General features: G+C 40.3%; 2 protein-coding genes and 1 long non-coding RNA gene across 6 annotated transcripts; 2 read left to right on the plus strand and 1 right to left on the minus strand.

The window, feature by feature from the left end:
- The first annotated feature begins 5,945 nt into the window (after window positions 1-5,945).
- LOC134528240 (uncharacterized) lies at window positions 5,946-13,940 on the plus strand. Its single transcript, XR_010074371.1, has 3 exons — window positions 5,946-6,182; window positions 6,355-6,585; window positions 9,012-13,940. It is a non-coding gene; the product is annotated as an uncharacterized LOC134528240 (long non-coding RNA).
- A 725-nt stretch (window positions 13,941-14,665) lies between these two features.
- On the minus strand, window positions 14,666-40,855 carry LOC134528238 (E3 ubiquitin-protein ligase SIAH1A-like). Of its 4 annotated transcripts, none has more exons than XM_063361678.1 (4): window positions 40,614-40,852; window positions 40,298-40,412; window positions 27,232-27,265; window positions 14,666-24,879 (listed from the first exon to the last, which is right to left on the minus strand). In XM_063361678.1, exons 2-4 carry the CDS (start codon window positions 40,319-40,321, stop codon window positions 24,059-24,061), a joined length of 879 nt encoding a protein of 292 aa, XP_063217748.1. In that variant the 5' UTR covers window positions 40,322-40,412; window positions 40,614-40,852; the 3' UTR covers window positions 14,666-24,058. The 4 variants fall into 4 exon arrangements, with proteins under 4 accessions (XP_063217748.1, XP_063217750.1, XP_063217747.1 ...); XM_063361680.1 differs by having other exon boundaries at window positions 14,666-24,907; XM_063361677.1 differs by lacking the exon at window positions 40,298-40,412 and having other exon boundaries at window positions 14,666-24,907; window positions 40,614-40,855.
- Window positions 40,856-64,942: 24,087 nt separating this feature from the next.
- Window positions 64,943-67,649, plus strand: LOC134528242 (probable methylthioribulose-1-phosphate dehydratase). Its single transcript, XM_063361683.1, has one exon. The coding sequence runs from the start codon at window positions 65,046-65,048 to the stop codon at window positions 65,766-65,768; it is 723 nt and encodes a 240-aa protein (XP_063217753.1). The 5' UTR covers window positions 64,943-65,045; the 3' UTR covers window positions 65,769-67,649.
- The last annotated feature ends 4,440 nt before the right edge of the window (window positions 67,650-72,089 follow it).

Consider the following 72,089-nt stretch of genomic DNA (forward strand, 5'->3'; position numbering starts at 1 on the left):
CCTTCCCTTCCCCTACCCTTGTCGTGAGCAGAAGCTATAAGGTTGTGACGCCGTGATGGGTCCCAAGCTTTCAAATATCCTACACCTACTGTATTTAACCAGCGTGGTAATTATAAGTAGGTGTTGACTGGGCTTCCAAAAGTGTAAGGATCGCTGTGTGTGGACAGAATTAAGACGACGATATGGTGTCATGTAACTATTCAAGCTGAAGCTAATTGTTTCCAGGAATAGGCCAGTTCTGCCGAAACCCAACCCTTTTTATTCCTTTTTTTTTTGTATTGTCGAGCTTCAAGCATGATTTATGATTTTGAGTGGACATGGACAAGGCACTTGGATTGATTAAAATATTTTTAATTTATTTATTACTTCATCACTGATACATTTTTTTATTAAAAAATTAATAATATTTTTGCTATTACAATATTTAAAGTTTGACATGGTCTGGGGATTTAGTAGTAATTAAATCGTACGTTTAGTGGGCGCCACCGTGTCTAGGGGGCACGGACCCGGCGAGAAGACTCTGTCTCAGGCGTGACGTAGCCCGTGTGGCGGCGTGACTCGTTTCCCCCTTCAGCAATTACCCTAACTACTGACCTGGCCCGCTCTCAGCGTCAGGCACGCTGTTTATAAAAACCACGCAGTGGGATCTCAGGGCGCCGCACACGCCGACAGACAACACTCGAAGGACGCAAACACAACCGCTCTATGAAAACGCCTCGCGGCATGCCAGGCACAGCTGTGGTTCAACCACCTCGATAGGCACACAAAGGCGAAGTCCCCGGAGAGCCGGAACGGAGCGTCTGTCTTCAGGTAGCGACGGGAAGCGACTGCGCGAGCAATGGCCGCCGAGGTAGTGGGAAAGGGGGGGGGGGTGTTTGGCACCAAGCGCCCTGAACAGTTACCCTGTTTCCCGTCGTGCCGCGGACGTAGTTAGTGAACGAAATACATACAAATTACAATCAATTTGGATATAAAAACATATGGCACTTGGGGAACAAAACAAAAGACTTGCACAGTATTATTATTTCTTGGGAGTGAAGCACTGATTCTACAGCGCCCTCTTGCGGCGGCGCGCTATTTAAAAACTCGTCAGCCGGGAGGATTAACAGGCGGGGAGGGAGGTGGTGGCACATCGGGCTCAGATGTGCGCAGCCCTGGACGATGTCAAGCTGTTAACGAAAACTGCTAAAATTTCAATATTTTACACCTTAAGATCCAAAGACCACCCGTTTTTAAGGGGGGGGGGAACCATTCTTCTTAACCCCCCCCCCCCCCATACACAAATCACGGTTAGGCCACTGAATAAAGGCATGTAATATCTGTGTCCTAGGGACTTCCACAGCCTTTTCAAACCTTGGTTTTAGAATTTCTTCTTCATTTAATATACTCTTCATTGGTTACATAAAAAAATGTAATGGATGAAAACATTTTTCACACCCCACATAAAAAGCTGAAAAGGTGTTAGAATTTGGTTTTCTAATGGATTTTGGAGGCTGGCTATGGCAGCAAACTTTTTTACAATACTGCCAACTACATCACAAACTCCCTTCCCATGGGATGTAGCGTAAAAGTTTCACTCATCCTCAAGTCCATCAAAGTCCTCTTTGTGATAAAAAAAAGGTTCAGAAATTTCTCACAATTATTGTACTGTGCAGCTGAATCAACGGAAAAATAGTACAACTTTTTCAAATTTGGCAAATAATTTCTCAGAAATAGGATTAACTTGTCTGGAAAGCATGAACAATGGCAGTATTTGTGTTAGGCAGTCTGATATAAGTAAATATAAAACTCTAGTTGAAAACCTCAAGGTTTAAAATATTTTATTGGTAGATTTGATATGGAATGCTCCTAAAATGTTAGAGATTTGGCATTAGCACGTGCCATAAGCCATATATGGTACTGCAATATAAACATGAGATGGTATATGTTACAGAAAACAGATGGTACGAATAAAAAAGAGCTGTTGGAGGAAAGTAGTGACGACAGTCATCGTACCCTCCCAGATGCAGAGGCCGTACCTGGCCACCGACGTGGGCCTGAGGGAGTTTTGTCCCCCCAGTGCACCACCTGTGAAGTGCGACGGTCAGGGACGCACCCGCGTGCGCCCTAGCATGCCAGTGAGCTTCTTTTGTGTGATAAATAATTCTGTGTTTTATATATATTTTTAAATGGTCTCGAGCCTCGATAATTGTGTATATTTTGCAATCGTAACTAATCAACTGATGTGTAAATTCGCTTTTTGATTAATGTCTCGCTAAGTTGTGTACATAATTCTGTGATTTTTCTCAAGTGTTTCGCCGTGCTAGTAATGTAATCGCAGTCTGGCACGTCGCGGGGTGGGCCTCTCCCACGCCGGCCGATTTCTCCTCCCCTCCTCCGTGGCCAGCGGGCCTCTGCCCGCTGGCGGGCGGGGAAGGGCAGTGGTGTTCAGGGCGCAGTCGAGGACAGACGTGCACGCCGCTCCGCGCTGCTCGTGAGGCGCGTCTTTTGAGTCCGTGGTCCGACGACAGTGTAACTTCACGGGTTGTCACGGCAGCAGAGCTGCATCCGTTGAATCGCTCACCCTGTTGAGTTTTATGTGTTTCCCGGGACGTCACCAGACGACCGTCATAGGCCGTGTACGCACGGTTACGGACCGCCGAACCTCGCAGTCGGTACGAGACTTTTACGTGACGGAACGCGCACGCGTTGCGCATCATTACGGAGCAATCTTAATCGGGGCCATTGTTACGGGAATAACTTCCCAGTTTGTGTCGGGACGTGTTAACGGACGAGACTTTCTTCTGGGAGTCCGGGTCGTAGCGGGGAGGGCGCTCGTTCCGCGATGGATCCGCCAGGCTGCGGCAGGCTCTCTAAGCGACAGTAAAAGGGGCTCGTGGAACATTCAACACCGAGTTATCCTTGGAACTGCCTACCATTCTTCCTCCTCACCTAAAATTCCCTCCACATCCCGTATTTCCCAGTCACGGTCACGTTGGCCTGGACCCACACCTCACCGACGAGAGCTGCACGGGCAAGACAGGGCAATTACGCAAACGGGGAAACAGGGACCTAAAGCCGAGGGACGTCAGTAGATTTATGTCAGAGTTGTCTCAGGTAAGTGTTCGGGGACCATTACCTACTAAAACTGATCAATAGGATAAAGCTTAATGCTTCTATGCAGACGACTGTTTTGTGAATGAGACTTTCAAGTGGATTGGAACAGTTGGAAGAACTGGTGGAAACAGATAAATTTTGTCAAGACAAGGGTAGTTAGATTTACAAAGAAAATTATAGTGAATAAGAGATTCTACCAAATTTGGGAGAATAATAAATAGAAGAATAAAAATAATACAACTACCTTTGAATAGTTATTCAAGGAAATCTGGAATCGAAGAGTACGTGGATAAAGGGTTAAAGACGAGCAAGCAGGGTTGAGGTATATTGGGAAGGATACTTAGGGGAAGAAACAATGTGCTGGAGGAGAAGGGTTACACCACCATGGTGCATCCCATCCTGGAGTATTCTGCTGCAGTATGGGATCCATACATGTTGATGGTTGTGAGAGGAAACTGGATATCATCTAAATGGATGAAGGGAAAGTAGAGGAGACTAGGAAATAAGGTATATGGGAGTATGTAATAAACCTATCAGGGATAATGAGGTAAATGTGGTGGGAAGATTTGAAAGATCTAAGGTGGTTGCAGATAGGCTGATGAGGATGTACATATGTTGAGTGGGGTGAGATTGTGGGAAAATTTGGGGAATGAAAGAAAGAGAGGGAAACCTTGAAGTAGGAGGGAGATTTCCAAAACTTTATTTAAAAAGAGAAGGAAAACAGAGTGATGGAAGACAATATGGGAAACTAGCTAATTAGAACTGGTGTCTCGTACCAATTTACTGCATTGATTTCAAGCTATTTTACACTCCACACCACTAGATGCTGACATCGTACGGCCGAAGGCCACCCCAAAGCCCGACCCGCACCCGCCAGTACTCGGCTCCCGCTAACGGAAAGCACCCCTAGCCATGGCCCACCTGAGTCAAATGAGCGGACCGCAGCCCAAGGTAGAGAATAGCGAACCATTTTAATTACACATGCAACGCACTCCCCATGCCTAAAAAAATTCCCCACAAAATATTAATTAATCAGAAACAAACAAAAGCCCCTAACTAATAGAGTGCGACGTAGGAGTGCCCGGGTCACTCACACGTATTAAGTAAACAATACGTGTGTTAGTGCCCTTCTTGCGGCCTTCAGCCTAACTTAAATACAGCAACTAATTAACATCAGTGTGCAACCGGGTGCTTACATTATTGATTAGCCCCAGAGCGGTTAACAAGAGACAGACAGTCTCTGGTGTGATGTTACAAATCCAAACTTTATTACGTGAAACACTAAATTGCAATTATTTAAGAGAGTATTTTGTCAGAACATGTCATTAGTAATAATATTAGGAATTTTAAGCGGCATTCAGCCTTTTGTAAACATAGTAATTTCCGAATAACGGAACTTGGGAAACTTTGGCGTGAGAGAACGGCCGAGCCCTTCCCTCGCGCCAGGGTCACACGCCAGTTGAGAGTAGATCGCGGGCCGGGGGCGGACGTGCGTTCCACGGGGAGTCATCACCCTTTGTTCACCGACCGAGTACTACTGGTAAATATAGTCATTTAAAACATCAACCTTTTCTCTTACAATTAAACTCCCCGTGTGTCCCTGGTCCTTTTCCGGTGTAGGGACTAACCCAGCCGCTCATTAATAAAACTCCCCGCACCAGTGGCTACACGGGGCAGTTCAACGTACGGCACCGGCCGACTCCCGCCACCGCAGAACTTTAACTAAAAGCCGTGTGCACCGGCACTGGCCACAACGACACTTCGCTTGTGAACTTAATTTAGCCTACGGACCGCGGCCCACGCAAGTGGCCCGGCCCGTAACGTAGAGACGATTTACGGGATTGGCTGACAAACAATCAAGCTTCCCCCCCCCACCCTCAACTGGCGTAAGGGCTTAATAAGTAAACACACGTAGAGGCACGCAGGTGTCCCTCTTAGATAACGTGTGGAGTGTAATCGTGTACGTAAGAGCACCACAGTGTGCAGTTTTTTCAAGTGTAATCATGTAATAGTGTAACCAAAACTTCTACGTGTTCCGACGCCTCACTGACAGTCATGTACCACCGAGTAGATCTCGCGCCCAATGTAATGAACCAGTGTAACTCGTGAACAATAAAACGTCCAGCCCGCACCTCCCATGCGCGCTGTGCGACCCGTAAAACAACCAGAACAGTGTATGTAAATTAACATAAACAACCCAACCTAATCAGGAACCAAATTCCATCACCGCCGACGGTTCTAGCGGGCCACGCTGGGGCAACGAACCCACGACCATCACACGGTTAGACACCGAGCTAACCTGGAGCCCCCCCCCCCCCCCACCAAGGAACAGAAATCTCTAAAAAAGCCAGTTACCCCGCTAGGACTTGCGCCCGACATCGAACACGAGACCGCGGCTGACGGCAATGCCACTATTGAAACTAGCTTCACGCATTTAAAAATGTAGGTTAGTTGACATCACTTGTCTCGCACATTTATTACCAGTTTTTCATATTGAACCCTTTTACAATATTTGGAAGAACTCGCTGGAATGGGAATGGCATGAAATATGACCATATATTGACACGTAATGTGGTGCACTTCAGGAGATTAGTTAAAGGAAATTGGTTATGTCGCTTGCTATCAAGCTTTGACCAGATTCAACATTTGGATCAATTAAATCATATCAAAAACAGTCTTTTGAAATCTGGAAATTATTTTGGCTATGAATTTGCAAAACTAAAACTATTAATTTGAGTTCTATTGATATCTAAAGATTTTAGAAGCAAATTTTTTACTTAACTGCACCTACACTTTGTGTTGAAAGGAACAAATGTACTAGGTAATAAAATGTTTAATTTTTAAGGTTGCCTGCACTGTTGTTTTGATTGAACTTATTCATTGCTGGTCATTGCTTATTTGTTGTTAAATGTGTTGTTCTAGGAAAGATATAGATGTTGATAAGGGTGTTGGGGAAAATTTACTGATCACATTATAATTTTGTTCTTGATTATGTTATAATCTTTTTTTAAATACTTTTACGATGGGTTATAACTGCGTAAAATATGTTCTCTATTTGGTTTTTGGGATGATTGTTATGGGTAAAGGTAAGTGTCAAATTTATGAAGTTAATTGACTTTACTTAGTATTAGAGTTTGGTGTGAGAATTTATTTAGTTGTGGAAGTTAAAATCCTTAAACAATAGTTTGAAGTGATTGTGACATTATGGTTAAACTTGGTTTGATATTTGATTGTCAAGATGTTTGTTGTTATTTGAAGATATCGACAAGATCTGTGATATGAGAAGTATTTCTTCTGATTGTCCAAGAAATGAAACGTGCACACCAGAGTCAAACGAAATAGGAAGATGTAAATGTGTAGCTGGGCAGAACAGAAATGGCATAGGTGTGTGTACACCTGATTCTGCTGTTACGACACCACCTCCTAATGGTGTCACTGCTTCACCACGCGTCTTACCACCGAATGACGAACATGGCAGCACTAATTCAGGTAAAGTATTACAATTACTTGTGGTAATACCCTTAAAAAAATTCATCTACCTGCTAGGTGTGTACAGAGCTTTAACGTATCCCATTTAACAGTAATGTATCCTTCGAAGAAATTATTACATTTAACAATAATTTATCCTTCAACGAACTTATTCCTTTTAACAATAATTTATCCTTCAACGATCTTATTCCTTTTAACAATACCTTGGTTAAATTCAAATTTAGTGGTTGAAATAAGTATTTAATATTCACAACCACCATTTCTCACAGTTCCTGAAAATGAACACCGGCATGTAACTAATCACATAATTGGAAAGTAACATAAATACAATAAAATCTCAGTTCTGTGTTTGAATTGAGAAATAGTTCTACAGGATGGGGCAAAAGGTGTGTGTCGGTTTTGAAGGGCTATTAAAATAATATGGTACAACTTACAGAGATATTTATTTTATTGGAATCAGTATATATGTCCCCATTTTTTAAATCTAACTTCTGAAGTTCACATCAGGAAGATGGTGGCCTTCAGCAGCGATGAATTGATGACGGCGATATTGGAACTCTTTGACCGCTTTTTGGCACATTTTGAGGGGTATAGTGATTTCCTCCCGAATTGGCATCTTCAGTTCTTTTAAGGTGTGAGGATGATGTTCAAAAACCTTTTACTTGCAGTAACTCCACAGGAAGAAGTCACAAACGTTCAAATCTGGTCAGCATGGGCCCTGGATTTAAAATATTTTGTACTCCTTCCTGTGGGGTTACTCAAGGAAAAGTTTTTTGAACATCTTCCTCACATCTTGGAAGAACTGATAATGCTAATTTGGGAGAAAATTACCATACCCCTTGAAATGTGCTGAAAAGCTGTCAAAGAGTTCCGAACTTGCCTTCATCAATGCATCATTGTTGATGGCCACTGTCTTCCAGATGTGATCTTCAGAACTGGATTAATACCAATGGGGAAGTATACTGATTCCAATAAAATAAACCTATCTCTGTAAGTTGCTCCATGTTTTTAATAGCCCTTCAAAACTGATACACACCTTTTGCCCCACTCTGTGTAACATTAATTATATGAATTTGTAATATTGTTATGTTCTTGTTGGCAAAAATCCTGCTTTTGCAGTATATATTACCATACATTTATAAGTTATTAACAACTCTATGATATAGACTATATTATTAGGTTGCAAACCTTTCTTTGCACTTGAAACAATACAACTAATAATTTTTTTGTTCTGTGTGTTTTGTTAGGCCTACCTGCTGTTTTATTTTGGTGTATTAGCATGTGTAAATTTTGCACTGAACCTAAAAGTAAGTTCTACATATTCTCCAGTTTAATTTTTTCCTCGAGAAAAATCAATAAGAACTACTATAGCTCATTCATGGAGTGAGGTGGAGTAGCGTTAAGATACTGGGCTCGAGTCCAGAGGACCTGGGGCCCTAACTGTAGTCCAACTGTACAGACTGCAGCTTTCCATAGTTTCTCAAAATTACTCCAAGCAAATGCTGGGAGGGTTTATTTCTGTAGGACATAGCAAACTTGTACCCCAGTTTATCGAACTGTGTGGAGTTTATCCCATCTCTAAACACCTTACTGTTAAGTTGTTAAAACCAAGTAAAAAAAAAAAAAAAATTCATATACTAATTTTTTTTTCTTCCAGTGCATGCAATTGCAGGGGTATCCACCTTCTGGAATGTCAGGGAAAATCAGGGAAGTATGAATTGGTCAGAGAAATTACTTTAAGTTCTGGAAAAGTCATGGAAATCCCCCCAGTAATTTAAGGGGAAAATGTCATGCTCCAGTCTGCCACCACCTAGACTGAAGCATTTTTTTTAGATGGTGTTTTAGTGCTTGGTCAGGTAAAAGTTCCGTAACACGTGTTCAAGTTAATGAGGAAGGATTTTTGAGAATTCATCCCTTAAAGATGTTAAATAGGGGGATAAAAGTTTGAATGTGTGTCTCCTAAAAATTCAGTTTAAAAACCAATTCTGGAAACATGTCTACTCATCCACCCTCAGCATATTCTTAAATGTTTTTCGTAAACAGACACACTTGAATATCTTGAGCAGTTTTTAAATCAACGTGGTTTTTTTTCTGAAGCTCTGCACATTACATGTGTGCCCAGATTGGCAGGCAATGGGACATTTCCTTGGTCAGGTAGGGCCACCCACCATTGTTAAAAAAAATTTTTTTTTTTTCGACTAGGTATGGCCACCCACCATTTTTAGTCTGAACAGTGAAAGGAATGTGGGTTTCCGGCCAGTGTAGTCACAAGTCATGGTAAAATAAACTCCACGTCTGTCAAATAGCAAAGTTTTTATATTTTGCAGTATCTTTATGTTTAGTTCTTCATGGTGGCTAAAACATAAGGGATTAACTTGTGCAGAAGAGTTCCATTCATCAATCTTTATTCCCCCCTTCCCGAACAGGTTCGAGTGTGGCGGCGGGAGTTCTGATCCCCTTGGTGGTGATAGCGTGTCTGGTGTCGGTGGTGTTCTTGGCGAGGCGGTACCGGTGGCCCCAGCGCATCAGGCAGCTGCGGGCCCGTCACTACGACGAGATGCAGATAGGACACGACGATGACGACGACCCACCGATAGCGTGAAGCAGAGAGTCCGCTTTCAGGTGCTTCGTGGCTGTTGCTTTTTTTCGACCGTTAAGCGTAGAAATGCCGCTGTACGTATAACTTCAACTTTGATATCGATGTTGCTTTCAGTTTAAAAATTAACTGGTTGTGACATGCAAAGAATTCCAAAAAAAAAAAAAAATTTAAGCAGTGAGTAATTGAAAGCAATGAAACATTATTTTAAGCCTGTAATAGGTAAAGAGAATGCAGCACAGTAACTTTCTTGCACAAAAAATCCTGATATAAACTGATAATTGATTGAACATTAAAGTTTTGTTGTATTGACTGTGCATAGTTTACAGTCACTGAGACACAATATTTTTAATAGAAAATTTTCCTAGGTCCGTAAATAAGAATGTAATTTACAACATTTTACATAATTACGATGTAGTTACAATAGTTAATTTTTTTTTCTTTCAGTATAGTATTGAGGCTTGTTGTAAATTTAAGTTTCGCAAAAGTGTTAGTGACTTGTGATTGGTGTATATACATATGATTGCCTGTGCTGATAAACCAAAGATTTAATTTTGAGTTGATAATTTTATGTAATGTTTTTTGCTTAGCTGATGTTTGCTTGCTTTTTATTGCGAATGAAATGTACCATACACAATCATCCAAGCACTTACTATAACAACACTACGAGGAAGCTAGTGGTTTACTTTCATAAGTAAATGCATTTGATTTTCTTAAACTTTCTCATAGATCAGCAAGTATAATGTAATTTGTGTTTTAAATTGATTGATAAATTAAGGATAAAGTCGATACTGCTGCATTATAATGGCAGTTATGCTCTTTTGAATAAGATTCACATTTTTTTATGCAAGAGGATTCGGGATAGATTTTTGTAAAAAATTTTACTGATTAATAATTTTAGTCTTTTAAACATCAAAACGTAGTACAAATACTTTCTTTTTTGCTATATTTATTGTTGTAAAAAAAGCAAAACCTTGCATGTGAATTTTTAGTGATTTTTCAGTTTTTAACGCAACAAAATCACTATGACAAAACTAATAATTTTAAAGTATTAACTAATGCAGAATAAATACTCTCATAGTAAAGAGTTGGTTTTAGACATGGTTTTTTTTAAACATCCTGAGAACATTTCAATTTTGACTTCAGAGATTTTGTAGCTATTCCAAATTTTATTTAGCTATGTCATATTTTATCAAATGATAGAAAGCAGGCTTCATGTTCGTACGCTGGGCATTAGGGTGTTTTGTCAGTTGCATATCAAACTAGAAATACATATTAGAAAACATAGTTATCTCTGCGTAATGTTATGTGATTAATTCGAGGCCACACAGATAGTTATGCTATGTTCGTTGTGCCAGGTGGACACACAGGATAGTCTAGTTTGCGATGTCAGCCACACACATATTGTGGGATTCAAGAGATGAGTTCGATGATGATAATATTCTGCTTGCTCTCATAGTATATGTAAATGTAAAAATAAATGGCTTCATGAAGTTGATAAAAAAAAAACCTTTGAGAATTTCATCATTTGATGAAGCAGTTGTGTGAGAACTAAGCCAAATTTATGGATTATTTCAGAATAAATGCAACTCAGTTTGATAGCGTTCCCTTGAAATCAAATCCCAGGCATATCCTGCTTTCTAGTCTTCTATCGATTTATTCCATAAGCATGGATTTTTTCATACTTTTTCAATAAATTTTTCCATCGACATACACATTAAAAGCAAATACAGTAGTACAGCAAGATTCTGCGTGAAAACATGTTTTTTTTTATCTGCACAAGTTGGCGACGTTTTAGAAAAATAGCCGAGGACCAAACACCTGGTGATGTCGCCAACACAGCTTTGTGTGGCCGCTGACACCTGAGATGCAGCTGACTATATTTTACTTGCGTAGCGAACATAGCGAGCATAGCGCTCTGGGTGGCCGTAGCTTTAGTCTCATCACGTGAAACGTGCATTAATGATGCAATTGCTATGCTCGAATTCCACTGCTGCATGGCATTTTCAACTTCTTTAAATAGAATGTCCCCGTATGTGATTGTAATTTTTTTGAGTATAGGAATTTGTTTTTCTTTTGTTTTCACACACAACTAATTCTAGAATCGCTCCAATCAGATGAGATGTATTCTCACCACTGCTGTCTGAAGCATTCTAAATCACTCATATTTGGGGTGCAATCTAGCCCGTATTTTCTTATTTGCTCAAATTCCATGTTTTATAATAGTTAATTTTAAATGAAGACAAATAAAAGAATAATTATAACTTGTTAGTACATATTTAAACCATTAATATTGTACCTATTAATGTACAGATAAGAAAAATCAGTTGCATTATTTGTGTATTGAACATATGTAATGAGATTTAAGTACATAAAGTTACCATTCTTTTCAGAAATTATATTGTTTTCTCTGATTGTGTATTTGAATTTTGCAGTTAGCACTGTAATTTGCATCTAGAATTGTCTAGTTGTTGCAGTGATTTAAAATTTTTTATAGCATTCCACTGTCTTGCCATTGTTTTATACAGGAGTGACAAGTTAAGTTCAGAAAATTGTGTATTTCTATAATCATGGTTAGCTTAATTAAAGCTCGAATTGTCATGCCAAATGAATTTGGATGCACTGTGTGAGAAAGACTGTTACATTTGTTAGCTGTTACATTCATTATTAAATGTATAATTTTTCCTTGGTAATACTTTTGACATTGGAGTGGGATGATTATGAGCAGTTCTTTGTGTTAAATGTTGCTGTCGTTATGTTATAAATGTTATATTTGTACAGTTGTTTTAGAAACTTACATGTGGTGGTGTTTTCACCAAGTTTCTTTACCATTTTTCGAATGGTTGATGAGATTGAAGCAAGTATGAAGCAGTATGTTTTGTTTCATTTCATTAATAAATTTACAGCAGTTGGTAATGCTATTGGCTTTGAAAACATTAGTGGTTGTCAATGCCTATGTGTATAAATTTCATGCAAACTAAGAGGGCCAGAGGGGGCAAATAATTTTGTCAGGTCCCCTCCTTATTACTTAATGTGCAACTTTTCAAACACCACAATTAAAAAAAAAAAAAAATCCAAAACCCAACCGGGTAGGTACTCTTCTTGGTGCTAAGACCCAGGAAAAATCACCCCCCCCCCCCCTCTCTCCCCATATCTACTCAGTGTGTTTCAAGATCTTTCTTATTTGTTCTTTAAATGATTAATGGAATGGGGAATTATGATTTAGCGCAGTTTTTTGGACATACACCATTGCAGTTTTGCACTGTTTGTCATGGGAAAATTCCAAAAATAAAAAAATAAATAAAAATATGATAAAATATTCACAGAAAACAAGACTGAATCGGATCAACGCAACACGGACAAAAAATGTTCAACATATAAATATCATACAGCACAAGAATTCCATTGAAGGAACTTTGTCATGGAAAAAAAAATATAACAACACAGACTAACACAGTGGGGTAACAATGATGAGACAGATTAAATGCAGGCAGACAACAAACCTGGACAACACAATGATGATAGCACTGACGAACACAGAAGATTTCCAATGAGAACAGTTGCGACGTTTCGGGAACTGACATCTGTTCCCATCATCAGGCACAATTTTTTATTGTCATATTTTTATTTATTATTTTCGGAATTTTTCCATGACAAACAGTGCAAAACTGCAATGGCATTTGTCCAAAAAACTGCATTAAATCTTTCTTATTCTCTCTTAGCAAACCTTATAATACCTTCGACTCAAGAATGGTACTTTCAATACAGTAGTCTTATTTAAAATTAAAAATATTTTATAACTTTGATTAGGTAATTTTGACATTTTTAAATATTGTATCTTAAAAGGTACTAATCATATACATACATCAATTTCTAAGATACTTCCCAGAATTTAACTCTGCTGTGGGCATATCATTTTATGTTAGGGTCATCACTCAATACTATAATTTGCATACTGTATGGAAATAAGTGTGTGTGATCTTCTTTATTTCATTCAGAAATAGCAAAAGTGGGTTAATTCTTTTTTTAAATTAAATAAAAAAAAGGCATGGTAATTCAAAATTTTAATTAGAAAAAGTTGGGTAATTTTTATTACCAATTTGTGTGGTTGTCCTGTAATTAGAAAATTTAAACCACACATTTTCAATACACATTTACATTGACAATTTTCTTTTGTGATGCAATATATATTGTTTGTTTTCAGTGTAACTCATCTTTTATTGTTTTAAAACCAGTTGCACCTGTCACTTGAGCTGTTACAGTAATTCACCATAAATTCAAAGTGCTTGAATATTTAATATAATGCAGTACAGAATTATTCTGTATGGTAGCTTATGAATCATCAAGAAATCATTATATTATACCTATCTTCTAAATGGCTATTTATCAAGTTTTATTAATAGTGTTGATGGAAGTTCAATGTGCCATGACCTTGAGTGTACTGTAAGTGCTTACAGATTATGTAGTTGTATAGGTTGTTATTCCTTGAAACCTGAACTAAAATAAAATGTGTTAAGAGCTCAAAAATATGGCTCTGATGTACTGTATAGTAAAAGATGTGATATAGTAAGGTTTTGTTGGTAATATTCTGTGATAAACTCTTATCAAAATTTCATATGGTTTGATCTATTCTAGGATCATCCCATATATTTTGTAAATAAATTTTAGCTTATGCAAGTTACGCTAAATGAATGTCATAACTTTGAACTTTTATAGGAAATGTTCTGCATTTATAAAAAAATAAATATATTGCCTTGAATACATGTTTACTAAATTTATTTTTATTTAATTCTGTTTTTTTATTTATCAATTTGTTACATGCCTACCGATGGCAAAAGGCCATGGGTGGTAGGCACGATAAACATAAAAAAAATAAAAAAATCAAGTATGCATTGTGTAATAAATGAATGTACAGTCCATTACAATATAAGTTCGGCAGTCATATCAAAGCTGTATTTCACGCCTTTAGGTGGTGTAAATTGTGATTAGAAAAATGCTTTAATTGATGTAATATTTTGCAATGTACTTTTACCTTAGGCAGGCAAGGTTATCTTCAAAGCAGTATTGATAGAAGTGTTTTGGGAAAAAATTAACAAGAGTTAACCTTCTGGTATTCCAAAAAGCTAAACTGAAGCGTGCTGAGTGTATTGCATGTTTCCCGGAAAATCATGCACATGCAGGGAAACAATAGGTGTGCATATGCGTGATCTTGTACATTAGAAACCACTACTGGTAATGGCATGGTTACAAAATTTTACCTCAACACAATTCACTTCTACCATACTATACATTAAAAAAAAATATTTGTGGGCATTGAATATCAAAAGGTGAATTTTTGTAAATCAGAAAACAGCTATCTAATTATCAATACTTAGATAACCTGTAGTAAAATCTGATAATTTATTATGCTTGTCTATAAGTAATTTGAGGAAATGTATTAATTCAGTAACAAACAAAAAAAAATAGAAAAATTAATGGAACCAGTCTGATTAAATATATTTTATTGTATAAATAGACATCATCATAAAAACACATGCTATAAACACACTAGTTAGCTCTAACTAGTACTAATAGGTAGAGTTGGTTCTTGGACACCACATAGAAATGTGCAATATTTCACTTGTCTGGCAGTTCTGTTCATTGTTCTCAACATGATAACACACATCACTATGTCACATGTTTACAGGTTATTTTATCCTGCAGGACCAAGGATTAATGGCTCTAGCAAAGTAGTTGTGAGATTAAATTACATAAAATACTAGAGGTACAGAGATCATATTTCAGTTCCATGTGGAAGCAGTATCTCTCTATCACTTTCAATATAACAAACCTTCCCCTTATTTTATATCACCTCAGGACATTGTGCCCTTGGCTACAACCACTTGTTTGGTGACTAAAAAGCCTGATAGAAGGCAGCAGTCATATGACACGACTCATACATCATTTTGACAGTTCTGTTACACTATGTAATATATACTGTTACAATCGCGCTTGGCTGCAGTGCTTGGCGTCGCCGTGCTCGTTCGGCCTGTCTGCGCCCCCCTTCCACCCGCATCCTCTCCCTGGTATCTCGTGTCATACTATCTCGCGACATTCTGACTGTCGCGGCGCGCACCTGCCTCAGATCGAGTTACTTAAAAGAGGCCGCACTGCGGAATAAAAGGACTTAGACATGTTTATCGGCGCGTTTTGTGGGAACCCGATGCTTGTTGAGTTTATCGGCGTTCTTTGAGCAGCCGCCGCGTCCTTCGAGGACTCACGACGCGTTTCTGGGCATTTCGACGGCGAAGGTCGCGCGATATCTCGGAGACATGCCCGATTGTTCTGGACGGGAACCCAAGGGCTATATAAGGAGGTTGGGCCGACCTTAAGTCAGAGTCCGAGTGGGGAGTTCTCCCGCGGCGGAGTTTCCGGGCGATAGTGCCGCGGGTGCGGCAGAGTGGCGAAGTCCTTGGACGAAGGTTCCAGGGCAGGGAGTGAGAGAGTTCAGTGGAGTCGGGAGTTTTCCCGCAGTGGAGTTTCCGGGCGATAGAGTCGCGGGCGCGGCGGAGTCCCGAGTGAAGTTGCGAGTCGTCGTGTGGGATCTCGGCGAAGAGTGTGACGGCAGCGGCGGAGTGCGGCGACGGAGTCCCGCGGCGGTGACCCACGAGGGGTGCTGCGGTCAGAGTTGCGCCGGAAGTGCGGCCCAGCGAGGTGTGTGAAACGAGTGACTGGGGAATTGACATTTCTTTAAGTGTAGTTAATTATTTGCCATCTTAAAAGATTATTTGTAAGTGACAAGTAGTGGTAATAAATAAAACTGTGTGTGTGATAAAAATCTTTAATTGGGCTATCCTTTACGAACCCGCAGGGAAATCGTAACAATACTTTGAAATAAAATAATTTTTTTTTAGAACTGTAATTATATACTTTTCTCTTGACTATGGAATTTAGCATCGCCAATTGAAACTCCAGGCTGAAAATTTGGTGATAGTGAAAGGTCTTAAATCTGAGATGTTACGGACTACGGCCATGCCGGATTATTGAACGTCAATATGGTTGGACGGGAATATCAAAGAAAAATTGACTTACAGTACAATGATATTTGAAAAGTATTTGTGATAAAAGTGGCTGTATAAAAAGAAAAATAAATACAGATGGAGATGGAGCATTACTGTTCAAAGAAGTATGTGAACCATAGAAAGCTGGATGAAAGACCTATCACCGTAATTATTACAAAACACATTTTTATTGGCGAAGCAATGCGGAAAACACATTTTGAAACACTTTTATTCTTGAGTTCAATAGATATCTTGACGATGCAAGTGATGCAGAGGCTGTGACATCTTTACGAGTATAAACCTCACTCCCAAATAGGTGCACAAGGATAAATTGGGCTTCAAGCTTCATGCACTCGCATCCACTAATTGAGGTCAAATTTGGAGGTTAAATAAAATAAGAGTCCAAAATGAAAGAATCACCAAAGATGACTTGAACAAGGCTTGTGCTCACCACGAAACTCTACATTTAAGTTTTGATGGACTAATCCAGGGTGTCTACCGACCCTGGAAAACCTGGAAAAATCAGGTATTTTTTTTAAAAAATCAGGGAATTTTTGTTTGGTAGGTTATAGTTGGCAATACGTTTTTTGTTTATTGATCAGCTTGCATTGACGTAACATCAAGTGTATCCCCTCCCATTTTTATTTTTGAATGGCAAATGACGAACAGTTCCCACATCCATTTTCTTTTATTTACCACCGGATTCGGAAGTGGCGTCAAATCAAGTGATACAAACTGGTTCAAGCTGGTCTGTTATCCTGCTGACGTGACGTGCTGCAGCATGTGCTTCCCACGTTCGGATTATCCCGACAGGTGCATTTAATTTTAAGTATCTGATACCCTCAACGTAAACTGGGCATTTTTGTTAGCTTTGAAAATACACATCACAGACTTTTTTGGTGAAGATTCGCCATCGTTGCTAGAAATTGGTAGCTGTGGGCTTCATACGGTCCATGGTGCTTTCAAAATTGGAATTTCTGCTACACAATGGGACGTTGTTAGTTTTTTGAGGCACAGTTACTATTTGTTTAAGCATGTACCTGCAAGGAGGGCAGATTTCATTAGAATAACTGGATCAGAGCTTTTTCCCAAGAAATTTTCTGCAATCAGATGGAATACTGCAGTTGCTGAGCGTGCCATGAAAATGTTACCTCACCTAAAGAAATTTGTTAGTGAAGTTTCTATTTTATCTGTCTCTTAAAGTGTAGTGAAATGTGCTCTTGAAGTTTATCTTCTAGAAGTAAAATTGACATTCTTCCACTCTTTGGCATCAGAGCTGAATTTGTTTCTCACAATGTTCCAAAGTGAAGCACCCATGGCACCTTTTCTATAATTCACTGGTAGACATTTTATTAGCTTTGGCAGGAAAGTTTGTGAAACCAGAGGTACTGAAGAACTTTAGGGAGAAACGCAATGTATCTCGATTGGATGTAGATAACCAGAAAAATCTATTGACTGCTAACAATATCAAGTTGGGTTATGCAGTACGCCATGCCATCAAGAAAGAGAAAGTACCAGAACAGTCTGTCCTGTTACTGAAAAATGATGTTAGGACTTGTCTAAATGTTATGGTAAAAAACTTCAAGACAAAGTCCCCTGAAGTAAAAAATTACCAAGGGAATTTCCTGCTTATGTCTGTCAGTGGCTTTAAATTCGGCTGTGAGGAAACAGCGTGTGAAATACAGTTTAGAATGTTGTCTTCAAAACAGGTGGCTATCAGGACAAGAAGCTGATATGTAACATTGAGTGATCATATCAGTTGGTATGTTCCTCGCAAGATTCTGAAGCACAGTTCTTGTCTTTTTCTTGAGAAGACGGGCACCTTGATCACTTGTGGATGCTCATTCTTAAGGCACATACAGTAGCTGCCAAAATAGGCCTTTTAAAGTTTGTGAGGATGATGATGGTACTTTCCCATGGAAATGCATCATTGGAAAGAGGATTTTCAGTGAATTATAATCTGCTGACTGAAAACTTGCAGGAAGAAATACTGATCGCACAAAGACAGATGTACGACTTTGTTCAACGTTCTTGAGGTGTAGAGCATGTTGATATCACCAAGTCCATGTTACAGTATGTAAGAAATGCTAGTTGTAGGCGTAAGGAAGCCCTGCAAACAAAACAAAAAGAAAAGGAAGCTACAGACAAGAAGAAGGCAGAAAAAAGAAGAGTTGAAGAGGAGATCAAGGCATTGCAGTTGAAGAAGGCTCGAGTGTTGGATTTGGCTCGTTCTGAAGCAAGTGCAATAGATGCAAAAGTTGAGTCACTGCGAAATTGATGGGAGCTTCCTTTAATTAATGTTTTTGCAAAAGTAGGTGTGTGAAATATTTGTAGCAGCATGTTTTATTTGCCATCAATTGAGTCACTTTGACCACGTCTGGAAGAAGGTAATATTTTTTACTAATTTAAGTGAGTTGAAATACATTGAAACCCGTCAATGTACTGTTATGCAGTTATTTCAGTTTCGTGGAATGTCGTAATTGAGTTAAAGAAAACCTGAAAAAATTCAGTTTTAGACCTGGAAAACTTAGAGAATTTCATTTACTAGATCTGGTAGACACCTTCTAATCTGTAATCAAATAATGACTCCTGTGGTATGCGATGCATTTATCTAACCGCAACACTGAGTAAAGCCAGATGTTTGGAAGCATGAGACAAGTCACCTTCATGTCCAAAATTAAATATGCCAAAAAATGACAGCATTGTAACACAGCTACACAACCTCCTGCAACTCTTATTGCATCATATTGAAACATGATTGAAAATGCTAGAAAACAAGCAATGCTCCAGAAATTAATTTAAAATACAATCATGACCAAATTGGAGAATTTACATATACAAAGAATAATGTTTGCACATATGTCAATTTAGCAGTCTAGCTGAAAATAAATAAATACATTTGAAGTCATTTTTTTGAGTATAAAATAACTATTACCACTTAAAATAAAAAACCTGAACACACAATAATTTATTTTACTAATCTATACGATTTGAGTACCACCAGCCAAAAAGTCATAGGACCTTGTGCAAGTAGTAAATCACAATGAGATACTATAATCAAAACGGTTCAAGTGAGCTAATAATTGATTAAAAAAAAAACAAACTAATATTGGTGTAAGTACATAGGTAATTTGTCAATGTTGTAGACATGCTTGTCATTATTTAAATAGTTTTGCACACTTTTCAACATTCAGTTAAAATATTAAACCCCTTGTAAAAACAATTTAATTTATTCCACTGTTATGTGAAGTAAACCAAAGTTTAACCCATGAATAATTATTTATTGTGTATATACAAGTACAGTAAAACCCTCTTAAGAAAATATTGGAAAAAACCAAACAAAATGTGCTTTCTAAGCAGGAAAACTTATTAAAAGGGTAAATAATAAAAATAAATTTTCATGGGTTAAATAGTTGCAATGTTTGTAACAAACACAATATTAAAGTTTAAATGGAATTAGAGGGAAACAATTACATTAGAGAAACCTCACTGATACAAACCTAGAGAATTCTAGGATTATATATACTTAGTAATTGTGATATACTTATACTGAGGAACCATTCAGAAAATTATACTTGATGCAGAAATGATTAAATAGAAATTTGTTAGAAAGAAAAACTTCAGCATGTGATGCTATTTCATTCTACCGTTTCATTATTCTTTATTTCAAATCTGTGGCTGGGATGTGATTCACAAGGGTGGAACTGCTAAGGCTGGGCATAGAGGGGCATATGAAGGGAAATACATCCTACCAGGAAAAGGGCTAGGAATGATGAGACACTGGTGCCCTTGAAGGCTTGGGACAGAGGACGAGTTAAAACAAAGGAAGTTTTTGTTTTGAGTGTCGAATGCCTAAACCAGCACGGGCCACTAAGATATCTGGTTATGTCTCCATCCTTCCTGGCAGTAGCTTGCCAAGAAACAGCGCCGACGACATGCATGTTCAGTTTAATCACATTTAAAATTTTATAAACAATATCGAGATATTTTTTAAATCCTGTCTGCAATTAAAAATTATTACGTATTATCTGCTTCTCAAATCAGGCTGATGCACTACAGTAATAATCTTATGCTGTCATGCTGCATTCCAAATTATCTATTTAATATATATTTAATAATATTTATCTATTTAATACTCCGTAAAATAACTAACACATCGTGAGTATTTTTGAATGGATACAAAAATTTTGTGAATGCAATCTTTTCCAAAGAAATTCGAGAGTTCAAAATTTCCGGAAATATTTTACTTGCATTAAAACTCATTTCCCACTGTTAAATAGTGTTAAGGGATGTTAAGGATAATGGCATAGGAAAATTTGGTGCTATATTAGTCTGACAGTTTAGGCAGGAAAACGTCTTAAGCTGCGTCGTCTTAAACGGGTTTAACTGTAAATGTTTGAAAGCAATTTCACTATCTAGACAACTGCAAGAAAAATAATTTGCAGTTTTCACTTAAGTCACATATTTAGGCAAGACATAAAAAGAAAGCTCTAAACTATAAGGTCAAATAACTCTATACTGAAGTAACTTAGTAATTGTAAATAGTATTTGTGCTAAATTGTTAAACCAGAAATTCTATGTATTTTATTTTTCCTGTGTGTCCAAAATTCACATGCTTCTCAATAAAATATAGTATGAAACTTCAAAGATAAAAACTAATCATCCAACTAATGAAATTGCAAATAAAAGATCCAATGTAATTATCAGATGGTTCGCAATAGTGTGTGACAAGGATATTTTAATATAGGCCTAAATATCAGACATCTTTCATGTGCAAATGTATTTTAATCATAGTATTATTTTTTTTTTGCAAAAAAAAAAAGAATAAAGATGTAAATATTTTTATAATTATTTTCTGCAGTTAATGTGCTAATTACTAATTACAATTCATTTTTTTAAATTGATTTCTGAAACTTTTATGAGATTATGAATGGTTCTTTAGCATCACAAGCACTGGGCCGGAATAAAAATTCTAATTCTTTGACCATTAAGAAAATCCAAATCCATATTTTCTACCAATGTCTTTACACTTTATTTCTTACAAGACATTTCACAGAAAATCACTCACAAAATTATTGACCATCTACAACATTCTAGAAAAATTGTTGCAAATGACCATGACAAGTTGTGTTCGGAAATGTAGAGAACCAATGGCTCCCTTGCTAAACTTTAAAAATTGCTAAAAATTTATAAACAATGTACAAAAACTTAATACTATGATACAGTGGTAAGTCAATTTGATGGAAAATATGTTATACATGTCAAATTACCTTAACTCCTTCACTTAATCACAGAAATTATACATTTTCCAGTCTCACAAAATTCTTGTCTAAATTGCCACCCTGTCAATTTATTATACAGTATATGTAGGTGTAAGACAGGCCTACACACACAGCTATTTATTAACATAATTTTACTTCACCCTATGTAAAATCACAGAATTTCTGCTCCCTACTACTAATAACACTTCGACAGAGAATGTTTTATGTTGATGTTTTCTGAATGTTTCTTGTATTATGTTTATGTATGGTAATTTAAAACATTTTGTTTATGCTTTAATATTATTATTGATTTATATATAAAGTTGAATGTAGTGTGTTTTATTATTATTTGTTTCACTGTAATTTACTTAAAATTAACATGTGTATTCATTACATTTTGTCAAATTTTAAAGCATATTCTGGGTAGTAAGATTGAAACATTCTAGAAGGTTTCAAAAGAAAGGAAGACACTGGTGTAACACACTGTCGCCAGCAAGTTATTTTTCACGCCTCAGATTATTGGGAAAACCCAACACGTGAGCACACGACTGTGCAGTAATGAACCATAACTTTCGCTGGGCTCTGCCTCACCAGCCAATCAGAGCAAGCCTTGAGTTGGTGTAATGTGTCTTCCCAGACTTTCAGAGAAAAAAACATTTTTCAGTATTTCTGCTCATATGGTCATTTTTCTGGATCTGTGTTGCGATTGGTCAGTTGACACCTTTGTAAAGGAAGACAACTTCATTGTTAGTTTAGTTGTCGCTACGTGCGGCCGCGTTGTCGGCAGCTCGCTGGGAAAAATAAAGTTGAAGTTGGAGCTAGGCCGAAAAGTAACTGACGTTGACCCAAGTGTCTCCTCGGCTCCTTCAGGCCGTTATGCCTCGTCAACGTCCTCTCTTGCAATACCAGTGCAACCTAAGTGCAGTGCTACGAGCAGGGACGCACCCGCGTGCGCCCTGGTACGTCAGCAGACGTCACAGTGTATAAATAATTATGTTTTTATGCCTTTTCTTTAAGTGACCACAAGCCTCCACGAGTGTGTAAATGTTGTGTAAATACCTCTTTTGTATTAATTCTTTAACTCATCCAAGTGCTGTGTCATATCATGTAGATCGGCAAGCCTGGCCCGCTGCGCGAGTCGCGTCTTCCCCGCCGGCCCGTTTCCCCTTCCTCCCCTCCGCAGCCCGCGCGGGCGGGCGGCGGAGCGTCAGTCAGTTGCCAACTGGAAGTCGCACGGAGCGGACCTCCTTCGCTCCGCTCCGCGAGAGGTAGTACGGGGTCCGGGTCGCAGCGTGGATGAAACGTTCGTCTACCGACGTGGTCGTCCAGGCTGTGACAGGATTCCTCGCGATAAGCCTCGTTAACAAGATCGCGTCTTCGTAACTCCGTAACTCATTCCGCTCGAGACGCACGCAGTGCTCGTCTGACTTTTCTACTCTCTTAATCTGTATATATCGTCATAGAGTCGTCTACGCATACGTCACGAGTCGCGTACGTGCTACGAAGCACCAGTGAACTTTTCGCAACCGGTACGATTCGCTACGGGACCGCATTCGCTGTTACGCCGGTTCTCATTTTGTCTCCAAGTGTTTGTTTCCGGGAGTCCGGGTCGCAGCAGAGGAGGACGCTCGTTTCGCGACGTGCCGGCCAGGCTGCGACAGGATTTTTGTACGGAAATAAAAGGTGCTCGTGAAAACGACATCATCGCATTATCCTTGGAACTACCTACCATTCCTTCCACATACGCAAAGTTCCCTCCTGGTCCCTTACTTTCCGGTCCCGGCCACGTTGGCCTGAACTCACTTCCTCACCGACGAGAGCTACATGGGCAAAACAGGGAATTAGGGACCATAGGCCGAGGGACGTCATAACCCTTTTTCAAAATTAATTTTCGGACTTTTAACTTAAAAATGACCACAGGCGTCGGCTAAGGGTGACTGTTGTCGCTCTCCTGGGATATTTTCCGCGGATTTATGCTACCTTCGTTCTACAGCAAAACATAGACTTTAATTTTTTTTTTAGTTAATCGAGCAACATGCTACAGTGAATATGCGATTCATCATCTGGACCTGTTATGTAAGTTATGATCTACTGATTTTTTTTTGTTTTTGATAAATAATAATAACAGACTGCCTTAAACCCTGTAATTTTTAATGCCACGACAAAATTTTATTCTAAGGGAATAATTTTTCTTTGTTGTTGGCAATTGGACAAACTTAAAAAAACCAAACTTCAAAATCATTGTATACAAACAAATTTATCAAGTGATTAAAGTGTATTGTTACTATTCTTGGTTGCCAAGCTGGGCCAACCTAGAATGTAACAAACCAATACAACCACTTCATATACATATATAGTAAAAAATATAGTCAAAATATACAAAATACCAGTTTAAGTTAAATTTTAAAATTCTTCGATAATAAAATTGCATGTGTCATCACTACAAAATCATTACATACATACATACATACATACAGGTTACCAATTCTCATGCATTAAAAAAACTCAGTCTTAAAGGAAAACACTTAATTTACATACATTCCAATCAAAACCATCAATCTATAACAATTATATAATCACTGTGAGCACTTCATAACACTCAGATTATAAGCCAATGATTTCTCCTTGAGGTACACCTCTATAATGTTATAGTTTATCACAGCACATGTTTCAGACTCAAATATGTCGTTAACATCATCCGTATCACTGTGGGTTATACATTTGAATACAAACTCGTAATTTTTACATTCAGAAACGAACTCAACTTTGTAAGTAAAATTCAGTCTGTTTTCCACCGGACCGATGTACTGAACTGCTATGTAATACTTCTTAGTCTCTGCATTGAGCCTGTCGTGGAACCAGAATATCTCGTCGTGTATGTTGATGACCTGCGAGAAGTTGCTGGTGGCGCAGAAGTCAAAGGTGTCGTAGTACAGGGTGTTCACCTCCTCCTTCATCCAGGCATAGCCGTCGTGCTCAGTCTCCACGTGGGCCAGGATCTCACCGCGCCGCCCCGCCCACTTGCAGCCCTCGTCGCGTCCCGGGAGGCACTCATAGAGGCGGTACGCACAGGAGCGGCCGTGTTCCGACACCTCCCCGAACGCCAGGCGGCGGCCGCAGCCAGCCAGCACGTTCTCGCACGGGTACAGCATCTTCTCTGCGAGGTTCTCCAGCGGGAGGTTGCGCGTGTCGAGGAACGAGCCCTGGCAGGTCGGGCACTTGGACACTTTCCGCTTGCAGAGACTGCACAGCGCGTGGCCGTTCACGCACTGCTTGATGGGCGACCGCATGTACTCGGTGCACACGGGGCACTCGAGCAGGCTCAGGAGGCTGTCGTTGAAGTCGAAGGCGCTGCCGGTCGATTCCAGCAACTCCGACGACCCTTCCGTGGCCATGGCTGGAAGATCGTGGACAAATAAGTTCCACTTTAAGCAAACACACCAGAAACAAATACAAGACAGCTTTATGCTATCAACATAGGCAAATGTGCAACAAATAACCTAGTGGCAAGGAGAAACTAAAATAATACTACACTAATAAGTAATAAAATTGTGTATTTATTATTTGGTGACAATTGTGTTTCAGTTACATTAAGAAATTTGAAGCAATAGAGATTTGTTTTCACTGTAAATTTGTAAAAAAAAATGTAAAATGTTTTTGCTAAGAGAAGACACTCATTTGTTCAACTTTAAACAATAATATTTTTATACTGAACACATCTTCTGCAAAAAAATTATTTTAGCTATCTTTCAGAAATTCGCCCACTCAGTTCACCCCACTGTCATTTATCATTTAAACCTCTTCCATATGTCTTTCATGCTTCACCTCTTCAAATACCTTTTCAAAAACCATGCAGCATCACCCAGCAGTCCAGCTATGTGTCTAACTCGAAAACCCCCTCAAGAAGCTACGCCTGTCATACATCCACCCCGATCTGTCTTTTTTACTCATGACATATCTGGCTATCAGTCTCTCAATACGCGTAAGCTGGAGTCACAATGCCACAACAGACATGACACATAGATCCGAAATGCTCAGTAGCCAATGAAATACAAGGTCAACACGACAAAATATTCACCATGGTGATCCGCAAGAAACAGATTCTATTTCTCATATTGTTGTCTCGTGTTGCTCGACAGAAAGCAAAATGGAAACATTACATAACTGACCTGCCAAAATATTTACCTACATAGTAAATCTTTATAATGAAAAATTAATTTTTTTTTTTACGTTTGGGTACACTTTCACATTTCTAGTGCGATTTCAACTGTTTATTAAGTTTATTTTTAGTTTTTAGCATAGCTTACAGCGGAATTATTATCTGTCTCTTAGCTACATATCTGCAGCTTGCTTCCTTGTATCTAAAACGAACTTAATGTCACATCATGCAATAGATGACTAAATGCTATATTTTTATGCACTTCAGTGATCAACAGGAAATAAAAAGATTCTTATACGGCCAACACTGTTTTTGGCACATTATATACTGCATTTTATGGATGCATTTGGCTTGAAATGAATTGCAGCAGCCATATAAAAAACTTGCAGTGTTAATGTTGTTGTGCATTGTGACCGCTAATAACTCTGTAGTGCTGGAACAATGTATGATGCCTAATTGGATGTGTTGTGTTGGTCATGGTATGTATTGTGACTCCAGTTTTACCAACACTAGATGTCAGGCTGACTGGTCTGTATATTGCAGGGCTTGCCTTTCTTAATCGGCTGTACTGACTGCCTCCTTCGACTGCTTGAGAAATTTTTCCTTCTCCAGTGACTGCACTAACAGCAACCCAAATATCCCACCTTGAGGTAGCTGTTCCTGATACCATCTTGTACAGCTGCCTTTCTCCCATTCAGCCTCCTGAACTTCCTTACCAACTCTTCCGCATCCTTCACCATCCTTAATGGCACAACGTGTACTATTACCTATGTCTATTAACTATTGTCTATTACCTATGACCACGGCTCTACAAATCCCTGGTGCCAGGTCGGCATGAGCCTTAACTTTTCCTTGCTGGTGGCTAACTCTACCAAGATACCGAAATATAGTGGTTTTAAAAACATCAGCAAACTTTGTTGTTACTCAATATTGTGGTATTAAATTAACTGGGTGCAAGGAACCAGAGATATAGTTAAACTAGTTTGTGTGTGTGTGTATGTGTGTGTGTGTGTGTATGTATATATATATGTATATTTATATATATATATATATGTATATTTATATATATATATATAAAACTGGCTCCTACAGTTGTGTCTCGCTCCTAAATATTAAGAAATTTTTGTATAGGTCTGCCCATGACTATTAACTATGTCTTCCAGGACAGCTGATCAGTTAAAAAAAAAAAAAAAAAAAAAAAAAAAAAAGTGACCACTTTATCTAAGCTATGCTTGCAATTGCTTTAATGAGTAAAACCTTAAAATCATTTAGCACTTAGTTATTAATTTTTGCTTTTTGGTTAGTATACTTAACTTGCACTGTTTTCATTTAATTTGAACCTGTATGTTTTGCTTTTTTTGTTTTTGTTTATTACTCATCTTCATCTTATCCTTATTTTCAACTTCGTCTTATTATTAAATAAACCTCTTAGTAATGCAATATCTAAGAGAATCAGCAAAGAAATCACCCATGGTCATTCGAAAGAAATCATAATTGCATTATTAATTTACCATCTCACTGTTACATTAACTGTATTCCATGTTACAACAGGTAAAAATTTTTACAAGCACTATTTAAATGTAGTCTCACCTGAATTATAAAACTCCAGTGGTGTGACTGAACCCTGAAAAATAGGAAAATATACAACTATATAAATAAATGTTTTATAAATACAGGAACACACAACCAATCATCATATTCTAACACAATGCATAGAGACCTGCAAAATTCGCGGATTCATTCGGTGATAGGCTGAATTCAAACACATATACCTCTTAGATAATTTTGCTAATGGCTTACTGTTCATCTGGACGAATCTCAACCAGTTATAAACCCTCAACGAAAGAAGGATCGAATCACAGACAAACCAGCTGAGACGACTTACAAGTCGGCAGCCAATGAACATGCATTATTTGCCCGAGTGTACAGGGGTATGTGCAGTCTATCCTGAAGGCCATCGAAACCGCGCATTTTGCAGGTATCTAACAATGCATAATATTTTTTTGTATTGTCGTGGCTCATGAGTAAAAAAATATCTTAAAACTGTGTTTTTGAATGTTACTAATATTCCTTTATTTGGTCCAAAACTATTTTTCAAGTTCCTTTTGGATTCTGATATATTGGTAGTGGGGAGGGCAATTTTCACCACAAAATTTGTAGGGTAAGAAGCATTAAAAATGTGGTAAATATTGACATGAAAATCATTATAATTGCTGTAACAAAAAATTGCAGGGAATTTAATAATGCTCCCTCCATCAACATTTACTTGTTTTAAATTAGCTAAGAAGTATCACACCAATTTCCCCGACTTCCAGGTCCTTTGCAAATACGGTGTTTTCTATAAATCAGTCAAAATAAAGACTGCCTTTTTGCGAGAATTAATACATTTCAGTATTTCAGAGAATTTTAAATGTTACTGACCATATCAAGCCAAAAAGGGGCAAACACAGGGGATGTATTTCACTTTAGTTCTTTCATAATTATATTTCTATTTATTTGCACACATAATTAAAGTTAATTTTTTTTATTAAACTAACTAAAGTAAGTATAACTTCTAACGAGCGTACATAAGTACTTGCACCTTTTCCCCCCCTAACATGATGTTGATCAATCGAGGTTTGGAAAAGTTTGTAGCCGATAGGAATTGTAAATTTGAATCCATGTTTGTATCAAATGGAATACTATGTTTGATTTGATTTCCTGTGCTCTTCAGGTTGCAAATCAAATGGTTATAGTTCGTTTCACGCAGAAAATTGTTTAGCTTTTGAAGCGGTATCGTCTTAGTGCACCATCGTATTTTCTGCAGCCTGAATGGGTGTGTGTCGGATACTGCGAATAAGCTGTGACAGGTGTTACCTGGACGTATTTGAGTTTGTTAGGTAAGTTGGTTGTTTGAAATTTTGGCAGATCACAGGGTGCTGTCATGTGAAGTGAAGTGTGGAGAATATGGGGCGTTTATTGAATGGCTGAGGCCAGCCTATTTTTTTTCAGTGTCAGCGGATGAACTGCAACCCATGTTGGTAAGAGAATTGAAAAGGGTGAAATGTAACTTGAGAAAACTTTTCTGTGCGGCACACGTGGTTCTCAAAAAGCAATATTTTGTTTCAGACTATTATGAAGATGACTCATTTGTTTAGACAAAACCTTATAAATGCACCAGATATATCCAGAAGCATTGAAATGATAGTATTCTAACCATCACTGATTGGTTATCGTCCTGTCGTGAGGTGATGGTTGAATGATCAATAAATAGAGAAAAATAATAAACGGTGAGTCTTTAAGGGGCAGTGGGTTTTCAGTGGAACTGTGGGAAATATTAATTAAATATATCTTTTTCCTGTTGAAGATCTCAGCAGAATGCTCAATCAAACATGAAATCTAGAAATTTATTTTGCCTGGAACTTTTATTACAAGTGCTTGTTGGAAGGCTTAAAATTGTCTTTCACATCATGGTTATATGCATTTTCGGTGAATCTATGTACAAATTTTATTAATCCTGAAACAGGAACGAATACCGGACAAAGTGATTATGGCATGATGCGAAGACAGAATGTAAGTTCGGTACGTGAACTTGTTTTTATGCAGAATTCCAATTCTATTGCAAATGTACAGATGATAGCAAACTTCTGCATTGTTTTTTTTTCTCAACAAAGAATATGTACCAGTCTCTGACATACGAGAGTTCTTTGTGTGGTGTTCTTTTATCAATTAACTTTTTCTTGTGTAGTTTTTTTTTACTGTAGGTACAAGTAAAAAGTTTTATTTCTTTTTGTCAGCATGGCTATTTTTTAAATTATTGTAAAATTGTGTGAACTGTTGGTTGAGTTTGGTTTGTGACATTGCAAATGCTGTAAAATTGTGCTGTAGTTCAGTTTGGTAATGTCAGCATTATAAAAAAAAACTAACATTGTTGAAATGTTGGTTTTATTGGTAAGTGACATTGAAAATATTTTAGCATGTGGGTAATTATTCAATTCTTGTAAGATTACACACTCCCCCGATTCCCCCGAGCAGTTTTTACAAAAAATTATATTTATAAAGGATTTTACAGGCAATAAAATTTGTGGTGTTTAACACATAAAAACTGGTACAAACTATTAAATATTAATGAAATTGCTTGCATTGTAATTTTTCTGGCAATTTCTATTAATTTGTTATTAAAATATCTTAAATTTAAAGCATTTTTATCCCACAATTTTCCTGGTCTTCAGAGCCCTCCACACTATCAGTTTTTCTAGGAATCCTGAATGATTTCAAAACATTTTAAGATATGGTTATGGAACATTAGTATTTTAAGACCACATTTTTGTAATTTTATTAATTTTTTTTTCCAAAAGAGTACATTCACTAGGAAATTACCCTATTCACAGCCTAGCTCACTTCCTAAGGGTGACAATTGCCATTAAAAATCAGTTTTAAGATATACTTAGTACACCTACCTTATATATATATGAGGCACCTAGTTTCAAACATGGCCAAGTCCAGTTCAACTTATTTTCCAGGAAACCCAGAAAACTGGTTTTGACCATTATAGTTGACAACATGTTGCTGAAAATTTATGTCTATTCTTTCTGTGGTATTTATATCTCTTTAATTACAATGTACAGTACACTTATTGAATACATTTAATGTAAATAGGGTTTGAAATAAGGACTTGGCCGTATATGAAACTAAGAAATGGACTTGGCTATATTTGAAACTCATCAACGTGGACTTGGCTATGTTTGAAATGAAATATTTTGCTTAATGGGATTTTCACCAATAAATTTGGTATTAATATAGTTCTGCATTTTATTATCAACATAGTTTTACAGCAGACATTACAATGAAGTTAATTATGAACAAAACAATTAATTAATTCTGGTTTAGAAAAATGAAATAATAAACATAGATATGTCCAAATAAAACAATACACATGTTAAAATCATTATCATTACGTTGGGTTCTTCAAACAAATGAAACATCATCTTGAACACATTCATATGGCAGTTCTTCCACCATTTCATCATAGTCACCATTGCTCTCAACAATACATCTGTACCATAGCAAAGTATCTAAATTTCCATTCACAACCAAAATGTTTCAACAATAGATTACTGACATCATTCACTTTCTCTTTTTTCACAGGAATCCCAATAGGTAATTTCTGTGGATTAACATCCATTAATGTTTTGTTTTTCTTTGTGATGATCCGCTCTATTCCTATGTCTGTGCGGTAGTGTGGTTCTCCTTTGACCAGAATATTGTTTGTTTTAAGACTTCTACGCAAATGAAACCTTTTGCACTGTAATATCTTGAAATGCAATGATGATGTCGCCTTCACAATATCACTAGCTTCTTTCTTCCAGTCATATGCATCCCTTCGAAAATATTGTGATATTCCTTTGGCTCGATGATTGTTTCCTTCCTTTTAATCTCCTTCTCAATTCGGCCAAACACTCTGTCTGAGGGCAAGAACGAATGTCCAACAACTGGAAACTTCTATAATCATATTTCGAATAATACTTTATACTATTTTTAGGTTGTGATATATTTTGTATTATTTTTGCTATTAAATAATTTTTTAATCTTTTTTGTTTATTTGATATTTTACACCGATTTCATTATAAATTAATTGGTGTATATATTGTTATTTCAAATATCACGTACATAATAACCTATATTTTGAGGTGCTGGTGGACAAAAACAAGGCCGTAATTATGTAATTTGTTATAAAATAATCACTGTTCAATTTGTTTTGTGTGCGTTTCACCCATTAAATTTTTTCATTCCATAGTAGTAAATTACTGAGCTGCTATTAAATTGACTAATGTATTGATGTATTAAATTACCTTAACTGCTTCTCTCGAGTTCTCTTCCATGAAGGCGGATCTCGCTGGCGCTTCCTCGCTGGCGTTTGTCAGTTTCCTTAATGTGATCAGACATTATAGGCACGCTTTAAAATATTTATGCACTTCAATTAAGTCTTATTTCCAAAATATTTTCAAATTAACTGTCTCGCATGCAACATAAACAAATGCGCATCAGCCATCTTGAATACAAACTAACATGTGACTCGTTTCGGCTTTGTGATTGGCTGGAATGGACTTCACAAGGACTTGGCCGCCTTTGTAAATAAACACATTGGGATATGGCCGATTTTGAAACTAACCTCACTTTTCCCCAATACTTTTAGCACACGATTGTCCGGTTCTACAACTGACATGTATCGTAGGTTTATAGCCCTGAAGACAACGATTCCATCCATGTATATATCTTTAAATGTGAAAAAAATGGACTTGGCCATGTTTGAAACTAGGCGCCATATATATATATATATATATATATATATATATATATATATATATATATATATATACACACACACACACACATACATATATATATACACACACATACATATATATATACATATATATAAAACTTTAAAATTAACTTTATTCTACAGAGTTCTTCTACCTTTTAAAAACTTTCTACACCTACTCCATTCATCTAAATAATGTGAATGTTAAGAATACTTATTCTCGTAATAATTGTAGAGATTAAAGAAGACTTTTCTTAAAATTAATCTGTGTACCTTATCTTTTAAAAAATAAGTAGTATGTTTATATAAATAGTACATGAACATATTATTTCTTCAAATAGGACATTTCTTTAAACAGGGTGGCCACTTGATCCATATTACAAAATTCTTTTTTTTTTTTTTTTTACAGAATTTTCAGGTTTTGCACTAAGAAAGTAAACAATAAATAAATATATATTTAATTTTTTTTTAATTTATGATGATACGCTGCACAAATTTTAAGACACAGAAAATTTACAGTAACTAAATATAAAATAAAAGTGCACAAAATATGTTGATAAAGAAAAAGTGAGTGCATCTTTCAATATTTGCCAGTGATGTGAAACATCTAACCTATCGTATCACACACTATGAGTTAAAACAACACATATTTTAATACAACACTGTAGACCGCACCCAAAAATTGAATAATGCACGCGTTTTCCTGCTTCCTATTACACCTTTCCATCATTAATATGTTACACATCAAAAAACAAGTGACAGTTTACTAAACATATTTGTTCCACATACATTTTACATTATTTGGTGTTTCCCATTTCTTCGCCTACGAGAACAGCATGTTTTAAAAGCACGTCTCATGATTTGGCTTTTTTTTGCCTCAAGCTCCCTTAGGTTCTTTTCAGTTTGTCTCTTTCCAACTCTTTCACTTTCTTCAGTCTCTTCCAATCACCTTTTTCTTTTGATGTGCTCCTTGTACCACAAAGAATCTAGGCATAGTGAATGAGAAATTTAGTTACTTCAACATTTTGCACCCACTTAACATGTGATATAGTATCTTTGTGTAACAAGACTTTTCTCAGTTTTGACGACACAATCAGGATTGATGAAGAAAAAAAAAAACCTTTGCATTTCCATGGGATAAAATGAGCATATGCTTGATTAATTATAACAAATTAGGGAATGTTTTGCTACATTCCAAGATTATCTGCATATAAAAAAAAATTCTAGGTGCTGATTATAGCAACATAAAGACTTCATGGATTTTTTCAATGAACACATTTTGCAAAATACTTGGTAATCCTGTTTAATCTTATCAGCAATGGATCCTGGAATATGTTGCTTTTCAACAAGAAGTTCCCGGCATGATTGTAGTGTCTTTTTAGCAAGGTTTAGATGATCAACTCTGGGTTGAACCAAGAGACATATCTGGGAAAACAGTAAGCAAGAGGAGAGCACTCTGAAAATTTCTGAAGGAAGCCAATATAAAATGTTCTACAATCATTTTTAAACTGTAACACTTCCTTCTCAGCAATATGACCTCAAACTTTCATTAAAGCAATTTGCTACATGAAGATTGTCATTTTTTGTCAAGTGTTTGTTTGAAATTGATGGAGATCTTTCTGGAACTTCTTTTCTAACTTCTCTCTGAAGCATAGTAGTTCTGCTTGAAGCTCTTGATGAAGGAATGGTACCATAGGGTTATCAGTTCGAAACTCTTTCAGAAACGGTTATACAAGCGATGATGATGCAATAAATAATTAAAGTTTGGGACCCATCAACTCCTTCTTTACAGCATTACAAAAAGTCTTGAAATTTATTGATTCTTTCATAGCAGGAAAACTTATTTTAATTATTTAATTAATTAATTTGCCTTCATTCTGGTTCTCAACAGCTTCCACAATAGCTTCCACATATCCCTTTATATGAGGCAAAATTTCAAGATCTCTTACAGCCACTTTCTTATTTTCAACCCACCTAATGCAGCAGAATTTATAGGTGAATACACTGCAATTTGTGCATGACATGAAATCTGCTCTGCAAAAAGAAAAAAAAAATCCTTGAAATGGTAATACAAAATTCCGTAACATAAACACCACTCCTGCCAATAATGATTAGGTCAAAACGTTTACAATCAATATTCTGCCGCAGTTCAACAACCAGTATTTTGACGATGTTCCAATTCACAGAGGGGCATCCTCCAATCCCTGCAAGAGATCTTGAGCCCAGGTTGAGGTCAAGAAAACTAATGTTAAGTATCTAAACTCAACATTGTTGAGTTTATCATCCCAAAATCGAACACATACATCCAAATATTCATGCTGAGCTACCTTGTTTAAACTTTTATCATACCTATTATAATTTGTGATGACTTTGTGACATGGAACTTTTTTTTTTAATTGTAGCTATGCCAAAGTTGACCAGATACCCCATTTTGATATACTGAAACTCCATTTTCGATGCTTCTAAAATTAAAGAAGCTTAAAAAAAAAAATTCATAAGAATATGTCCTTCTGAGAAGCATGATCATGTATTACTGCTCGGCCCTTAACACTTGCAACACAAGAAATAGCACGCTACACACTTTAAGCTCTCTTTCTGGAACACTTTCATGGGCACGTTATCGCAGTGCTGACGTTTCTTTAAACTGTATGACTAACTGTTAAAGGAAAATGAAAAAACCTTGTCTTAGGTTATTGACGTAGCAGAACTAGAACTAAGGTTGTCAATGGGCTGTTATACTCAGAATAGCATGGTTGTTTATGGGGAACGCTTAAAATATCTTCTCGGCAGTAACGCAACCGGAAATTTAAAATTCCATCATCTGCAAATTTATAATTTGGATAACTTACTTATAAAGTAATTTAAAAGATATCTCATTGTATACTGCCAGCATGTAACAGGCTAATAAAATGGCATGAGTGATAAAAATTGTGAGTACGAGTTTTTTCCAGATATTAAAAATACAGTGACACTGATAAAGAACATTGCTTTAAAATAGCCGCTACCTTATGCTTAACAAAGCTATGTACCACAGCAAAATACTTCTTAATGGGCATGAATGGAAAGTAATTATTATATACCTGCATCGAAAGCACGTTTCACAACAAAAGTAACTAAACCAACTTCATTTGCGTCATTTTTTGGACCTTGACAGTGCCAAAAGGGCATTCAGATGTTCCAAGATACGTTAATATGGAAGTTTTATCGGATAATGTCAATACACTGCTGCCAATATACATAACTAAGGCACTGTGGTATGAGAATCGGTAAGACTGATTTGACAGTTTATTTTTGAATGATGGATAAGAAGACTATTGTAGTAGTTTCTAACACACCTAACCAATTAGAAGCTACTATTATAAATTAAAGAAATAAAAGTGTATATGTAATACCTTCGCTACAGGAAGCATTAGCTTTGGCCCGAGTAGGTTGAGCCAAAACGAATGCTGCAACTTGCAGGTTTCTTGCTTGGTTATCTAGACCTCTATTGTAATACTTGGATTTGGCATGGCTTGTAAATGCACCCCTCCCCATCGTATCAATCCTAAAACCTTTATGGCATATTGTGCCGCCAATTAGCATTTTTTTTTGGCACAATTGTAAATTTGAAATTTAAATTATTATTTTAGCAGTAATTTTGTAGCTAAAACTTAAACTTGTTCAGCTCACTGCACACTCCCACTTAATCTTTGTCAGGCTAGTTACCCAATTTGTTCCCAGCGATGTATCTGATTTTTGCCAACCATCTAACGAGCCAGCAGTTGGGCTCGTCTTAGCCCCGCTTTGGTGCACGCCCGTCGCCTGTAATTCTCCCTGTCGCCGTGACCAAGACCGCTTGTTCCTGCAGTCTCCCAGGACCCCACTTTTCTCAGAGCTCGCCTGACGCGAGCACTCCAAGGCATGATCACAAGTCATTTGACCAAACCCTCAGTCACGTCTCCGGGCTCTGTAGAGCTAGTTTCCCACCGTCATGGCAGTTTCCAAGTCCCCCCCCCCTTCTCCTTTAGTCATCAGTACAATGACCGGCCACTAACCCTAGCCTAAGTCAATGGTAGCCACAGGTCTTCAAAAGTACCACCTCTGACCTCTAGCGGCGGATGGCGCAACTGATGTGAGTCTCGGGCAAACTCAGCCTGCCTCCTGGTGACTCACGTAACAAACATCTGCCTGTCGTTCTCTTCCACACCACCAGAGAGCTGTACAAGTTCCTCCATAAGCCCCATACTTTCGAAGTAACCTCGTGCGAGAGATGCAAGAATCGACTTCTCGGTTTGGCCACTCCTCAGCAGAATGTGCTGCGATCGGCCACTAAAACCAACATCGAGCTATCGAAGTAAGTATTTCTCGGCCACCCCTACAGAAATCTTCAGAACCTTTCAGGCCTGAAGACATAGTCTCCCCTCTTCCTTTCTAAATCAAGCGCCCGTTTTTAATTAAGCATCACCTCGCCCTACCACGAACTTCTTGCCGTGACGTCAGACTGACTACTTCGCGTCTAGGCCAGGCCTCAGCCAGATTCCACTTCTGCCATCGCAAGAGAATGTAGTCGTCTCGTGAAGGGATGATTTCCCTACGTTGGATAGTAGTTAGTCAGTCTGTGTTTTCAATGTATGAAATTTCATATTTTAGCTAAATTTTAATAATCCCAAATTATGAGTGCTTCCGCGTCAACCGCGCTTGTTCGGTACTGTCTTCGCTCACCTACTGGCGGGCCCACTTCCTGAGCGCTAGGAGCAAGACCCTGTTTTGGTGAGTTTTCAACAACCTTTCTCTTCCCCGACCATCACCGTTTTGTGGGCATATTTGCCCGTTTAATGACTGTCTGTGAAGCAAGTCTAATTCTTTTGGATTTGGCTTGTTTACAGACAGGGTCCAAGAGCCTGGAGCCGACATGGCGTCCATAAGTTCTTCCTCGTCCTCGGTAACCAAGGACTGCTACGGTACCCTAGTAGCTCATCTATAGTATAACACATCATCCTTGGCCAGTGAGTTTCAACCATCATACCTCCAAATTTACAGCGTGCCAGTTAGGCTACTACTTCAACGATCCTGCGATATTGAAAATTATATAACTACAGGACTTTAATGATGCTATGTTCCAAGAATTAAAATTCTGGGATTGTTTATTTTTATTTTTTTTTTACTAAGGTGAAGAAAACATCTTAATAATATTTTGATTAGGGCCGGCCCATATAGCAAATTTTATAGTATGCATATATTAGTCCAATGATGTAGGTATTTGAAGTAATAAAATTCTTTACCAAACCCAGGTATTGTTATTAAGATAATGTTTTGTTTACTCAAGTTCCATCATCTATAAAATGAAAATAAATAGAGGCACAGATATAGACGAAACTACACTTGTTATTTATGCATATGAATCTTAATGATCCACAGTCTTCCAAAATGTTCCCAGGGAGTGTATCAAGTGGTAGCAGAGCGTGGTTTAATTGTATTTAGTGTGGTTATGTCTATAAGAAATCCCAGTAATATAACAAAAAATAAATAAAATAAATTTTTAGATATATATTTTTTGGTACGAGTATTTAAGCTGGCACCATATTTTTTTATAACACGGCTGTAAGTAACTTTGCCATCTTAAAATCTTATGACATTAAGTTCAGTCTCTCTTAGGTCTTCACTGGTCTTCGGCGCTAGCCAGCAGCTCGCAGCCCTATGCGAATCGTTATCGGCACAATATCTTGCATCTCGCACTGGTTCTGCCTTTCACATTCAATGTGGCACACAGAAAATCAGATTCAAAGCAGTAAGAATACACAGTATAAATTATCCTAATATCGCTTTCTAAGAAATTGCACAGCGTAGGGTTGGTACTGAAGTGAGCAAGTAAGAATGTGCCGCGCTGAGTACCAAAGTGCGGTTAATATGCTGCCAACGAGTGACATATTACATCTGTGAGAAGAGGATGACTTTAGAAAAATGACACATATGGGAACACTCTAGTTGCTGCTAAAATTAAAATGCATAGGTTTGCTGTACCATCATTTTCAGATGCTACAATGTCTAATGTCAAACTTGTTCAGACTCAACACACAGCATTTTCACAGAAAAAAAAAATTTCAAACAGTTTCCAGATTTTTCCAGGCCATTTCAAATTCCCGACCATTTTCTCTAAGTTTTTACCTTTCTCCCAGTTTGGTGGTCACCCTGTTAAAATTGTAAATTTACACCTCTTCTTTCTGGAGCACAAGCAGAAAGAGTACTGACAGTACACCCGTCTACCTGCAGTGTTTATCTTTCATTACAAATAATTCATTAAAATAGAATATTCACAAAACAAGAATTTAAAGAAAAATATGCTTTCGCTGGATTATTTAAGAGTATTGGCATTGGTCAAAATCATATGTTGAATTTGATTTTCATTTTTTCCAGAAAATGGTATCCCATTACTTCTACATATATGATTCACAGATTATTTCTAAAAAAAAAAACACTAGGCTAGCAAATTTTTGTGATTCCCCAGAGTTTAACTTTGTTGCGTTTTCCACTGAAAGAGACCGAATCGACGCCTGGTAAGTAGGTATTTTCTTAGAACGTGATGCTTGGATTTTTTATTATTTTTTATTTTATTTAATATATAGCTGCGATTGGGTACAAAGTGCCCGGTGGCAAGCATTCTCCCTACTTTCTAGACTTGCGCATTATAGTTCGCGACCGGGAGCGCTCCTTTTAGTTCGCAGCTCCTTGGCGAACTAGGTCGCTCTTTTAGTTCGTCCGCTCCCATCTCGAATTCAAAGAAGACAGGTCACAGATAGTTCGTTCGCTTTGCTACCGCTACTGCAGGCGATCTTCTTTGCATGTTATAATAGTTATTTTTTATAATGATCAGTGTTGTGAACGCCTAGATTATTATCCTTTTTTGGGTTATTATACATCAAATGAATAAATAAAACAATAATTTACATAATTGGGTAAAATGGTGTATATAACAGTTCTGTTTTTATTCTTCACTTAACATACACTATTATCGAAAAATTTTAATTTCTAAAATAATTTATTTATTAGCTAGTTTAAGAAACATTATTTATGAAATGTGTTTATTTTAGTGAATAAAGTACCGTTTTATGCCTATAAAAATAAAAATTTTAATTTTTTTTAAGTTTTAGAAATAATCAACAAAAAATTGTTTGTCTGTAAAGTCGGTTTACGGACGAAATTTTTACGTGACGTCATAACAAAACATTGATGAAATGATAGCATACTTCTATTAATAAAATTTAATCATTGTTATTGAATTATCACTATTTTGTATTTATACAAAGAAGGAGTGAAATGAAATCTACAATTTAATTGATAAATGTACTTTTATTTGCACTCATTAATTAAAATATGTTTATTACTTTAACGAAGATATTATTTTAACTATAACTTATATACATGTTTGCTATTTAACTTCTTCCAATCTGTGTTATTCTTTTAAGGATAGGACGATGATAGGAAAAGTAGGAAACTAATGGGAGTGTTTCAAGTTTAATATGCCTCGAAAAAGTCAAATCGATGGTTGTTCCAATCGAGTGGAAGAGAGATAGATGCGGCGCAAGCGTACAATGAGCGTAACGGTACACAGCGTAACGTGACAATGTGCGTAACGGGACACTTTTTCGTGCGTGCATCTGGCGTTCATCGATTTATTAGACGTTGTCACGTCAAAAATAAGTTTATTTAACAATGGTTTTATATAAGTCAAAATTTTCATATTAAAGTTGTCATCAGCTGTCAAAATTATTTTATGAATATTGAAATCATTTTGTAAACACTGATATAACTACCTAATGTAATTATGTCTGACTTGTTCTCAGTATACACCACGGTTTCCCTACCGCGAAGGTACCATGCTCGGACACGAGTATAAAGCTATCATCTGAAAATGATTCATTGCAGTAAACATTTGCAGCGATCAAGAGTCAACATTTTTGTAAAGTCAGTATCCATTAGACGTCTGAAATTTCAGCTATCCGACCCGAGCGATAACGATAGCCAGCCAAAAAGACCAGCGACAAAGCCGTAATTAATACCCGAAAGGGAGAATGAGTGACGACTTTTGATAAGAGCCAGATCATGTGCACAGAACTAAAAGAAGGAGATCGGAAAAAGAACGAACTAATGAACTGAGGAGCGAGGGATCTGGGAACTAGTTCGCGTAGTTCGTCTGTGGGAGCGCTCTTCCGAACTAGTTCGTTTGCGAACTACACAAGTCTACTACTTTCCCCTCACTCTCCCTCTGGATATAAAATACACTCAAAATAACATTTTCCCAAACAAATCCTATTATATCAATTATATGCTATTACAAAGCGTCAATACTGAAAATTGACATCAACCCCCACATACCTCGTAAGAAGATTGCCAGAACATTTTTAATCACTCAGTGTATAATCTTGACAGAGCTCAAAATCCATTCAAATTTTTTTTTGAAACCAAAAGAAAGATTATAGAGTTGCTGAACCTGGAAAAAAAATTATAAAAAAAAATTTGATGACTTCATAATTTTGAAAACTTGCTTTAAACAGAAAAAAAAACATGTTAACGTAAATTGTAAATATAATCTCAACAAAAACTGCTGAAATTTTTTTTTGTTCCATATATGTCACAATTCACTAAGTTTGCAAGAATTGTTAAAATTTAAAGTAACTTTGATAAAACTTACCCTGAATTGCAGATCATGTACTTCCAAATACTTTCGTTACTGAATGATCACTATTATCCATAGCAAATTGTCAGATTGTTTTCGGTTAGTTTACCGTGAGAATTGTAGACAATATAACCAACAGAACGTAGAAAACATTTAAAAATCCTGTTAACTTTTCAAGAAAGACCTCTTATTTTAAGTTCAAAAAGTAACAATTTGTCATTAAAGGACCAATTATTTATTTTAACACTTGAAATTGACATGAATACGGTGGTGCTAATATACTCGTATGATTTAACGTACTAAATATACTGAATACGAATTAACTCTTGGTTAGTGATATGATTTGGGAATGGCTCGAATTTGTTTTTGTTAAAAGCAAATTCGTTGTATTTTGTGAAATAGAGCATGTTCAATTATTAAATGTTGGTCATACTGTTTCTATGAATCCAATGTTGAATGTTTTGTTGTATAGGTTATTTGAAAAATATTTGATGTAGTAAATGATCAAATGGGATGTAGTATCTTCAGTACGTTATGTCAGAGTTTAAGTGTGCTGTATGCAACAAAGTGTATTTACATCACAGGAATTTGAGAAGACACGTGAAGATATCCCATAACAAACCCAATGAAGCAGTTCCTTCATTAAAACGTGAGCCTCTACAGTGGTTTTTTTGTGAAAGTTGTCCCACAAAATACCGAAACAGCAGCAATTTAAAGGCGCACGTTGTCAAAGAACACGGTGTCTCTGTGACTAGGTGCAGGCTTAAACCATCCTTCAATTGCTCATTACGTTGTGGATACACTTCAAATGAGCGGTCCCAGCTTTTTTTACATTTGAAAACAGACCATGATATTGATGTGGAAACGGTTGTATTAAGTTTTTCCGACTATAGAACATTCCTAAGTTGGAAAGAAGAAACTGAGTACAGGACCACATCAAAGTTTATTGTCAGTGCCCCCAGGTACACCTCCAAACTGAAAACTAAGTATTATTTTTCCTGCCACCGTTCTGGGAACTTTGTGTCAGGTAGCAAAGGCCTCGTGCATTTAAAAAAACAAGGTAGCAAGAAAATTAATGGGTTCTGCCCAGCAAGTCTGAAAATTACAGTTGATAAATCTACAGGTCGCTGTGAAGTCGAGTTTGTGAAGACCCACGTGGGGCATAGCAATGATTTGGGTCATCTTTCTTTGAGTGCTAAGGACAGAGAGTACATTGCCTTGAAAATAGCAGCCAATGTTCCATTTGATACAATCCTTAAAGAGCTTCACGGAAACCTTAGAAGTACAAGAGACAGGGTTAAACTTGTAACTCGAAAAGATCTTCACAACATTAAGTCATCTCTTAAGAGTAGCAAATTATTTCCTTCTGTTACATCTGAAGAAACATGCAGTGTTTTATCTAAAAGACAACAGAACTTGCAGTCGAGACACGAGAAGAGTCTCCAGATGTCAGCCGAGGAAGTGTTGCAGGATGGAGAAATTTGGCTTGTTCCCACCGAAGAAGATAGTACAGAGTTCCATCAAATACAGAAAACTTCAAAGACTTGTGATGGTTGTAGCTCGTTGTGTTCTGACTGTAATACATGTGTCCACATGTATACGTGCACATGCCTTGATTACCGAATTAGGAGAAGTATGTGTGAGCATATTCATCTCGTATGCAGAAGTAGTTTGCTGAACTCTTCTGATGAAAATAACTGTGTTTTTCAAGATATTTTTTATGTTAGCAATGACCATGTAACCACATGTAACACTGAACAAGTTGAAGCTTCAAGCGCCCATGGCAGAGATAGCCCAGAAATTTCCCCGAGTTTGGATGCTAGGAAAACACAATTGCTTGGTTATTTCCAAGAAATATTGGCCTCTGTTGATTCCATGGAAGAATTAAATGTGATAAGTGAAATGTTTGACAAAATGAAGTCGGCTATTTGCACTGTACACTCAAAACTTGGTACTGTAAATTCTACTGTTAGTCATGTGTCTGGGAATATTTTGGAAATACCTACAATAGAAAGCTAATCAATTTCATAGTAATACATGGCAAATGTTGTACTAATTTATAAAAGTTAAATTTTGTAGTTAACTTGAGTGTGTAAAACCACCAAAATATAGCACAATAGAATATTGTTTCATGAGGAAATATTGATGAATATATCTGCGAAATGCAGGCTTTTTCACTGAAAGAGTAAGGATGTTTATTTCTTAAAAAAAATTGCTTGGTTATAGAAGAAATCAAATGTTATAAAATTTGTTAGGAAGCACACAAATTGTCTTCATTAAGGTTTCCCTACTAGGCTATGGTTTCATTGCTGTTAGCTGCATAAAATCATACAAGCAACTGCTCATTTGAAAATCAATTATTCAGAAACTGATTGTCTAGTTATGTAGCCCCGTGGCTTTGCCAATTAATAGGACTCAAAGGAAGGCAACATAAATAGCAGGCTGCTACTCAGCACATAACTTAAATACTGTATATGAAAAAGAGTGTGTGTCCATCACATATAACAACACTTACTGTGAGTTACATTATGTAATTTAATTAATCAGATTGCTTGTCGCCAGTAAAAAGTTTTGGGCATTAGTGAAAACCACCTGAGTAAAAACTAGCATTTGCCCATACACACACGAAGCACCCCTTATCTTGATAACACACACGTCAAGGATATAATATAAATGTTTTGACTCGGTGCTACTAAAAGCATGGAGTTATCTAAAAACTCTGAGATTAACATCTGAGTGTACAGAGCATCCCATTCTTAGATTGCTGCATCAAAGAAAATGGGTGCTTTCTTTCTCTTTCTAACACATGCAGACTGCTGTGTGCTCTTGCGATATGTCATACAATTATAAAATTGTATTTTTTGGACAAAGCGTTTTTGCATATTGTATAGCATTGAAATATGCATCAGGTGAAATATATTTTGTATAATTAATTACATTTTAAATGGTCAAAAAATTTAAAAAATCTAACTTGGTAATGAGAAAATTCATGTTTTCTCATGTTCATGTTGAAAATAAACTTATAATATAAAACTCGGACACAAAATTTAACGTACAATTCTTAAAAATATTACCAAGCGTGATAAATAAACTGATAAATAAAGTATTCACTTTTCAAAAAACATTTCAGGATGCGAATCATATACTTTCTGCACTCGCTGCTACAATTCACTGCCTGAATCAAAAACTTTGCTTGCCACCATCAAATGCAAATATCAATTAGCAGCACAAAACAACAGGAAATTTTTAACCTTTAGAAATGGCTCCGATAAAACACCGGCTTTGGACCTGATTTTCGACAAGGGATTTTATTAAAATACTGCCGTTCTTGTTGAAATTCAGTTAATACTGTAAATTTTCTGCACACATTAGAAGTTATACTTCTATAGCATAACTAAAATATTAACCTGAAACATTTTAAAACTCCTAACACTAAGTATATGTTTTTATATTTGTTTTTGCTTAGATGACTGAAATCTGTGTAAATATTTCCTACAAACAAACTTTAATCTTATTTAACTGCTGTTTATTATATTATGTTACTAAGAAAGTAAAAAATATATATATATATTTTACAGTGACAAGATTTCTAATCATGCATCTTGAGTTTACCATGCGCGTGCTCTACTGCTGTGCTACTAAACCTGAATATTCAGGAGAATATGTATTTACATTGTAATGCCAGTTTTCTTAGGTATTTTAAAACTTGTGATTACATACTTTTTACTACGACTGTTTTAGTTTACCAAATATATTCCAGGGTAGTTTCACTATCATAAAGTTTTATTTGGCACACCAATATGTTTGGTATGTCCCCTAATGTTTACAAAAGTTATTATATATTGGTTTATGTTGCCATACATAGGTCCACCATCTTTGTGTCGCGATTTCGTTCATTAACTTCTGTTCCATTTTCACGAAATTACTTCAACCAAATGTATACATAGAACTAAGATTCACTTGAGATTATTTTTGGTAATAAATTCATTATTTAGGATGCCACCGAATAAATCTGAAGACAAAAACACTCCATGTTTCAGTTATATAATTCTTTTAAATATTAAAATGTGTTTCCTCAAATTGATACAAGAAAAAGTTGATCAGCTGATAAGATGTGGAAATTGTTTTTTAAAAGCAACACCATCTCAATTGCTATTGTCCATTGCTGTGAAGACATGTCTTATCAGTGCAAGAGTGCGCTGTAACAGAGGTTCGCTCGTAAAGCTGTCGTAAGATGAAACAGCCTCATGTTTGGAGCAGAGATGGAAAATATTTACTACCACACTAAATTAACTTTGTCGCATGTAGCGGTTACGTCTAACGACAAGTCGCAGGGCCAGGCCACAACCTGCAACCGCCACGTCACGTGTAGCGGTTGCAAATCACAAAATTTCGACAATTTCAAAAATTGAATCTCTTTAGATTTGGAGTGTTCCAAGCTATTGGGGGCCATCAAAATCCTTCCCCCAGGGAGAGGTCATTTGCCCCCAATTTTTTGAAAGTTGGGACAATTAAAGTACGTTAATTTTAATGTGCTTTAGGGGCCTTCGAGTACCATTGTACCTCTGGGGGGGGGGGGGGGGGGGGGGTCAATTACCGCCAAAAACTTTGAAATTTGATTTTGTGGTGCATTTTGAGGAGTATCACAAAGTTGGATGTCGGTGTACCCCCAACCCCTCCCTTTTCACTCTCAAGGGGATGGGTTCCGTTCTTTTTCAATGAAATGTTCTTTTTTTTTTCAATAATATTGTTAATTGGGTCACTCTTTTGGGGAAACATATCACAAAATTTATATAATATTGACTTTTAGTATTATCATAAAATAATAATGTTTTCCATAGAAGAACAATTAATTTATGAGTATCAGCATACTCTTTGTAATTTATAGTTATATCCATGCTTCTGATGACCAAACTGATCCTGCGGTGCATTTCGAACAATTTATTAAAAATCTAATTAAACATGACCTAAAAAAATAACACAATAAAACTACAAAAAAATTTTAAAAAAAAATTATATTTTGAATGAACTAAAAAGTAAAAATTAATCTTTATATTTATGTAATTTGTTCAAAAGCAAAAGAACGAACTACAACTCTGTGTAACTTAATTTTTTAATAAGATTAAAATAAGGATGTGTAAGGTCTTTGGTGCACCTAGTGGGTCGTCCGTGTAGCCCCACCCGGTAGCTCCCTGCACACCATTGGCTAGTGGTCGCCGCGCGACGCTAAACTGTAGCGTCGGCGAGGTGCCGGGGGGAGGACCGACCTGCGCTCATGACCCCTCGCTCGCGGGTGGACCCACAGTCGCGCGACACGCGGTGTTGATGTTTAGGAGTAATCCTAATAAAGGGTTCAAAAGCACGTTATGCGCATTATTATTAACTCGCCTTCGGTAATTCCCGATAAAAGGCACACCCCCCTCCCCTTGTCCGTTGGGGGCGGGCGGTACACCAGGGGCGGTAGCACTGTGCCAAGTCACAGTGACCAGGACCCGTCAATGGCAGCGAAGATCAGCCGCTACAGATGAATTAATAAACCAAACAATTTTATCCAGAAAAAAAATGGTGGGGTGCCTGATAGTTGTCTTAAATTTTCTAACACCAATGTCTATTCGTTAAGATAGAGTCATTAATAAAATGAAAGGAAGAGAGCAATGCACACTTTATATCATTTTCTAATACTAATGGCTTTTCTTTAGGATAGAGTTATTATGAAAATGAAAGAAGAGAGCACCCCATGCTTTTTTTCCCAATTAAAATTGTTTCGTTTATTACTTGATTCTTATTTTAAGCTTATTAAAAAATTATATTACACAGAGTTGTAGTTCGTTCTTGCGCTTTTGAACAAATTACATAAATGTAAAGATTAATTTTTACTTTTTAGTTCATACAGCTGACGTCGTACCGCCTGTGACAGTGAAGCCCGGTCTCCACCCCGCCAGTACCTTACCCCGCTGCGAGACCGTACCCCTAGCCTAGCCTATGCAGGCTGACGCTGCCCCCCCCCCCCCCCCCCCCCCCCTTCTTCGTAGGCCAGCCGCGGTCAACGGCAGTCGACAATAGAGGTGTAAAAGTAACGAAAAAATGTGTACCCGTATGTATTCGTTACTATAACAATTAGTACTCGTTACTTTCGTATCGTTACTCGTTACTTCTGATACCGCATGACATGGCACATGCTATGTTATGTAACAGCATCGAATCGAGTCGTATTTCGTACGCGTACAGTATGACGTCGCGTAAATAAAAATAAATCGAATATAAACAATTAAAAATATTTGATAATTAACAGCTTTTGTTAACCAAGAAACAATTAACTCTCATTAGAGCGGCTTTATTATAATATATCTTTTAAGATAAGAACATAAAACGTGAAAATACGTGATTATAAAAAACAAAAACATACATAGTTATAATTTGTAAAAAATACTTTCTTACGTTGTTTCTGTTCGAATCTAAAACTTGTCTACACACACAATACCTTTAATAAACAGTAAAAAACTTGGACGACGAATTTCCAAATTATACTTTTATTAATAAACAAACATCGTTCTTTGTAACGAATACGCGCGTGCATGCGTGAAACATACGAAAGATGCGAGTAACGAAATGCATTCGTGTGTAACGTTTCGTTACTCGTTACTAGATGCCGCACCCGTTACTCAGTAACGAATACATACGGTTTGCTACAGCTCTAGTCGACAACGGGTCATCAACTAGGACGGACGTGCCGTTCCCCGCGTTTCCCCTTCGTTCAAAAACCGTCAAGTTATTACGTGCGTGTGTTCATTGTGTTCAGACACCATATAGCCTAGGAGCTTAGTAGTGCACGCTGGGGCCGACGACCCACCACAACAACGGCTAGACGCTTTAAGACTAGCCTGGCGCCCTCCCGGAGAACAAACACCTCAACAGAGACACCAGTAACTACTAGGCTCACCCCGGGTATCGAGTTCAAGACCCCAGGTGATGGCATTTGGCGCCCATGCGTGTGACAAAAATGAATAATTCCAGTGTTTTTCCGCGATCCGCCTACACCAAGGAAACCAGTGAGCGTGAAACGGCCGTCTCGTGCGTGTGAAGGAATTGGGGTTAGACAGGCAGGCGCGACCAGGACAGCGGACAAAGGGCCCCCTCCCTTTCACTTCTGGACATTCCAAAGGAGCGAGACCGACCTCCCCCTTCCGACAGCCGGAGCTAACGCTCTTCTCTTTGTGCGACCTTGGGCAGCTGCCCACACCCCTCCCCCCGCGTCATACCCCGACCACTCCTTTACGGCCCACCCTGCTTCTCCCACCAGCCGAAGTTATCGCTCTACTCTTTGTGCGGTCGTCCGGGCAGCGGCCTACCGCACCACCCCTCCCTCTTGTGCGCGCGCACGAGTCCTCATCCCGACTACACCAAACATCACCGGACATTATGTGTGAATTTATTTTATATTGGTAAAAATTTTTACGTGATCTAATCCTTCTAAATTATATTAGCTACACCAAATCAACTGACACCTACCAGTGACAACAACACAATTGCTCACAGGTAAAATGTTACCACACATTTCAACCACAGTCTGTGCAAACTGCTACCTACCTAGGGGCATGGACCTATTAACAGGGACACTACCGTGGCATAACACATGCCGATGCGCACCCGACACCTTAAAATTCCCGATCAAGCGGGAAACAGTAAAGTCCACATGGGAAATACAATCGAATCCTGTGTGGCCAGGGAAGGATGAAGCGGGGCTACCACCAACTACACCGCCTGCCCTAGTGACCATAGCACCAATCACGCACACCGCCATGGGGAACCCATCAGATAAAATAGAAACAACAGAGTGTGCAAACTGCGCACAGCGTGAGCAGAAGTCAAGGCAGGCACGGGAACACACATCGCTGACCGACCTGAGCGCCACATGGGGGGCACCGCGAATGGTGACGAACACGGGTAGAGCAACACTACCGGAGTTCAGTGGACTGCCGCAGGAGAACCCGGGCGAGTTTCTACGGCAATGCGAGGTGCGCCTAGCGAGGGCGGGAATACCACCTGATGAATGGGCAGAACGTGCGAGTGAGCAGCTGCGGGGCGTGGCACGTCACTGGTGAAGCCTCTGGGGCCAGTTCGGAATGCTGTGGCTGGAGTTCACCACCAAGTTCATGCAGCGTTTTGACACAGGAGAGGCGGTGGTACAGTGTACCTCCCAATTCTACGGGAGACAACAGCGAGACGGGGAACCAGTGGAGCAGTTTGTCGCCCACAAACTGCAGCTGTTTCGGCGGATCATGCCGAACACAGAACCAATGGCAGCGCTGCCGACTGTCACCACCCTGCTGCGTGATGAGCTTCAGCCCTTCCTCCGCTGCTACCGACACACCTCGGTAGAAGACTATGTGCAACAGGCAGTGGCCACTGAAAGAAACCTCCAGATGGTGTGGCACCGAAACCCATCAATGACAGAACGGGGGTACCACAGCCTAGCGTTACCGGGCGCACCAGTGACCAACCACCAAGCCAGGCCGAGTGAGCCTCAACCATCACCCAGGCAGCAGCGGGCCATCGAGGATGCACTGGCGTCACGCCAGAGCACCACGCAGCCAGGCCGCCGGGACAACCAGTCGCAACGCAACCATGAGCGGCCACCTCAGTGCCAACGGGGTTGCGCCACTGGAGCATATCACTGGCACAGTGAATGCCCACTTCCCCCACCACCACGCCAGCAGCAGACCGTGCCACAGTCGGGAAATGGACCACCGGGGGTGCGGGACTGAGGGGCCCACCCCCCGCGAGAATGGCACCACCTGCCGCAACTCCCTTCTCGACACCACCTGCCGCAACTCCCGTCTCGGCACCACCTGCCGCAACTCCCTTCTCAGCACCACCTGCCGCAACTCCCTTCTCGGCACCACCTGCCGCAACTCCCTTCTCGACACCACCTGCTGCAACTCCCTTCTCGGCACCACCTGCCGCAACTCCCTTCTCGGCACCACCTGCCGCAACTCCCTTCTCGGCACCACCTGCCGCAACTCCCTTCTCGCCACCACCTGCCGCAACTCCCTTCTCGGCACAACCTGCCGCAACTCCCTTCTCGGCACCACCTGCCGCAACTCCCTTCTCGGCACCACCTGCCGCAACTCCCTTCTCGACACCACCTGCTGCAACTCCCTTCTCGGCACCACCTGCCGCAACTCCTTTCTTGGCACCACCTGCCGCAACTCCCTTCTCGGCACCACCTGCCGCAACTCCCTTCTCGGCACAACCTGCCGCAACTCCCTTCTCGGCACAACCTGCCGCAACTCCCTTCTCGGCACCACCTGCCGCAACTCCCTTCTCGGCACCACCTGCCGCAACTCCCTTCTCGGCACCACCTGCCGCAACTCCCTTCTCGGCACCACCTGCCGCAACTCCCTTCTCGGCACCACCTGCCGCAACTCCATTCTCGGCACCACCTGCCGCAACTCCCTTCTCGGCACCACCTGCCGCAACTCCCTTCTCGGCACCACCTGCCGCAACTCCCTTCTCGGCACCACCTGCCGCAACCTCAGCCAGGGCACCACCTGCTGCAACCTTACTCTTGGCACTACCAGCCACACCACCAGCAGTGCTACTGGCACCATCCTTACCAACGGCATCACCGGCCACAGGGCCAATGCCCTCAAAGCCCCCTGAACCACCACCTATCGGGATGATGCCAGGTACCACACCGACGCTGGGCCAACTGTTCCGGCCACACGACCACCTGCTGCGCATCCCGGTGGAGGTGAATGGCCAGCCGACGGCGGCACTGGTCGACACAGGTGCGAGCCATGTGTTTGTCGCCCCAAGCCTGGTACCCCCGGGAGCACTACAACCCCACCGCGCCGAGCTGCGCCTTGCGACCACTACACGGCCAGGGATGACAGTGGGTCAAGCCGAACTCCAGGTAAGCCTTCGGGAAATGTCAACCACAGTTCTTGCACTTGTTGTGGAGGACCTGCATGAGGACCTCGTATTAGGACAGCCCTGCCTAGCAGAGCATGATGCTGTGGTGGAGCTGAAGGCTGCACGAGTCCACGTGGGAACCCGGGAGCGATACACAGTGTATGCCACGGGGTTCGCACCCGAACCACCTCGCGAACCGCTTACACTGGCGCAACTGCATCACGATGTACCCCCGCAGCATCAGGCAGCTGTGGAAAAGGTGCTGCAAGAGAGGCAGGATGTGTTTGCACTCGCCAACCCCCTGCAACGCACCACAGTGGCGGAGCATCGTATCCCAACCATGCATGATCAACCTATTCATGAACCACCCAGGGGATATGGCTTCCGAGAGCAGAGCGCCATCAGAGAGCAGGTATCAGAAATGTTACGGGATGGCGTCATCGAGCCCTCCAATAGCCATTATAATTCATGTGTGGTGTTGGCCCCGAAAAAGGTCGGCTCGCTGCGTTTTTGTGTGGACTTCCGGCCCCTGAAAGCCATCACCATCAACTCACCTCCACCCCAGATCAGTTTCGAGGCCGCCATCGCAGGCCTAGGACGAGCCAAAGTGTTCAGCACGCTTGACCTCAAGGCTGGCTATTGGCAGGTGCCCATACGGCCTGGGTACCGAGGTAAAACTGCTTTTACAACACCAGATGGGCGGCGCTTCCAATTCAGGGCCATGCCATTCGGCTTAAAGTGCGCGCCAGCTACCTTCCAGGAGATGATGACACGGGTGCTAGAGGGGTATTTGGGACAGATTGCCATAGCCTACCTCGATGATGTCATCGTGTTTTCCGAGACATGGGAGGACCACATCCGCCACCTTGCCCTCGTCCTAAAGCGGCTCGCGACACATCACCTAACAGCAGCCCCAGCCAAGTGTCATATCGGAGCACTGGAAGTCGAGTTCTTAGGGCACTTGGTGGATGCGGCAGGCAACAGCCCACAACCAGTCCACCTGCGGAAAATCGCGGAGGCTGAGGTGCCGAGGACCCGCAAACAGCTACAACGTTTCGTGGGACTCGTTAACTGGTTAAGGAGCTATATACCGAACTTTTCAAATATCATTGTTCCACTCACAGACCTTTTGTCACCACGGTTGCGCTACAGGTGGGATGCGATCGCACAAAATGCCTTTGACCACATTAAGGCTGCATTCACGAGCTGCCATACACTGGCACGGGTGGACCCAGAGTGCCGCCTGTACCTGCAAACCGATGCCAGTGCACTAGGGGTGGGAGCTGTGCTATTCCATCTGGACCAGAATGGAGACCGACAAGTCATCGACTATGCGAGTGCGAAGTTCGGCTCGGCAGAGTGTCGTTACCACAGTAACGAGCAGGAGTGCCTGGCTGTCGTGTGGGCCGTGAAGAAGTACCGCCCGCACCTGGAAGGAAAACCATTCACGCTCCGCACCGACAACAGGTGCCTGACCTGGCTGCACACCATGCAGGGGAGGAAGGGCAAGCTGATCCGGTGGGCATTGTTCCTGCAATCTTTTGACTTTGAAGTCGAACACGTCCCCGGAACAGACAACCAGCTGCCCGACCTTCTGTCTCGCGAGCCAGACGAGAACAGCGAGCTAGCCGACCATGAAGACTGGGAGTATATGCTGCCACCCAGCCACCAAAACAGGCAAGCCCAACCAGATGCAACATGCACGCGGATTACAGCTGATGCCCAGGAAGACAACGTACCACCGAGTACAGCAGCCGATGTCCATCACCGAGTTTTGGAAGCCCAAGGGACATCACCAGAGGCCGATCGACGGCGCCAACAGGCGACGATGGGGGAACATGACACCTGGTGTGTACGAGACGGGACCGTGTGGTGCCGTACACCTGGACACCAAGTGGACTGGAAGATGTACGTACCACCTGAAGCCCGGGAAGCTGTACTACGGTTCTACCATGACCACGACCTAGCCGGCCATCCTGGCACCGACCAGACGAAGCGGGCTGTTTGCCAATATTACCACTGGCCCGGGGTCACCAGCGATGTACGCGAGTACGTCCGCGAATGTCAAGTCTGTCAATCACGGAAGGCACGACGGCGAGATGGGGAGGAGCAGCAGCGGCCACGGGAACCCACCACAGCCTTCCAGACAATAGCGCTGGATGTGATGGGCCCATATCCACGAACACCGAGGGGGAACAGGTTCTTGCTTGTAGTAACTGACCTGTTCACCCGGTGGACGGAGGCCTATCCCTGTCGAAATGTGCGAGCCGCCACCATCACCAAGATCCTGGCACAAGAGTTCTTGCCGCACTGGGGCTACCCGCAGTCAGCCCTCTCCGACAATGGCAGCCAGTTCTTGGGCCGACAGTGGAGGACTTGGTGCGACGACCACCAAATACAGCACCACACCACACCCGCATACCATCCGCGGGCAAACCCCACCGAACGCCGCAACCAGGAGCTGAAGGCGCAGATGCGCATACGCCTCAGCTCAGACCATGCGCAGTGGGACAAGCACATTTCAGATGCACTGTTCTGCATGCGCCGTCGGGTGAATGCGGCAACTGGTAGAACACCCGCCGAGATGGTTCAGGGACACAATCTACCCCTACCCGGTGAATGGGCCACGCATGGAGTACCACACCCGACAGAAGGACCGGAAGAGCGAGACCGCCGCCGCACAGCCACACACGAAGAAGCACGCCAATGGCAAAAAATCTATGCGATGGAAATAACACCAACGACGAACCGCACGCCACCCACCGTACAAGCAGGAGACCAAGTGTTTGTGCGTGTCCATCCCCTGTCGGCCACACCACGTAATTACTGTGCAGGATTGGCCCCCCGCTGGGGAGGCCCCTACATGGTACAGAGACGCCTGGGCCAGACCACATACCTCGTGCGCTTAGGTGGACGGCGGGTGAAGAAGATTCATCGTGATGACCTGCGCCTTGCCACACTCCCAGGAGACAGGCTCCCAGAATCGCCTGTAACACTGACTCCACCAGAACACCCAGCACCCAGGAGAGAACTGGACGATCCAACCACCCCTGAGGGTGAGGGGGACGAGGACCAGAACGGTGGGCAAGTCTCACGCCGACGGTTCAGACGCAAACAATTACCACGAGTAATTATCACTGATGTCTCGGCGGATGAAACGACATTCGATGCAGACGAGGCACCAAGTACACCACTGGTCGTGACCGAACCGTACGAGACTGACCCCGATGCACCTGTGTCACTGACCCGGGGAGCCTGGGGCCACCTGGCATCCCTGGAGGATGCCCACTTCACTGTCCATGTGATCGAGCCGAATGACGAGGCTAACGAACAGCCCCGCCGGCCAACCCAGCACCCGTGTCACCTGGATGATAATGGCCTCGATGAGCCAATGACCCCACAGCGACAAATTCAGCGACAAATGCGAACAAGGCTGTTCACAGGCACAGACACCGCACCTGATAGGAGCAGCGACCACGTGCTGGCACCACCCGCAATGGAACCAGAGGAGGACCAAACCAACCATAGCTCGAGTGGTCCGGCATCACCCGGGATTCCAGGAAGTGAAGAGACCACGTCGGCCACCCAAACTGACCTCCGCCAACATGAAAACCTGACCGGACGGCCCCAACGGGTCAGACGGCCACCGGGATACCTTGCAGACTACCACCTGGGAACAATCCGGGGTGTCCGGTCTGCTGATGCAGCCCCTGGGTGCACACAGCGGGATGACCTGTGAGCAGAGCGTGGGCCCTACCAGCTGCTGCCACCCCAAGCGCCTCCAGCTTGGACCTGCTGCCAATGCTAGGGGTGCGACCATGCTGCGGGGTACCTATCGCGGGGAAAGACCGGGCTTCTCCAGGGGGGGAGCGTTTGACGTCGTACCGCCTGTGACAGTGAAGCCCGGTCTCCACCCCGCCAGTACCTTACCCCGCTGCGAGACCGTACCCCTAGCCTAGCCTATGCAGTCTGACGCTGCCCCCCCCCCCCCTCTTAGGCCAGCCGCGGTCAACGGCAGTCGACAACGGGTCATCAACTAGGACGGACGTGCCGTTCCCCGCGTTTCCCCTTCGTTCAAAAACCGTCAAGTAATTACGTGCGTGTGTTCATTGTGTTCAGACACCATATAGCCTAGGAGCTTAGTAGTGCACGCTGGGGCCGACGACCCACCACAACAACGGCTAGACGCTTTAAGACTAGCCTGGCGCCCTCCCGGAGAACAAACACCTCAACAGAGACACCAGTAACTACTAGGTTCACCCCGGGTATCGAGTTCAAGACCCCAGGTGATGGCACAGCATATAAAATGTATATTTTAGTTTTTTTAAATATAATTTTATTTCCTGGAAAAACTTTGTAAGCCATGAACTCATCGCCACATTCTAATAATCAATAGGAACTTATCGCCAAATTCTAATAGTCAATAATCTACAACTATTTGTAACGAATGTGTCACTTGATCATTCACAGAAAAATTTAGAGGGGAAAAAAAATCACAAGCAATGGTTTCACCTTTTCGCAACGCAGCTTAGTTTTTCGTAATAAAATCAAATAAAATCAATCATAAAACTTTCATAATCTATAACATATATTTACTGTTCTTAACATTTTAGCAGCTCTTTTACACACCTCGAAAGACGAGTGCGATGAGCAGTCTTATTTTTATGTTTGTTAAGAAGCATACTGGGGACATATTCAGGATATTTAGGTTATCCGACATTTTGTTTCCAATGAAATGAAAACACACTGTATATTTTTGATGCTGTTGATGGAAAACAAATGAAAATTAAGGGACCTAATGTAATACACCAACAATTCCGGTAAAAATAGTATTTTTTAAAATTAATATTAAAATAAAAAATTATTACACTTGATGACATCCACCGTGCCTGCCTCAGTCCCTAAGGTCGCTGTTGCCTATCCCCATCCCTTTTGTCCGTATGCATCGTGAGTGAGCGAGTTCGAGTGTCAGTGCAGCGGCCCAGTGTGTGTGCGTGTTGACAAGTGACAATCGTCCGTTTACCATATGTGGCAACTAGGTTCCCTCGACTGCCGCACGACAGTGGAGCTCATAGAACAATAAGGGTTAGTGGAGCTCGTCTGTCACAGTTCCACCCCTCCGGCAATAGAGGGAGGGGAGGGCCCGCCTCTGCACTCCCGCCGGCTCGAGAGTGAGTGAGGAGGTGTGAGAGCAAGTGGTGAGAGCGCTGACAGACAACCGGAGTAGACCTGACGACCGCTACACCCACGCCGAGCGAGACGTCGCCCCTGAGACTAGGGTGCCGTGGCCAGAGAAGCATTTGCGAGAGGCGGAGCTGCGGGCTGCTGACTGCCTGGAGGACGAGCGGAGGCGCCGTCTAGAGCTGCTGGCTCGCGCCGACTGGCAGAAGCCGCTACAGGATGTGAAAAGCCTCATCTGCCAAGCCATCCTCTTTCCCCATCACTAAGGTCCAAACCTACCCCTGAGACCGAGCAGGACCCCAACCCACATCGACGACCACCAGGGGGGACAGGTGGAACCCGCAACACAATGCTAGAAATTTTTTCCCTTGATATGATTGGCAAAACGTTAACTGTACGGCCATATTTATCTACATATCTGCACGGGCCTTATTTAAATTGACGCCAACCGCTGGTGCTCCCTCTGGTTCGCACAGGCCGTTGTGTCACAACAACACTTACTCTTAAGTGCATCGAACACACCCAAGCGTGATGTCCGCCGAGTGAGTGAAAGTGCACCGCGACAAACACCAAGTCGATTACAGCGCCCGGCCGGGTGTGGCAATGCGCTAAACTAATCAATAATTATTCTTTAAATCAAAAACAACCAAATTAATAACAATTAAAATATAATTAATTCAAGGGAAATTATGTCCAATTGTTCAATAATCATATTGTCGCCACTCCCGCTGCCTGTTTTAGCTTTTAATTAATTATTAACGATGTGAAATATCTCAGGGGTTTTACGGGGGTTCGGCCTCGTGGCTGCAGGCAGGAGCGCGTCTCGGAGTTTGAAAAAACGTTCAGAAATTACCTGGGCTGTTCAGGCCACCCAGGACGCCTTGTAAATGAATGGTAAACGATTTACAAAACACTGCACTTTATTCAGTATCGATACACTCATTCGTCCCGGAACTGGCCGCGTCCGTTGTCGGACCGCTATGACACGCGTATCTCTATACGTGACGGTTCGCGCGACCAAGATAGATTGCAAAGTTATATCGACAAACTGAAACAGTGGCTTCTCGTCCCTATGAAAGGTTTAGCATGTAAATGAATGGTTGTTGCCACAACTTAGGCCGGCACGTAAATACGCAGAAAAGATTCTACGTTCAGGATAGTTTGCAGTCTAGCCTGCTACGAAATATTAACGTCTCTAAAATTACGTGGGCACGCCGACTGAAGACGTACACGTAAAAGTTCCTTACAAATAAAAGTTAGTCACTTAAAATACACGTTACACTTTGCACTATAAAAACGGAGAAAGTTACAAGACGAAAGTTAGTCAGTGTTATTCTCAACACTTATTACGGAGGATCTACGACGATAACGATTAATTGGCTAATCAGCCGAAAATTGTGTACCATTACTACGCGGTCCTTAAACTGGACATGGATTTACGTATGAAAATGAAGTTCCCTTGTGGGAAGAATTTAATAAATTAAGAGCCGCACGAAATATCGTGCGACTGGGTTGGGGTCGGCGCCGAGTTGATTAAAAGATTTACGAAAACTTACACTATTGCTAAAATGTTGAAGAGATGCTAGAGTTGATGACCCGACGTTCGCGGAGCGCCCGACCCCTTCGAGCTCCAAACGGTAACTGAGCGCGAGACCGCCCTGCGGCCTCGCGCCTAACCACGTGAAACGCGGGAAAACCGACCCGGCCAGTTTTGGACTTAAAAACAAGTTACACAATATATGCTTATAAGACAATTAGACATAATTTCCCTTACATGAATCTACTTTTAAATTGTTATTAATTTAGTTGTTTCAATTTGACAAAATAATTATACAATTAATTAGGCGCATTGCCACACCCGGCCGGGCGCTGACGTAGCTTTGCGTTCGTCGCGGCGCACTTTCACACACTCGGCGGACATCACACTCGGGCGTGTTCGGCGCACTTAAGAGTAAGTGTTGTTATGACATAACGGCCTGTGCGAACCAGAGGGAGCACCGGCGGTCGGCGTCAATATATTGTTAAATATGTCATTTAAGTCCAAAACTGGTCGGAGCTGTTTTCCCGTGCTTCACGTGTCTTGGCACCCTCGCGCAAGTATCCGTCGGGAGCTCACAGGGGTCGGTCACTCCGCGAACGCAGAGCCTACAGATTTCGCGCCACGTACAAGTCATCACATAGTGTAAGTTTATTAAATTCTTTTTTAAGCTCTGCGCCCGACCCCACTCAGTCGTATGTCATTTTGTGCGACTCATAACTTAATATTTTATTCCCAACAGGGATATTTCAATTTACTACGTAATTTGCATGTCCTGAGCAGACGGACAGCGTGACTGAGTCTTACGCAGTTTTCAGGCTTCGAAGCCAGTTAATCATCATTTGTCATAGGCTCCTAGCCAGCCTCGTGTGTCGAGTTCTAACTCGTTAATCTACGTATTTACGATTTATCTTATTTAATTGTGTAACATCTGCCGTCGTCCGGGGTCTCGGGCTCGAGTCCCGGTGCGGTTCCTAGCGGGGGTGGCTGCTGTGAATGTAATGTTTCCGGGTGGGCTCCAGACTAGCTCTGGTTCTAGTCGGTAAGGTGGGTCGTGGGGTCGATTGCCCTGCGTGGCCCACTAGGACCGTCGGCGATATTGCTTGGGTTTAAGGAATTCCCTACTCGGCGGTGGTTGGGAATCGTAAGGTTAAGTAATCATACGCTGAAATGAGGCAATAAATGACGTGCGTCATTTATTCAGGCGACTGTGGTTCGGGTGCAACTCCGTTAGTTACACGCCACGTCGTACAACAGGTGACGTCACAAAAATACAAAAACTACACAATTACACAACAATGAGTTTGAAAGTTGCTCGATAAAAACGTGGCACAAGTTTACAAAAGAATTGTTACACGAGGGTGCGTTACACAAGTTCATGAATGTTACATGGAGGTGCGTTGCACAAGTTTACGAATGTTACGTGGAGGTGCGTTGCACAAGTTTATGAATGTTACGTATTAGCGTGGCACTAGGCGTTTCTGAGCCTGGTTACTCACACGAGGGATGAGGGTGATTGGAGGCGGCCAATCCCGTAAGTCTACGTATCGAGGCGGTGCTCGCGTCCACGGTAGTGGAGCGCGGACCGCAGTTAAATTCGTTCAAAATTCCCTTACGGGTGGTGTCAGTGCCGGAGCGACTGATGTTAACTAAAGTTCCGTTCCTCGGGAGACGGCCCGTGCCGGATGCTGAACCTACCCCGCGGACCAAGTGTGGTGCAGGGGGTTTTTTAAATTAATGCGGCCGGATTCGGTCCTGGACCGAAAATTGGACCGGGTACGCATGGAGAGATTAGTAAAAAAGAGGTTTTAAGAAGTGACTATATTTACCAGAAGTGAACTCGGTGTGGACAAAGGATGATGTCTCTCCGTGGGACGTGCGTCCGCCCCGGTCCACGAGTCGCGCTGTACTGGCGTCATGTCATGGCGTCCGGCCGAGGCTCGGTGGCCCTCACGCCAGGGTTGACCTCATTACGTTAGTTTCTATGTGACATGTTAAATAAGAGAATTTAAGGGCATTAAATTCTTACATTAATTATTAAAGCTGAATCAAGGTCATTCGTCCCTTCTACAAATTGAAGTTATTATGTTTAGAAATTATTTCATTTAAATTTTACGTCACACCAGCGACTGTTCGTCTCTTGCCGGATTGCTCTGGTGGGGGTAATAACGTAACACAAGGGATGAATAATTATGTCATATGGTTTCATTGACTAATTCAGGCAGAAGGCCGCCAGGGGGACACTCACACACGTATCGGCGTATTACACACGTGAGTGCCCGGGCACACCTACGTCGCACTTTCGTCAACCAACTTTAAATTAATACGTAATACTGTTTAATAATCTGTGTTTGTTTTTATAACGTGGTTGGTTGAAATGACGGTCTGTTTATTTGGGTGGGGCCGGGTTCTACCTTGGTTGCTGGTGGCTCGCCTGACTCGGGTAGGCCATGGCTAGGGGCGTGTTCCGTTAGCGGGGTTGAATACTGGCGGTTGCAGGTCAGGCTTTAGGGTGGCCTTCGGTCGGACGACGTCACATCTATCTTGCAATCTAACCACGTAATAACTGTTTCAAGCTGTAATAAGTGACTGTGACTTTTATGTTCTCATCTAGCCGGGCCAACGCACATTTCGGGACATTAACGTTTTGTAACAGGTTAGATTGCAAATAACTTTAGAACATTCAATTGTCGGTGCTGTTTTACATGTTGACGACAGTCGTTGTGCCCTCCTAGATACAGAGGCCGTACTTGTCCGCCGACGTGGGCCTAAGGGAGGTATGTTTCCCCTTGTGCACCGACTGAGAAGTGCTACGAGCAGGGACGCACCCGCGTGCGCCCTGGTACGTCAGCGGACGTCAGGATGTTGTATATAGTTATGTTTTGTAAATACATTTAAATAACCACGAGCCTCCACGATTATATATAACTCTCATGTCTGGAATATTGTTTGTAAATGTTGTGTAAATACTTGGTTTGTCTTTAATTGTAACTTATTTATTAATTCAGTTGTGTTTGCATTTCATTAACCAATTACTTTTTATATCGTGTAATAATTCTTTATTTCATTCAAGTGTTATGTCAGCCATGTATTCGCAGCCTGGCGCACCGCGAGGCGGGCCTCTCCCACGCTGGCCGATTTCCCCTCCTCTCCTCCGCGGCTCGTGAGCCTCGGCTCGCTAGTGGGCGGAGTAGGGCAGTGGCGAACCAGACACGAGAGCGAGCATACGTGCGCTCCGCTCCGCTCCGCTCGGGAGACGCGTTTCTTAGCTCTGAGTTCGCAGTCAGTGATAACGTCACGGGTCACGGGACTGCCTCTGCAGCCGAGCTGCTCTATAACCGTATTCGTTGTACCGCTGGATTTTCTCATTCTTTATGTATCATTTCGAGACTTTGATTGCATACGTCATAGGCCATGTATGGGCCTCTTCGAACCGCTGAACTCTCTCGGTCATCACGTGTATTTACTGGACCTTTGCCCACTTCCGCGACGGGTCGCGTATGTGCTGCGTATCACTACTGAACTTTCGTAACCGGTACGATTCGCTACGAAGTTACCTTCTCCGTCTTTTCGGGTCGCATCTAGAGGACGAGATTTATTTCCAGGAGTCCGGGTCGCAGCGGGGAGGACGCTCGTTCCGCGACGTGCCGGCCAGGCTGCGGCAGGATTTCTTTACGGAATAAAAAAGGGGCTCGTGAAAACGGACATCATCGCCTTATCCTTGGTACTACATACCGTTCCTCCTACCTACGTAACGTTCCCTCCAGGTCCCGTATTTTCCGGTACCGGCCACGTAGGCCTGAACTCACTTCCTCACCGACGAGAGCTACATGGGCACATACCGTCCGCACATACCGTTTTGCCATCTATCCTGGTCGCGCGCATCGTCTACGTATAGAGACTCGCGTGCAGCGACGGTCAGACAACAGACGCGGCCAGTACTTGAACAAGCGTGTGTAACGGTTTTTAATAAATTGCAGTGTCGTGTCAATCTGTTTACCATTTATTTATAAGGCGTCCTGGGTGGCCTGAACAGCCTGGGTAGGTTTAGAACCGCGACGCGCTACTGCCTGCAGCCACGAGGCCGAATCCCCGTTATTGCCCCCTGAGATCACTTTTCAGATTAATAATTACTAAAAAACTTAAACAGGCAGCGGGAATGGCGTCAAAATAATGAAAAACGGGATGTGACATCCGTACAGGTAATTAACTGTTATATTGTTTCATATTTAAAAAGATTTGTAAACAGATATGTTAGTTACACTACGAAATGCATGAATAATCTAACTAAATATTCAGAATATTTACAGTTTGTTTTCACATGTATTCCTTTTACTATTTCAACAAAAGAAATTATTTACGGAATTACAAGTACGGTATGTGATTCCAGTGTCTGTCACATATTCTCCCCATAGTTTGTGCGTAAATTAATAGACATTAATAGTGGCGTCGTCCGGCCGAAGGCCACCCCAAAGCCCATCCTGCAACCGCCAGTATCCGACCCCGCTAATGGAACGCACCCCTAGCCATGGCCCACCCGAGTCAGACGAGCACCGGAGGAACAGGTAGAATCAAGGACCATGCCCTAATTAATCAGCCACCTGGACCCCAGTTCATTAGAAATCAGACCCAAATTAATAGTAATGCCACTTTTTATTAAAAACCTCGTCCAAGGAAAGTGCGACATAGGAGTGCCCGGGTCACTCACGTGTGGAATTACGTGAATATATATTTTTGTGAGTGTCTCCCTTGCGGCCTTCAGCCTAAATTAATTAGAGTATTGTGTAACGTAAATATGACCTCTGACGCCGCCGTCAGTGCTCCCTCTGAGAGCACAGGCCGTTATGTGTCCTCAACACCTGATCAGTGCCATGCCTCGAACACGCCCGGGCGTGCAACGTAGTGTAGTGCCCCGAACAGCATGACGTCAGTCACGGCCTCCTACGTGTGCAAAGCGCCCGGCCGGGTGTGGCACTGCGCAACTAAATAATTTGTTCCTGCATTCGATAAAACAAACAAAAACTAATACTTGTAAAATAACTAATAATTAACGTTAATTCAGTAAGCATTTTGTAAACAAAGATAATTCACAAAACTGGCCAAATTCATCTTCCCGCGCTCCGCAGTTCTCCCGCGGAATTTCCCCCCATCCCTGGCCCCGGTGGCCAGGGAGGTTAGTCAGTCGCCATCCAGCACTCGTCCGGGCCGGCAGCTCCACGCACGGGGAGCCTTCACACTTCGCGCCTTCGGCATCATTAACATGCAATAGGTAATTATAGTCAATCAGTACCTACAGCTCCCCGGTCGGCCCCAATCGGCCGTGCGATATTACGTGCGGTCCTTCAATATAATTAGTGACCCGCCAGCGGGTCTCTTCCTGTACTACGTAATTTAAATCGGTGACCCTCCGTGGCACCGGCGCCTCACACAATCGAAACTCCCGACAGGGAATTAGTTCTTCGCCCTCGCGGGGCGGCACTGCGCCAAACGCGAGACCAAGTGTACGGACGAATCAGCAACTGGGACATGCCACGGTCACGGCCGCGATATCCAGACGGATTCCGCCGTACCCGTACCCAGCATAACGTGGCCCTCGCCACCATGCGGAGTAGCCGCCATTGTGTGACCCACACCCGGGACTAACCATAGTGATTATAGTATATTTAGTGTTATGTAACTTTGTAAGACCAACCGTAAACGTATTGCGCGTTACGTCCCAACTTTCACGTGTGCAGGAACCGACGTGCCGCTTCACGAGCATTCATTTCGCATCTCGCCGGGAAACTACCCCTCTTAGCGTACTAGACGCCGGACTACCGAGTGACGATAACGAGTACCACCAAGTGAGGGTGGCGTAGGCGGAGCGGAGGTTGATGACGAAGCGGCCAGTCGTGTGAAAGTGCCATATGTAACGTGTGCGACGCAATAAACCAGTTAAAATTACGTGTGTATCTTTTCTACTACGGCGTCCTGGGAGGCCTTAACAGCCCGGGGAGTCCTTTGTCGACACGTCCCTGCCTGCAGCCACGAGGCCAGGAACCCCGCCCTTGAGATCAAAATTAATTAACACCCCTTTTATTAACGTTACATCAGGCAGGCAACGGGGACGGCGTCACCTCCTCTTTTTTGTGTATAACTCGCCACTGGAGCAGTCAACAAGTGATGAATAGTCTCTGATGTGACTCTTATTATTTCAACTTAATTTATGTAAACATGTTAAATCTATATCTTAGAGAATATCTGCAAATTAGGTTAATCCTTTTTATTTAATGTACGCATTAAGAGCCACTTTCAATCTGTTGTTATTTAAATAATTTCCGAATAATGGAACTTTAGAAACTTTGGCGTGAGAGAACGCTGAGGCCTCCCCTCGCGCCAAGGGCAAACGCCAGTACCGAGTGACTCGCGGACTGGAGCGGACGTGCGTTCCACGGGGAGTCATCACTCTTTGTCTCCACTGAAATTCACTACTGGTAACTATAGTCATTAACTCAAATATTTTCATTGCATAAACTCCCCGTGCGTCCTCGGTCCTTTTTACGGTGTAGGGCCTAACCCAGCCGCTTAAGCATTAACTCCCTGCACTAAATATTACGCGGGGCAGTTCGACATATGGCACGGGCCGACTCCCGCTAACAATGACTTTTTGTTAAACATCGAGTGCACAGGCACCGACAACAACAACGCATAGGACTTGCAACTAATTTAACTGCGAACCACGGTCCACAAAGGTGGACCCGGGTACCGCCGCATTAGCAATTCTCGGGATTGGCCGCCTCCAATCGACCTCCCCCTTAACCTCGACTGGCATGAGGGTTTAAGATTAGTGACAGTGCGTCAGAGCACTCAGTGTTAATTTAATGTAATTTCGTAGGGTAATTCAGTGTATGTCGTGTAAGTGTAAACTGTAATTGTAACTGTTCGAACCGATTAAACGTCCACTCCGCACACTCCGTGCGCGACGTGTCACCAACAGTACAAAACCGAATTCGTGTGTGTTATTGAGTGAGTCTCCCTAACCCAGCCAGGAATCAGCGTGTTATGCTGTAATGTGTGTTAATAGCCAGGGATCCCTCCAACCGCAACCATCGCCGACGGTCCTAGCGGGCAACGCAGGGGCATTCGCACCCACCGACCCAACTTTTGGTTAGACACAGATCTAGCCTGGCGCCCTCCTCGACATATTTTCATTAAGAGCCAGTTTCCCCGCTAGGATCCACGCCCTGCCTCGAACACAAAAAACCGGACGACGGCAATAGTGTATGCAAAAGTAGGTCCTTTTAAAACTTTATTATACTTGATAAGCAGCATAGGCTTACAGCTTCAATCCACAAAATTTCCTTTTGGTTCTCTTTAGTATTTCTCTTTGGGAATGAATAAAATCCGATATGTGATTATGTATTATTTCTGTAAGAATTACTTAACCCAATCACACAGCAATTTGCGTCACCTTTTCGGGTTTTTGTAACCATCCATATTGCTAATTGTTTTGACAATTTCCCCTGAAGGCTGATGACGCGCAGTATAAAACCCTGTCGTCCTGCAGTTAGTTACCACGTTCGCCGCCAAAATAGCGCGCATGGTGCCTATGTGTTTCTAAAATAAGTAAGCAGTTTGCTCGTGTTAACACTTTTCTCTATGGACCCTGTCAGCCGTTTTTGTTTTTAGCACTAGTGTTTACTTACAGAGGTTATAGGTTAGGTCAATAGGGTTATCTTTCTGAAGATTAATGGTCATAAAGAGAATTACGTATCAAAGAACGTATTCATGTTGTGTTTAAGTGAGTGAGAGCGCACGTTTAATTTTTATGAAAAATGGGTGAAAAGTATTCCAATTTGCCTCAAGAGCATCCAAGAAATTTAATTCCAGAGCTGTGCCGGTTGTTTTACAACCTGGAGTGGGTAACAGGAACGGGAGGTGGGATAAGTATCAAATACAATAATGATATCTATATCGCCCCTTCTGGAGTTCAGAAGGAAAGAATTTGCCCTGAGGATATTTTTGTTCAAGACATAGCCGGAAAGGATTTAGAACTGCCACCTGCTGCAAAAAAACTTAAAAAGAGCCAGTGCACACCCCTGTTTATGTGTGCATATAGAGCTCGACATGCAGGCGCTGTAATACATACTCACTCCAAACATGCAGTGATGGCAACTCTTTTGTACCCTGGAAAGGTGTTTAAAGTTACCCATTTAGAGATGATAAAAGGTATATTAAATCAGAAGCTTGGTCGTAATTATAATTATGACGAAGAGTTAGTGGTCCCTATAATAGAAAACACTCCCTTTGAAGCAGACCTTGAAAGTCGAATGGCAGAAGTAATCGAAGAGTACCCTCAAACAACAGCAGTTCTTGTTCGACGGCATGGTGTTTACGTGTGGGGAGATACTTGGCAACAGGCAAAGACAATGGCAGAATGCTATGATTATCTATTTGATATTGCTGTACGAATGAAGATTTCTGGCTTGAATCCTCAAAGTACACCTGAAGAATATGAATTAAAAATTCAGAAGAAAGAGAATGATTCAATATCATAACTTTCATTGTTATAACTGTAATTTTATTGGCTATCATGTGAGTGAACCATGTAAGAACTAAAGTCTTAAGTGGGAAATATTTCTTCAACCAAATTATTTTTCTAAACCTAGTTTTTGAATGATTAAATAGATTGTGTAGGTACATAAAATTGATAAAATTGTGAATAATACAGTTTGATACAAGTTTTTGTAACATGTATGAATTATATGGTAAAACAATTATTTCTAAATGTATTTTTTTACAGACATTTTGAAAGGAAGATTTTTGAAGCTATGTTTATGTACTACCCATATTTACTCAAAATTGAGAACATAAAATGCTTTTCTAGTCTCTAGTGAGTGTCTGTCTAAAAAAAATTCAATTTAAATTCAATTTAAATTCAATTTTGAATAGTTTATAGTTTTTCGTTGCCAGCACATTGTCCGTGGTACGTTCAAGCTAATCTGAATATTTTGGAATTTAAATTTGACATATCTTTCCAATCAGTTACTGCACAGAATTAAACTGAAATGCAGCCAATTCAGGATTGCTACAGGAATGGAAAAATGTGAAAACTAGAAAGTGTCAGGGAAATGCAAATGGTGAGGGACTACTGGAGAAAAGTCAGGATAATCACTAAATATTTCAGTTTTATTTTTTTTCTTAGGTGAAAAAAATAAAATTACTTCACTGCTGATGACTAGGCACCTCTAAAAATGGGAAAACATGTTATATCATATATCGCAAAATGCTTTCAGTCAATTTTACTTTTTTTTCTCTCTCATAAACATGGAGATAGACAAAAAGAAAATGATTTTATAATCAGACATTTTAAGGTTAAACGGAAACTTTTGAATGGTGTATACAATATTTTCCTTTAGAAAAAGCATTAACACTGAGTGGCACTGCGCAACCATTCTTATCGAGATAGACTTGTTGATTCGGGTCTCAGGGACAGTCAGGGAATTTTGGAATAAGCTACTCTGCTATTTTATCTGACCACAAGTTACGAGAAGTATTTTCATATAATAATGCTCTTTAATGCTTTAATGTTAAGAAAACACTTGTCTAGAATTCGTGTTCCGATTAGCCAGAATGCACTCAGATTTGTTTTTGTACTGTGACGTGCTGGTTAAATTTTTTTTTCATAAAATTGTGCTATTAATGTTTTTACATATTGTTACATAGTTTGTTTCAATGTAGTAAGGATGTGCCTAACAGATCCAGTCTTAACCAAAATATGCTTTAATTTTAAGGCTGCATTCATTGCGAATTTAGCAGTGATACATCCTAATTCTTTCAACACTAACACAATGTAGTGTGTAAATGGAGAAATACTTCTCCGGCATTATTTTTTTTTAGTTTAAAATTTTTTTGTAGTATATTTCCAGATAAACCATTTGAGAGTAACTGATAAACTTAAAAGTGTGTAGACAGCAGTTAGCTGACTACCCAACAGAGAGTCATTACATTATTATCAAAAATAGCTCCACAAACTTCTCCTATAAGAAACCTTGCAACTATTTGGAAGGTCAACAAAAATGGCTAAAATGTTATTCAAGACAGTACTCAAAAAGAGCCATAGAATCACAAATGTATTTTTATGGGTTTTTGTTTTCAAATATGTTGACTAAAACTGTTGTTGAACATGTACTAAAAGCTTATTGGGAAGTAGGTATCTGGTCAGTAAAATTAATCTGAATGTTAGAATGACAGGTCAGAAGGCAGTTAGTAACTTGATAAAACATTTTGTTAATGATTATGACCTGTATGAAGATTTAATTTTCTAGTGTATCAATGAATTACAGCAAAAAATAACTTGGGGATTTTATTGTGTATGTACTTTGGGAAACATTTATTTTCTATGGTTAGCAATCATTAAAATGTTTTTCTTATCAGTTTTCAGTTGTTTTCATTCATGCACCATTTTATCCTTCTGCTTTTTTTTTATTCTTATAGAGGGACATATAATTGTATAAACTTGTGTGTTGCCCAGTACTTTCAGTTAGTTATCACTGAAAAGTGGAGAGTATTTTCATAATTGTTCGTAGCCTACATATCTATCTTGTGGGGGTAAATAGCAGTAAAGTAATAAATACATAGTGTTTATACTCATTAATAAAAAAAAAATTGTGATACTGTGTTGTCTATTGTGGGATTGCTAAAAAAAATTGTTGTTTGCTGCATAATAATTTAGCTTATTGTTTGACGAAAGGGTATGTTAAACCAAATATTTAGGATGCATATATTCAGGTAATATGCAGTTACTGGTGTTAATAATGTTAAAATATTTGTAAAGTTTCAATCATTTGAAAGTTGTATTTAGAGAGACTAATTAATTGCTGTACTTCTACTCTGTTTCTTTGCTTGAGGATACATTCTGTTGTACAATAAATGTATACAATTTAAGGCCTGACATCTCAACCGAAATGTCAATGCAGTGACAGATAATAGGTAATAAGTAGAGACATGTTATATGGTGAATTGCGGTAACACAGAAATGCAAGTTTGTACACCATTTCGCACCAAAGTGTAACTAAGAATATGAAATCAATCAGCAATTTGACAAATCTTACCTCAAACTACAACAATTTAATCTTTTACTATGGTAAATTCATTTATAGTAATTTATTCAGCACAAATTTTGTACCAAAATGTATTAAATAAATGAATTGGAAAAAATTAATATTATATTGTTCTGCATAACACTATTTACATTCATGACATTGGCACATTTGTCAGATTCAAAAGGTTGCCAATATATTTTTATTTTCCTGAGTTGTACTGTTCTAGGCATGATTATTACTGATAATTTTATTGTATAAGTGCTCAATGAGTAGTATTAAGAAATATTTTAGTTTAATTTTTTTTTAACAATTCAGTTTTTTTTATGAAGATAATGTATAAAAATAGAAACAGTAACACCTAAATCTGAGGTTTAAAAAACATAAATTGATGTAAAAATAAAACCATAATTCTTGTCCCTAAAAATGAGATGAGCATGGAGTAACGACAGAATTTCTCGGTGGAAAAAACCACCAGTGCATGGCAACATCACGAAGCTTCCCATTTGCTGGAAATCAATGTGCAACCCTGCCAGGTATGGCAGGAGACGAGCGTTCTGACTACTCAACCAACATGGCCCCATTATGCTTTAAAACTGTTTTTATTTAAAGGCTGCTGATTTAACTCTTACCTTCTAACACTGAATTAAAAGAAGGTTAAAACAAATTATCTGGATGACCAAAATTTGTTCAGGAAAAGGAAAAATTTGTTTACAATAACACTTGGCACTTACATGGTGTAATATTTATTTACTGTTGCGTGGATTTTTATGTCAAAAAATGTACACTAACACAAATATTCCAAAAGTCTGTCTGTGAGCAATGAAACAATATAGAATGTTGTACGTATCAAGATTTATTTTAAGGTCTGAAGCATCGGTAAGAAATATGTAAGCTGTGCACTTCCCAATTTCTACTAGACACAGAAAGCGTTGTCTTCACCTTGCCAGTTTTCTCTCTCTCTGTAATCCGACAATATTATTATTGTCCTTTTTTTCTGCTGTGTATTAAGAGCGATTGCAGAATATGCCAGGGCTGTTGCTTGCACTTGTATGTTGTACATCGGACGTAATCGATTATCATTTGTGAAAGGCTATCACTAACAGACTGTAAAACTCATGAAATTGTTCGCAGGATTGACTTCAATGTGATTTGGGAAGTTTCCTTCACACTGGTTGTTATTACAACACATGGCTGACTGTCATTGGCAAGCACTGACGCTGTCACTGTCTTCCCACCAACTGTACTTGGTGCAACTGTGGTGCCTGCCTTCCATTACAGTTTGCTTGTCTTCAAGATTCTCAAACTGGACTACGTGCTTATGATACACTCCAAAGATTGACAGACACATGAATTACAGATAACTTTTAAAGAATTTTTTGTGTGTGATGACATAAATCTTACAATAATAACATAGACCTTTTCATAGAGACAAGAATATGTGGAGAGTAGTGATAAAACCGAAATAACAGTGAAATTGAAGCATTCAAACAGTGAAGTGGAAGTCAATTCACTGCAAAAAACAGAAATGCAAGGCAGTGAATTTCACCGCTATTACCTCATTTTGTGTACATATTATTATATAGAATTTATTTCATCAATTTTATGTTTAGGCATTTATTTAAAAAAAAACTAAAATATTATGTACTGATTTTTTTTCCATATTAATACTATTTAGTCCTGGGTGAATCTTCCACCGAGTGAATCAAATCAAAGCTCTTTTTAATATTATTCAAGGTTTTTGCGACTGATGTGAAGCTACGCATTTATTGTGAAGGTTTAATACCTTGGACATCTGAGAAAGCTGCTTCTCAGTTTTAAGCCCGAATTTTTTTAAAATTTTGACATAGTGCTTTTTAATTTCACAAGTGCAGATGATCATAACTAAAGGAAAGAGGAAATCTATTTACATTATTAATTTTTATGTTTCCTAACAATTTTCACATATTATCACTTATGAAACAACAAAGCCTATCTGACAAAAAGCAAAATTTTCAGAAGAGCTTAGTAATTTTATGAACCATGCTGGAACTGAATGATAGCCGTGTTAAAAAAAGTCCATAGCAGGGCAGTCTGTTGGATTTTATATGAATTTACTACGTGAGAAAATGCCATAATGCTTATGTTTGCATGGAAAAAAAAAAAGTCACATGCGGTGTTTTCTCTTAAGTGACGATATATACACACACATACACCAACACATTTGTGTGTTCTTGTGAACAAAGAAACATCACAGAAAAATATTAACTTTTTTATTTGCAGTTGAACTTACTCTAGTCAATAAAAGTAATTTTGTTTTATGCACACATTTTAAATGTCATACCATGAACTGTTGAAGCAGTTGATCAATGCAATTGTGCTTGATTCATAATTATTATATAAAATGTAAATGGCAAAATTTGCTTTTTTATAACACCATAAAATTACTAACAACTAATTAAACTATTAACAATGAAATATGTGCACCATATAATTAAAAAAAATTTCAGAACCCTAACAAGCTTAGTGAGTGTACTGTGAGGTGGACTGCAGCTTACCCCCATGCCCTGATAAAATGGCAGTTAAGCCACTTTTTTCCAACTTTGATAGCAGTATTGTCTACAGCCAGGGGGCTGTTATTGGCTAGGAACTACTTTCTTGCACCCTGATCCACTTATTTTTAGCTTGAAACTTTTGCGTGTGAACTAACTTGTAGGATGTCAATAATAGTGGTTAAACATTTTCTGAAATTAGACTTCGTTAGAATAAGTGAGCTTGCTAAACAGTGGTGAAGTCAAATTCCCTCATTTGGAGTGTGGCGGAGGGATACGGACTGCCGGCGGAAGAGAGAACTGAGGAAGAAGAAGGTCAAGATGGAGGAGGGGACGCTGTGAAAAAACGTGGGTGTAAGGTGCACAGGGGAGGAGTAAGGAAGCGAGACTGCAAAAGGACTGGATCAACGTGTTGCGAGTTGGTTGAGTGGAAGTGATGCGACAAACTCTTGTGTAGCCATTTTTTGGTAACCACTGAACCGCTGGAAAATCCCTTTGGTTGGGGAGTTGTGCAACAACCAATGGCGCCCGAACAAACGTGAGTCGGGGGTGGAAAACGTTACAGTACTATGTAAATAAAAAGATTTTAAACTTAAATCTTATATGTTTAAAACAAATTAAGTATTCTTTGGTACTTATATTAATTAATTAAACAAGTAATTACTAATTATGTACACTGATTGATAAGTATAATCCACATTGGTGCTCTACTAATAAATTGTTGGAATACATTTATTTTGGGAATTTTTGTGTCACCGAAAAATGTAAATCAGTCAGTAACCAGTTATAAAATCTCATTATCAGCAGATAAAGTAGGTCTAATCTTAATCAAGCCAGCTCCATTAACATCAATACGACAGAATTGGCTTAGCCTTATAAAATATACATTTGAAAATAATAAATTCTTTCTAGCATGACTTTGACAAAAACTTATACATAATATTGGTCCAGAGAGGTTACGGCAGTAAACAGGTTTATTTTAAATTCAAACACCATGTTTTCTCGCATTATCGTCGCACTTTTTATTCTAAAATCAAGCTTGAAAAGTAGGGGTGCGACAACTATGCGGAAAATAATTTTTTAGTTAGATAAAGTTATTCATAAAAACAAAACCAATTCATGGAAAGTACGTTTATTTAAAACGTGAAGTATAAAAGAGCACGCCAAACTATTTAAATTAATAAGTCATGCAACAAAAAACCTTTCAACTTTAAATAGAAAAAGAAAATCTGTGATCCAAATGTAA

Source organism: Bacillus rossius, chromosome 1 (genome assembly GCF_032445375.1).
Source record: "Bacillus rossius redtenbacheri isolate Brsri chromosome 1, Brsri_v3, whole genome shotgun sequence".
In the NCBI taxonomy this organism is placed as follows: domain Eukaryota; kingdom Metazoa; phylum Arthropoda; class Insecta; order Phasmatodea; family Bacillidae; genus Bacillus; species Bacillus rossius.

Coding starts and splice junctions, on each gene's coding strand:
- LOC134528238 (XM_063361677.1), bottom strand. Junction 24,908..27,231: donor ACTGGAGTTTTATAATTCAG/GTGAGACTACAT, acceptor GTTTGCTTAAAG/TGGAACTTATTTGTCCACGA.
- LOC134528242 (XM_063361683.1), top strand. CDS start 65,046: ATGGGTGAAAAGTATTCCAATTTGCCTCAAGAGCATCCAAGAAATTTA.